The following is a 72,089-nucleotide window of genomic DNA, read 5'->3' as shown; positions in this document are numbered from 1 at the left end:
CATATACGCATATCATGTCACAATATATCTAATCACAGAATAGCCATGCACTTCGAGTCTACTGTGTGACTGGTCCGCCGCACCGGCCTACAGTCCACCTGGTCCACCCTCTGAGTCTCTCCACATACATCGAGTCTGCAGTGTGATTGATCCGCCCGCTCCCGGGCCTTCAATCCACCTGGTCCACTCTCTGAGTCTACAGTATGACTGGTCCGCCCGCACCGGGCCTTCAGTCTGTCTGGTCTACTCTCCGACCCTTCGGCACGTCTGGTCCGCCCTTTCGAGGCCTACAGCCTATCCGGACCGCTCGCTGGGCCTTCGGAACAACCGGTCCGCCCTGGGTATCTTGGCCTACAGCACACAGCAGGACCCGCCTCAACCCAACTCCAGTCCAAACAACCATGTGCACATATATACATACAATCATATAGCAAATCACAGTCCACAAGCAGATCAAACAGATCACATAACATATCATCATCCTAACCAGGATACCGACCTAACAGGTCACTAGCATAGCACCTCCCTATCTCTCAGGATACCGATCTCAAATAGGCCTCTAACATATACCATCCTAACTCTCAGGGTGCAAACATATCACAACAACAACATAACAACATCATAGCAACAACTACCCGGATCTCAATCTGATAAGGGCCGGCCTTGGTGCCTTAGACTCTATCGATATAGTGAGGATAACTCACCTCGAAACTGCCGACTGAACAGATAACCCAAGCTGCTCCGATCACTGATACGATCTCCACCACTGGACAACCACCAATGCACTGAACTCAAAACAATAATCGATAATTACCAAAATACCCCTTGGAAACCACTGGTCAACCCTTGGTCAAAGACAAGGTCAAAATCAACCCCTGACTGACCCTACTCGCCGAGTCAACCCGATGACTCGCCGAGTTCCCATACTCAGAACTTCACTCAATCCGCGACCTAACTCGCCGAGTCACCCCGAGACTCGCCGAGTCCAACAACTCTGAGTCCACTAGCACACAACTCACCGAGTCATCCCTTGACTCACCGATTCTCGACTCAACCAGAACATATTGGGACTCTTCGACAAGACTCGCCGAGTCCAAGAACAGACTCGCCAAGTCTAAGGCTATCATCAACCTACTCGCCGAGTTGTTCATACAACTCGCCGAGTCCCAGGCCATCTTCATCCGACTCGCCGAGTTGTTCTTTCAACTCGTCGAGTTCCAGCTCATCTTTAAGCAACTCGTCGAGTACACCAATGTGACTCGCCGAGTACCACCGGTCTGAATCCATACAAAAGCATTCCAGGCCATGCAATTGCTCCAAAACATAGATCTAGCCTCCTACAACTCATCCATCACGTAAAGTGGCAAACTTTACGTGAATCCAAAGAGATCTATGCATTTTGCACATTAGGGCTAAGGTTTGGGACATGATGGCTTCATCCAACACTCAACACAGGGACTTTCATGCATTCCAACTCTTCTCCATTCCAGATCTGAGGTAGCAACCTCAGATCCAACCTCTAAACTCCAATACATCCAAAGATATGATCTCAAATACCCCCAAAATGATGCATCTAAGAAATAGCAGCTCAAAAACGAGATATTACCTCAAAAGAACGCCCAACTGCAATGAAACTCGAATCCAAGCAAAGCCCCTTGCTCCAAGCCTCTTATCCTTCAAGATCTCTTCAACAACCACCTCTCCAAGCTCCAATTTGCTCAACAATGGGGTTTCTTCACGAAATTAGGGTTTTTGGGACTCAAGGGGGGGTGATAAGGAGGCTGGGGAGGAAACATAATGTTCTTTATATAAGGCTCAACCCCGAGAAGTAGGGTTTTCTCCACTCAGCGCCTACTCGCCGAGTCCATCTCACTGACTCGCCGACTCGGCTACTTAACATGCGACCAAGTCGCGACTTTACTCGCCGAGTCCATCCATGGACTCGCCGAGTCGCTTTTTCCCAAATTACTCTTTTAGCCCGTCAACTCTACTCTTGCTATTTCGGGGTGTTACAATTCTCCCCCACTTAAATTAGGCTTCGCCCTCGAAGCCTACAGCAACTCAACTCCAAAGATACTCCCACAACGCGCCACCTGGCCTTAACCGGACCAGGTCCCTCAAGGCATACCCATCAAAACTCGAACACACTTTCCCTTCCCTTACGGTGTCCTGACCACCGTCTCAAACCGGGCACCGGCTGTACCCTCTGATAATCACACTCAATAACCGAGAATTACCCAAGATGCATCACTGCCCCAAATCTCAACAATCACTCGACCCATAAGGGCTAGAAAACCATGAACCATCGGATCCCCGATCCGAATCCCACTCTATCCATTCCGTGACGACGGAAAGACCCATTCTCAATCTCAGAGCAACTCCCACGAGTTCTCCTCTTGCAACTGCATACATATGCTGAACTAGCTCTAACACCCTCAGGTTGGGAAAACCTGATACACTGATGATATCCTCAAACATCCCCCAGGATGAACCACTAATACACACCCCATACCCTGATCAGAATCACACTGAGAGTCCAAGACTCTCTCCCTGCATCCTTTCCGAGCCTCTTGGCTCTACACCTGCGGAATTCCCTCCGCGACCTCAGCAGACATCCATAACCGGATGAGCTTCTATTCCACTGCCGCAAACATGCTACTCATAAACCAAACTCGAATTACTCCAATCATAACTCTGCTCTGCCGCTTTCACTTCTGTGAACTTGCATTCCCTCTCGGAGTTACACATCTCTCTCTCTTCCTTTACCAAGGAATCCACTCGGCCACATTATCACTCCGACAAGTGCCACAGTGTTCGCCCAACGCTACACCACCCTTTTATAGCGTATCCGCTATCCATCCAACACACATACTCTGACTCTCATCGCAAGGACTCTCAAGCCCATGCACTATCTCAACTCATCAAGATCACTACCCGGGACCAGACCTTCTAATGCAATCACACTGCAACATACCCAATCCATATCCTCAAACTGATCCAACAATACCTGTAGAGTCTTCAGCATGACTGGATCGCCTCACCAGGCCTTCAGCCCATCTAGACCACTCTCAGAACCTTCAACCAATCTGGACCGCTCTCAGAACCTTCAATTTGGCTGGACCGTTCTCCGAGCCTTCGGCCTGACTGGTACGCCTACCGGCCTTCAGTCTATCCGGACCGCTCAACTAGCATTCATCATTCCGAGCTATCACCCCCGGAAATCCTCCCATCCATACTGTTCTAGCCCTCTAGGGGTTCCGAACTCTAACTCCATCATACATACTCGATCCCGGCTTGCTCCCAGGCCTCCACGATCAAATGCCCTAGGTCTGTATCCCGCCCCGCATGCCCGACACTCGCTCCTATCAGCCTATACTCTGGCTGACAGAACACTGCTGAATCCCAACAGCTAAGCACCCTCAAATACTCATCGATCTCCCAGAGAATTCTCCAATTCTCCCCCATTTATAGCACTGATTAACAACCACCGGTCGCCATCACCGACCTTCCAGAACAACCCTGCACAAAAAAAATACTTACACGCGGACTGCTTCCCGCAAGCATAAACAACCTTAACGAGATCTCACATCAACACTGATTAACCCGCTCGAAAGAAACTCAAACTGCATCTAACCACTCCTCGGAAAGCCGATGCTACCCAACCCTCAAACCCATGCCAGATTCCCACTAATAACTCTCATGGAAGATAACCAACGAAATTCTCAAAACAATAACCCATTACCAAACCACAACCCGCAAAACGACGAATACCGCATCGAAACCACACAAAGATACCAACACAAAAGAATACACCACAAAAACAAGATAACAAGATATCAAGAAAGAAACATACCCGCAGTTGCATCCGGCACTGCCCTGGCCTCCTCTGCTACAAGCTGAAAAGCACGACCCTGAGCCCTTGGGGGCTCCACTCCACCCTGACCTCCACCTGTGATCCTCAAAGTGGCCGATGCCGGAGCCTACACCGATCCGGTAGCAAGCTGTTGACAGTTGAGACCCTCAAATGTCCAACCTGATGACAATGATAGCAAATCCTCAGATCTCGAACTGGCGCTGACTGCCGACAATCCCTCGCATAGTGCCCCTCCTTTCCGCACTTGCGGCATGCACCACCGGACCTGCAAACTCCGGTGTGACCCCTCCCACACTTCCCACAAGTGTGGCTGCTCAGATCCCCCACTCTAACATCAACGGTCCTGGACCGTTTTGGCGCCGGCTGCAACTGCACCGGAGCCTGCCTCAGCTCACGCAACTGCATTTCAATCTCTAACTCACGCCGCCTAGCGGCCTCCTGCAACTCCAACAATGTCCCGCACCTCTGCGCAGACACAAACTGCCTGATGTCCCTCTTGAGCATACTCAGATATCGGGACATCTGAGCCTGCTCTAAAGCAAACTCAGGGCAAAACATCGCCCTCTCAGTGAACATCCTGGTGATCTCAGTCACCGACTCCGAATCCTGCTTCAGCTCAAGGAACTCCTGAGCCAATCTCTCCCTCTCAACCTGCGGAACATAACGAGTGATGAACATTTCTCTGAACTGATCCCATGAAACCGCAGCCCTCTGCGTATCCGAATATGACCCCGTGGTCAATCTCCACCAATCCTTCGCCCCGAGCCTCAACAGGTTCAGAGCCCACCTCACCCTCTGATCAGCAGGGCATAAACACGTGAAGAAACACCCCTCCATGTCTGATAACCATCTCATAGCGACGATCGGGTCCTGAACTCCATCGAAGGTGGGAGGCTTCGTATTAGCGAAGTCCCGATACTGAAACCCCGACCAGCTCCTCCCCCTGCCGCCGCTACAGCCGCGACAGCCGTCTCTGCGAGAGCCGCATAGCGCTCATCAAAATACTCAACCATGGCGGTCTTGATCGACCCAAACAACTCCGGCCACTCAGCCCGAAACAACTCAGCAATCTCATCACGCAGGATCTCACGAATCCTCACATCCAACTCGCTCGTGCTCATCTGACCGATAACCTCGGGCGGCACCGATCCACCCGGAACTCTCTCTCCAGCTCCCGATCCTGATCCGGATCCACTCTCATCATGCCTCGTAATCTCCATACTGAAAAACACCACACAAAATCTCAGACTCTTCCCACTATCCTAGGATCCAACTCTCTCAACCCAACCCTAGAGATCATGGTTTCCCTGATACGCGTATGGGTCCTGTGCTTTCAGTAGTACGGGCCCATACTACCTTCCACACCTACCCATATTTGTATGAAGTACTACCACAGCACCCTAGAGAAACATGCATAACAACGCTCAATTCTCACCACTAGAGGAACACTGAAAATAACCCATAAGGAACCCTAGGCTACAGGCATCACAAATCAGGCAACATATCATGAAATCCTGAAGATCCTTAGCCTATCACTAGCATGCTGTTCTATCAAAGCTCAAAAACAAATATCATGCATGGTATTTTGGGGTTACTTACTAGCTCCGGCTGATCGTACCTCCGCGTCCTCCCTTACTCTTTTTTGAAAACCATTTTAAATACTCTTTTGAAAACTCTCCTCGATTTGAGACTGGAGTCACACGAATGTTCCTCCAATTCACTCAAACCAAGGCTCTGATACCAACTTGTAACGACCCAAAAATACGACAAATTTTAAATTTTTCAAAAACAGCTCGATTCCATTAAATCTTTACAAAAAGGTTTTCAATACAAAACATTTAACGTGTTCCCAGAATCACATTACTACAAAATCATGAGGAGCGGTACGATCACGCCTTCGCCTTGCCACGATCTCCTGAAGAACCTGAAAAACATAAAACCACAACTGTAAGCCCGAAAGCTTAGTGAGATATCCTTAAAATACCAACCGCAAATACCATATACACATATCATGCCACAACATATCTAATCACAGAACAGCCATGCACTCCAGGTCTACTGTGTGACTGGTCCGCCGCACCGGCCTACAGTCCACCTGGTCCACCCTCTGAGTCTATCCACATACATCGATTCTATAGTGTGATTGGTCCGGCCGCTCCCGGGCCTTCAATCCACCTGGTCCACTCTCTGAGTCTACAGTATGACTGGTCCGCCCGCACCGGGCCTTCAGTCTGTCTGGTCCACTCTCCGAGCCTTCGGCATGTCTGGTCCGCCCTTTCGGGGCCTACAGCCTATCCGGACCACTCGTTGGGCCTTCGGAACAACCGGTCCGCCCTGGGTATCTTGGCCTACAGCACACAGCAAGACCCGCCTCAACCCAACTCCAGTCCAAACAACCATGTGCACATATATACATACAATCATATAGCAAATCACAGTCCACAAGCAGATCAAACAGATCACATAACATATCATCATCCTAACCAGGATACCGACCTAACAGGTCACTAGCATAGCACCTCCCTATCTCTCAGGATACTAATCTCAAACAGGCCTCTAACATATACCATCCTAACTCTCAGGGTGCAAACATATCACAGCAACAACATAACAACATCATAGCAACAACTACCCGGATCTCAATCCGATAAGGGCCGACCTTGGTGCCTTAGACCCTGTCGATATAGTGAGGATAACTCACCTCGAAACTGCCAACTGAACAGATAACCCAAGCTGCTCCGATCACTGATACAATCTCTACCACTGGACAACCACCAATGCACTGAACTCAATACAATAATCGACAATTACCAAAATACCCCTTGGAAACCACTGGTCAACCCTTGGTCAAAGACAAGGTCAAAGTCAACCCCTGACTAACCCTACTCGCCGAGTCAACCCGATGACTCGCCGAGTTCCCATACTCAGAACTTCACTCAATCTGCGACCTAATTCGCCGAGTCACCCCGAGACTCGCCGAGTCCAACAACTCTGAGTCCACTAACACACAACTCACCGAGTCATCCCTTGACTCATCGATTCTCGACTCAACCAGAACATATCGGGACTCTTCGACAAGACTCGCCGAGTCCAAGAACAGACTCGCCGAGTCTAAGGCTATCATCAACCTACTCGCCGAGTTGTTCATACAACTCGCCGAGTCCCAGGCCATCTTTATCCGACTCACCGAGTTGTTCTTCCAACTCGTCGAGTTCCAGCTCATCTTTAAGCAACTCGTCGATTACACCAATGTGACTCGCCGAGTACCACCGGTCTGAATCCATACAGAAGCATTCCAGGCCATGCAATTGCTCCAAAACATAGATCTAGCCTCCTACAACTCATCCATCACGTAAAGTGGCAAACTTTACGTGAATCCAAAGAGATCTATGCATTTTGCACATTAGGGCTAAGGTTTGGGACATGATGGCTTCATCCAACACTCAACACAGGGACTTTCATGCATTCCAACTCTTCTCCATTCCAGATCTGAGGTAGCAACCTCAGATCCAACCTCTAAACTCCAATACATCCAAATATATGATCTCAAATACCCCCAAAATGATGCATCTAAGAAATAGCAGCTCAAAAACGAGATATTACCTCAAAAGAACGCCCCAACTGCAATGAAACTCGAATCCAAGCAAAGCCCCTTGCTCCAAGCCTCTTATCCTTCAAGATCTCTTCAACAACCACCTCTCCAAGCTCCAATTTGCTCAACAATGGGGTGTCTTCACGAAATTAGGGTTTCTGGGACTCAAGGGGGGGGTGATAAGTAGGCTGGGGAGGAAATATAATGTTCTTTATATAGGGCTCAACCCCGAGAAGTAGGGTTTTCTCCACTCAGCGCCTACTCGCCGAGTCCATCCCACTGACTCGCCGAGTCGGCTACTTAACATGCGACCAAGTCGCGACTCTACTCGCCGAGTCCATCCATGGACTCGCCGAGTCGCTTTTTCCCAAATTACTCTTTTAGCCCTTCAACTCTACTCTTGCTATTTCGGGGTGTTACAACAGTTAAATGTATATTTTGCTATATTTTGTTCTTCATACTCTAATTATTTTGCCATGTAATATTTAAAGAAAATACTCGATGTAAACAATGTATGTTGTTATATTACATGTGTGATGATGATGATGTTATGTTTCAATTATATACTATGTGATGATACCATAAGGATGAAGTCACGCACAAGCCCCCGAACGTTTCTGCCGCCAGGTTCGGGGGTGTGACAATTCAACAATTTATTTGATCCTGTTCTGTGTATTGCATGCATAAGACAACCTGTTATGATTGATTTGAGTTATGGTTTGATGGGAATGGAGAAAATCTTAGGAAAGCCTAGGATTTGAGTTATGTGGTAGTTTGTGAGATATGTTTTGTTCTCGGATGAATTAGAGTTATCAGGTAGAGCCTTGGGGAAGGTACTGGTAGGTGTGGAATGTAGTATTGGGCCCGTACTACTGAAAGCACATGACATGTACCCAAACTAAAGTTTGATTTGGGAGCTCTAAGGAGACCAGTGTGGAAGGATCCCCTTTTTAAATATCTTAATCATTATGTCTTATGGTATTTCAGATCAGAGTGGTGGTAACGTGTCATAGAGTAGGGGGATCAGGATCCGGATCTGGGTCGGGCTATGCTACGGAGCCCATTGACGAGAGGTTGTGCGAGCTTATTGCAGTCGAGGTTACGAGGGGGATTCTTGATGCTACCCTAGTGATTTTTGGGACCGTCAAGGAGGGGATGATGGAGATCATGGAGGAGTATCTCAGGTCTTTCCGAGCCGAGATTGTTGTGGGCCAAGTCGGGACCCGAACTCCCTCATTCCTGGAGTTCAAGTTGTGTGGGGCACCTGAGTTCTCTGGGGTCAGGGACCATAGTTAGTCCATGTTGGGTGGCAGACATGGAGAACGCCCAGCGCATGAGCTCTCGCTCCAAGGCGGAAAAAGTGGGGTTTTCTTCGTGTATGCTAAAGGATCGAGCCTGGGACTGGTGGGAGGAGGTGACCCACTAGGTGGGATTGGCCGGAGTGGCTGAGATGTCATGGTAGGAGTTTTTCAGGTGATTTGACTTGGAGTTTGCAGCATCCATTGAGTTGTAATGTTTAGTGAGGGAGTTTCGGGAGCTACAACAAACCACCGAGACTGTGGCAGAGATGTCACACCCTAAAACCGGAACGGTGGAAACGTTTGGGGGTGGAGGACGTCATGTTTAGTACCACAATACATGTATCATAGTAAGCAAGTAATGAACAACCATTTCATTAGATAGAAAGTGTTTACAAGGATGTGTTCACAAAACATAGAGTACATAAACAAATAACAAAACAAGACTTGAAGCTATACTGCTTCATCTTCTGAATTCGCAGCGCGAGTACCTGTCTACTAGTTTCCTGAGAATACAAGTTATTTGATAGAGTTTATCAGCAATTAAGCTGGTGAGTTCATAAGATTTTAGTGATGTAAGTAAGTTGTAGAATCTCAGAGTAAACAAACAAGTTATATAAAATCTCAGAGTAAACAAACAATGGATTGTGCACATCTGCCCTAAGTCCACAACCAAACAAGGAACAAGAGGTAAGGCGGATAGCACACATCCCATTGTTTGTTAGGTCCTCATTGTATATAACCCTGGTGTATTCACTTGTTACTCATGGATTTAATTGTAATAGTTCCTTTATATTTAAAAGATCCATTAAGAAAACCCTTATTTCTTATAATAAAATCGTGACCACAGTGACTACTTCTATAATCACTTAGTTTATACTGGCTATATATAATCCAATATCGAATAGATAGTTAATTGGGAGAATCTTCCCGAAGCCCACAACCAAACAAGGAACAGGAAATAAGGAGGAAAGCACACATCCAACTACCTGTTGGGTATTAATGATATATAACCATGATGTATAAACTAAGGTATTATAGAGTCAATCACCTAAAGTCCTTTAAGTCTACATTGGTTTAATAAAATGGATTAAACCCTTTACTGGTGAGTTTCTAGCTTTGTGTACTAAAAGTTCTGTTTGAAAAGTATGTTTTGTACTAGAAAACTGTGCATTGAATTAGTGTCCTATGACTTGACCCATACCTGGTACCCCTTATGATGACTTAATGTATACGGAACAAATATATAACTAAAATCGAATAGATAATAGGTTGGGTGAATCTGCTCTAAGCCTATAACCAAACAAGGAACAGGAAATGAAGCGGAAGGCACACATTTTATTACATGTCGGATCCTATTTATATATATATCTCTTGATGTATACATTAAGGAATCATGAGGTTAGCATTATGGCCCTTTTATACTGAATGTATTAGACCCAACTGTTCTGGTTGTTGTTTGAAAAATGTAAGTATTGTAGTATTGTATATAGTAACTACTGTTGTACTAATTGCCTTAAATAGATTATTAAGGTATAATGTGATGGCTAGATCCCAGACTAAACGCTCTCCCTGTCAAAAGATTTTGGGAACCAAACACGACCTCTACAGACAATTGCAAGTCGTGAACATCCACATTAAAATTATATGATCATGTATACCCAATATAACTATCACCTTTTGTTTAAAATAATGCGTTAGTGATCCATTGGTAAAGTTAGATCCTCTAAGTGTTCCATGCTATAGCATCTTAGTATGTTCGTTCTGTTTTAGTATCTTAGTATCTTCTCTCGTTATAGTATCTTAGTACTTTCTCTTGTTATAGTATCTTAGTATGTTCGTTCTATTATCATGTATTGTATCTAGTATGAACTGAACCTCTAAACTATACCTATTGTATTTTACTAGTATTCTACTTGAACTGTTATTGAAATGACTCATTTTACTACTAAGTTATGCTTGTACTTTAATAACGGAGTTTTGTTAAACTATAAAGCAACATAACTATAAAATAGCTTTTGAAATGTTTTGACCACCTATAGAAGACATAAGCAACATTTTGAAAGATGTTTATAAAAAATAATTACACAATTATCATTGTGTTCAACTTGTATTCACCCCCCCCCCCCCCTAAAAGCATTTAAAACAGTTAAAAGATTCGTTACGGGGTATGAACTCACCTGATGTGGGTGATTCAAACGGGTATGCGTGTAAGGATGAGAAGTTCCACGAATGAAGTCCCGAGACACAATAGGTCCTAAATGACATATAATGACACATTTTGCATGAATATAGTGTTTATAAACAACTATATGAAAGGAAACACCTTCCGGGGCTAGGAAACACTTTGACCAAGTGTTGGAATCACATGTGATTCAACAAAGGAAGGTAGAATGGCACTCACATGAGTTTACTACAATGGTTTTACGGCTCAAAGGATTTTACGGCCGTAAACTCATGGTCACTCATGTATAATTGCAAGTTTGAAGGCTAGGGAAGCTTTAGGGGCTTTTGTTCTACACTAGTATGAGAAAGACCACCTCCATTAAGGCTTTTGATGAGTTTACGGCGAGTTTATGGCCATAAACTCATGGTCATTATGCACTTGAGAGTAGTTTATGGTCCTAATCTCATCCATGAAGGGTCCTAGGTCACTAGCTTTGCATCTATGAGGGTTTATGGCCAAAATGGCAACCTTAAAGGGGTTTACGGCCTTGGGAGATGGCTTGGCCGTAAACCCCTTTTGTCCTTGTGTTCTTGATGTTTTCAAGTCTCTAAGAATGGATACTAACTAGATAAGAAGCATAAGGAAGAGTACTTACGATCTAGAAGCTTGAAATGGTTGATATTGGCCAAGAACACTAGTGTGTGTTCTTGGTGTAACTTGAAGATCTAAACAAACATGATTTCCATGGATGAAATCAATGTATGTAGCTAGTTAATAAGATGTATCAACTAATCAAGGGATAGAATACTTACTCTTTTGAAGATCTAAGGTGAAAGTTGGATGATAGTTGAGAGAGAATGAAGAAAATCGGCCAAGGAATGAGATAAATGGCTAGAAATGACCAAATGCCTTATATATGCACTTGAGTTTACGGCCACATGAGTTTGCGGCCGTAAACTCATGGTCTTGTGGCCGTGAACTCATTTAAATAGGGTTAAGGTTCGATTTGCTACACTATGGTTCTAACAGGTACTTTCTAACACTTATTCCTTAAGTGTATTAGGCTCAAAACTCCTTACAATGACCTTTAACTGGGCTAGAACTCTGTACTATTGAGTTTGACACTCAGTTGAGTTGATTGACTGTGTCTTCAAAGCAAAAAATCTTCGAGTTGTCACAAGAGATCACCGCCAAGTTTCGGGAATGAGCACTATTGATCCCGCAGTATGCTGCGGATGAGGATATGAGGAAGATGAGGTATCATTCCATGATGAAGGATGATATCTGTGAGTTCGTGAGCATTTCAGGGTGCAAAACCCTGAATGAGATGGTGGAGAAAGCCTGGGAGCGGGAGATAGAGTTGGAGTTCTACACCAAGCGGAAAACAGAGCAGGCTCAGACAACTGTAGGTCAGGCTAAAAAGCCTAAGACCTCAGATTCTTCTGGTCGGGGCCAGCAGGGCCGTGGCCAGTGTGCCAAATGTGGGAGGTCGCACAGTGGAGTTTGTTGGGTGACGGGTCAGGTATGTTACACCTATGGTCAACCAGGCCACGTGAGTAGGGACTGCCCCAAGAAGGGCTTGATTTGTTTCCACTGCAACCAAATCGTTCATAAAAAGGCCGATCCGAGGTTGCAGGGAGGGGAGGAGTGGTGGCAGCGCCTGCGCCAGCCACAATGAGGATCACTGATGGCCGCCCTGCTAAGGCGGATGCTCCTGCGGTGAAGAGCCACATATTTGAGTTGACCACAGACGAGGCTTGAGTAGCACTAGACGTCGTGGCTGGTATGTAATCTATTTTTCCTGATGATATTTATTTTTATGCTTATATATATATATATATATATATATATATATATATATATATATATATATATATATATATATGGTATGTCGAATCATGTTCTTTTCGACTCAGGAGCTACCCAATCGTTCGTATCTCTTGCGCTTAGCAAGAAGTTACAGGATGCTCCGGGGACATTGGATTCCCTGCTGGAGGTCGAGATTACGGATGATCGCATCCTGAGTGCTGGAGGGTATATCAGGATTGTGTCCTGAATGTGTTTGGGGAGAGGTTCCGTGTTGATTTGGTTCCGATACCATTGAGAAGGCTGAAGGTGATCGTCGGGATGGACTGGTTAGGGGCCAATGGGGCCATGATAGACTGCGAGCGCCAGCTAGTGAGAGTTTGAACACCAAGTGGGGGAGAACTGGTTATTCATGGGGATAGGGCCACGTAGGGGCCAACCCTCTGTTCAGCTGCGAGGGCTAAGAGACTTCTCCATTAGGGTTGTTCGGGATTTTTGGCATACATTTCGAATACGAGGGTTGAGACCACGACATATTTGGACAATGTACCGGTTGTATGGGATTTTTGGGATGTCTTTCCTGAGGAGTTACCCAGGGTGCCTCCGGAGAGGCAAGTAGAGTTTCGCATTGATTTGGTGTCGGGTGCTACTCCGATAGCCACTACACCGTACCGGCTAGCTCCGCCAGAGATACTGGAGTTGTCTACACAGCTTCAGGAGCTGCTAGACCGAGGGTTTATTTGTCCTAGCAGTTCTCCGTGGGAAGCAACGATCCTATTGTGAAGAAGAAGGACGAGTCACACAGGATGTGCATCGATTATCGGGAGCTAAAAGCTAACGGTGAAGAACCGTTATCCACTCCTGAGGATCGATGATTTGTTTGATCAGCTTCATGGTGCATCTTGGTTCTCTAAGATTGATCTTTGGTCGGGATACCATCAGATGAGGATATACCAAAGACAACTTTCAGGACTCGGTACGGTCACTATGAGTTTGTGGTCATGCCATTCGGGCTCACCAATGCCCAACAACGTTCATGGACCTCATGAACAGGGTGTGTAGAACGATCTTGGATCGGTTTGTGATCATTTTTATCGAGGATATCTTGGTCTATTATAAGACCAAGGAGCAGCACGAGCAACATTTGAGGGAGGTATTGGAGATACTGAGGGCGGAAAAGCTTTATGCCAAGTTCTTAAAGTGTGATTTCTGGTTGCGTGAGATGCAGTTTATGGGGCACATCATCAACCAAGAAGGTATTTTGGTTAATCCAGCCAAGATTGAAGCAGTGATGCAATGGGAAATACCGAAGAATGAATCTGAGATCCATAGCTTCTTAGGCCTAGCGGGGTATTACCGTAGATTTATTTAGGATTTCTCTAAGATTGTGGTAACTTTGACTCGCTTGACCAAGAAGAATGTGACATTTTGGTGGGGCCCAGATCAGCAGTCGGCCTTCGAGACTTTGAGACAGAGACTATGTGAGGCCCCGATTTTAGCACTACCCGAGGGGTTGGATGATTTGGTGGTATATTGTGACGCGTCTATAAAAGGGTTAGGTGTTATCTTGATGCAAAGGGGGCATGTAATCGCGTACGCCTCGAGGCAGTTGAAGCCTCATGATCTGAACTACCCCACTTACGACCTGTAATTTGGGGCGGTGGTGTAACAACCCGAAGTTGTTCATCGCCAAAACCCCGTTCTACCCGTATAACTCGCCGTATATCGAAACATTTCGATGTCGTTTTTGGGTTAATTTAATTAAACTTATACGTTTAATTGATGCTAATGAGTGTCCAAACCCCTTAGGAACTCATGAAATTAGCCCAAAATATGTATTTCATAAATATTAGAAACGTCCCCGCCGGGTCTCGGAAACTTAATCGGGTGCAAACAAAAGCCCCGTTTAATGCCAGTATCGGGTAGAATTCCACCGTGTCCAAGTTTTGAGACCTATATAAACATGTTTAATCATTCATTTGAAGCTTTTGCTTCCTCTCTCTACTCTCTCTCTAACCTCTCTCTTAAATCTAAGTTCAAGGGTCCAAAACTCAAATTTAATGCCTCAAATCCCTAAGGTACCTTCATATACTCATTTTGCATCATATTGGACCTCAAATTCGAGATTTATTCATGATTTAAAGGCTTATATATGAGTTTACGGCCCAGGATGGTGCTTAGGCCGTAAACCCATATTTAAAGGGTTTTTAAGCCCTTAAACCCTTCCATGACTCAAACTAGACCTAGATATGACTTTTAGAAATTTGGTAATGGACTTAGAACACTTTAAACATAAATTTTGGGGGATTTATATGAGTTTACAGCCAAGGCATGTGCTTGGGCCGTAAACTCCTCAACCATGGGTGTAAACTCATTTTCATGGTGTTAGAAAGCCATCCAACACCACCAAAAGCCTTGGAATAAATCATAGAACCAACCAAAAATAGTTTAGGGGCTTTAAACACAACCAAACTCATCATTTGAGAGTTTACGGCCATAGCATGTGTTCCATGGCCGTAAACTCCTAAAAACATGTCATATTGTGCCCAAAAATCATTTCAAGGCTTGTAGGAATTTTTAGAATCACATGTGATTAACTTTGGAACCTTAAAAACACATATTCAAAGGAGTATGAGAGTTTACGGCCATAGGCTCCATGCCAAGGCCGTAAACTCCTTTAATTGTGTTATTTGATGTTTTAAATTAATTCCATGCCTTAGGAAAAATTATTCCAAGTATTCTCAAGTGATATTAGCCATTTATGACCCATTAAGCACCATAAACCACCCCACCATGAGTTTACGGGCGTAAACTCATGGGGAATGGGTGTTATAGGACAAAAACTCTTGTATGAGTTTACTCTTGGGGAGTAAACTCAAATTCCAAGTCCCTAGTGCCATTACACGTCCATAGATGTCACCCGGGTCCCTCCAAACACGTGTAATGGGGTGTTTCCGCGACTAAAAGTGTTTGTCCCTAACAGTTAAATAATCTAAGTCCTAATTAGATACAAATGTGTATCTTTGCATTATACTTAGGAACCTCGTGCGTTTGCAAGCCCCGAACCAACGTTTAGCATCCTAAATCGTCACATTTCTCGTCCGGTGAGTTCATACCCCTACGTTTTTTCCGTGTTTTTCAATGTTTTCAGGGGGGAATACAAGCAAACTATAACTGTTTTCGAAGTATAACAATGATATGTTTCAAATAATATCTGGCAAACTTATAAACACTTTTACTCCTTATGTATTATGCTGAGCATAAGGGATGATTTATCAACTACAACTAAATGGATTTTAGTTAAGAAAATAACCAAACTAATCAAATTATTATGGGAATAATTTGGGGTTCTTTAGTTCTCGTTTTATCATGTATTGATATGTGTATAAAGTTATTAGATAAACTATGTCTGATTCAGTTTATCTCCGTATCATTTGAATGTATTGCCAGATAGTTTCATAATATGTATCTATATTCACTGTACTATATTTCATAATCTTATATATGTTTGATATCGCATGATAACCCTGTGAATAGTTTAGTACTAGTTTGTGAGTTAGTCACTACCCTTTATGGATGATCAGTAAATCCTCCCCGGAAGTGTAACCAGAGTCTCCTGGAGGAAGAGCGAGGAATTTGTGAATATATCTATTCGGGACTGACAATCCCACATCTTAACTGCTAGCTACAGTTAGGCGGGCACGCCTGGGGTGACAAATTCTGGATATCGTCCGACGTCTGACAAGCGTCAAGGAGGTCTCGTTGTCGTATCAGCATGGTTACCCGACTCACAATACGTATTAATATAAGTTTATTCACGGCTTTAGTTTTGGATTTGATTTTATATCAATCTTCTATTTTTAGATCATATATCTAGTACGGGATGGTAATCCCATGGTTTTTAGTCTACAGGATTCATATCTATTGCAGGATGTTATTCCTATGGTTAGAATCTATATCTAGTTCGGGATAGTAATCCCATGGCTATATCCAACAATCTTATATCTAGTTCGGGATAGTGATCCCATGATTCTATCAAACTATCTTATATCTATTTCGGGATAGTAATCCCATGGTTCTATCAAACTATTTTGTATTTAGTCCGGGATAGTAGTCCAATGGTTTTCAATCTATATTTTCAAGTATATCAAACTATCTTGTATCTAATTCGGGATGTTAGTCCCAAGGTTTTCAAACTACTTTCTATCTACAGTTCGTGTATATTAAAGTATTTCATATCTAATTCGGGATAGTAATCCCATGATTTTCGATATATAGTTTTGTGTATTAAACTCTACTCTGTGTTATTCAATCAACCTTGCATTTAGGAAAATATGGGATTTTCCTAGGGTTAACATATAACGCGTAATTGAACTGTAATGAAGGATAACTAAACTGTTTAACATAAGAAAATATGGGATTTTCTTGGATAACAAATCTTTTCGGAAAACTAAAGGAAATTGGTACATTTTCAGAAAACAAACATCTTATGAACTCACCAGCTTTATGCTGATTTTCAAACCGCTTGTATTCTCAGGTCCAAGTTAGACAGGTACCCGGTGATATCTTTTGGTGAAGACGAAGTGCTCAGAAGACTCGTATCAACTTTTGTTTATATGATATATGTATAAAACTTATACAATTTACTTTTGAAACAAATGTAAACTTTCAAATATATGTAATGTAATGGTTATTTACTGTGATTACTATGTACATTGGATTTGATACTCAACGTGGAGTCAACCCCGGAAATGTTTCCGCCTTTGGTTTTCGGGGTGTGACAGATTGGTATCAGAGCCCTTGTTTATAGTGAACGGAGTATACCAAATCTTACATGGTATAAAACTATAAACACTAAAGGGCCTCAGTGCTCTGAACTAAAAGTATCCTTCAAACTACAAGTATTTTCAAAAGTATACAAGTATACTGAACCGTCGAAATCCGTAAATATAAGTAGAACAAAACATAAGTAAATGGGTGTTGTACGTTGTGGTTAAACCTGGGCAGTTATGTAGTCGTGTCTAGGATCAATATTGCCTGGCCAACTATATTCATTCGAGACACAGCCAACATGTGCTTGGGAGTGACTGTGGTGTACGGTATGCCTAAATCTTACCCAATACCCAAACAACGAGTCGTCGCTGCAGCGAACCATGAAATACTATGGGAGTATTTCTCGAGCCGATCCTTGGTAGAAAGTCCTCGTATACGCGTTGTTCCTTGATCGTTCCTCTAGCGGTAAAACGTTATTTCTTGATAACTCTTTCCTGCTTTATCGCTTAATATGGTGTTATATTTGTCTTGAAGAGATATCCCCTGTTTCTTATCTCTTGACTCAATTTAGAGGACTTATGATCCTCTCTTTCCTGATCTTTTTAGATCAAGATGCCTCCAAGAAAGAGACCCAGCTCAAAGAACAACAGCAATCCTCCTCCGCCACCACCTCCTCCTCAATTCGATCTTGCATCGCTTCAGACGGTTCTGACTGCTGCAATGGTAGCAGCCATGTCACAAATGAACCCCGGTAATTCAAGAGGTGGTCCCCAGCCCCAAAACCCAGAAGATAGCCAGGGACACCAAAAAGGGGGTTCCTATAAAGACTTCATGAACACGAAGCCCACATCCTTTGATGGCACTGGAGGTGTCATTTCCCTCACCCGATGGTTCGAGAAAATTGAATCAATCTTTGAAATATGCGCATATTTGGAGTCTGACAAAGTAAAGTTCGCCGCCTGCACTTTCCTTGACAAAGCCCTAACTTGGTGGAACGGCCGAGTCAAATCCTTAACTCTACCTGTAGCAAATGCTATGGGTTGGGAAACTATGAAGGAGCTTCTACTCGCAGAGTATTGTCCTCGGGGCGAAATTCAGAAGCTAGAACACGAACTCTGGAACCTTAAGATGAAGGGTTCCAACATAGCCGCTTATACTTCAAGATTCGATGATCTGGCGTTACTTTGTCCGGGAATGGTTACCCCGGAGAGTAAAAAGATTGAGAGATTCATCTGGGGGTTGACCCAGCCAATCAAAGGGACTGTCTTAGCTGGAAAGCCAGACACCTATGACAGTGCTAAATGTCTTGCGAAAATCTTGATCGATTACGAAGACAACTCTGATGAGGAGGCTACCACCCCCGAGCCAGTCACAAGTGGAGGTGAAAGCAAAAAGAAATTTTGGAACAAGCGGAAGGCCCAGAGTACGCAAGGGTCTTCTAAGAAACAACAAACAGTAGCAGTCCATGCTGCTACTGCCCCTATTGTTGTTTCAGCTGTCGGCTCCACGGCCCAAACTCCCACCAGTGGATACACTGGTACCCTTCCTTGGTGCGGTAAGTGCAGCTACCATCATCGTATTCCTGGTCCATGTCGCGAAAGAATCTGTGACAACTATGGCAATAAGGGCCACCTTGCTCGAACCTGCAGAAAACCAGCCAAATCAACAAACCAATCATCCGGAGCGGGAATCAGTCCAGCCTGCTACAATTGTGGCGAAGTATGGCACTTCAAAAGGAATTGCCCCAAAGCAGCTACAACCGTTGATCCCATAGTCGCCGCAGGTATACTTCTCTTTAACAATTCTTATACCTGCAACTCTTTTCGATTCTAGTACCAGAAGGGAAACTTGTTATCTATCCATCCGAGCAATTTCTAAACTTAATCCTTTGTTTGTAATCGAAATTGAGTACAATCGAGACAGCTAACCAGTGAGATAGAGAACACTAACTTCGTACTTATAGATTGAATCCTCAGTCCGGAGGATTATTCTGTTCCATTCGATTTAAAAAGGGGGAAACTTTTCACGAAATACTTTGATGCTATGTTTGACATGAAATAACCGAGTCTCATTCATGTTGTTATCCTTGGTTTCGAAAGGGTCGCTCGTCTAGATCTTTTCCCTACCCGGCTCTCGTGATCTTCGGCATCAAACCTTCGTATCATTCCATGCCTTAAAGCTCAAAAGTTTTTCCCGATATGAATTACCACGCATCCCTCGTTTCTGTGATCATCGAGAAACGGGAAGTTAGCAGCTCTTTCCTCTAAATGTCTTTCCCGAAGGATTCCCGAGAATTTCTTCCGAACGTCTAACTTAGTCCCACATCAGAGCTTTCAAGATCTTCGTAGAAATCGATTCCGCAATCTTCAGATTTCGGATGCCCTTAGAGCTTGGTAACATCTATCCAGTACATCACGTCTCGAATCCTTAGAAGTACCTACCCGACGAAACCCTAGTGATTTTCTTTGAGGAAACCGAAGTCGTCTAGGGTTGAAACCTCCATGGGAGAATCAATTGGAATCATAGATTGAGAGAGAGTCAAAGTACGAAACAAAGACACGTCCCGATAGTGAGAATTCGCTAGAACGCCCAGCAGAGACCTGATCCCACTTGAGAAAGTGAAGATCCGAGGCAAAAAATCCATTCGTGTCTCATTCCAAATTCATGATCTATATCTTATTATTTGAATTTCTGGACGAAATTCCCTCTAACAGGGGGATAATGTAACAACCCAAAGTTGTTCATCGCCAAAACCCCGTTCTACCCGTATAACTCGCCGTATATCGAAACATTCTGATGTCGTTTTTGGGTTAAGTTAATTAAACTTATACATTTAATTGATGCTAATGAGTGTCCAAACCCCTTAGGAACTCATGAAATTAGCCCAAAATATGTATTTCATAAATATTAGAAACGTACCCGCCGGGTCTCGGAAACTTAATCGGGTGCGACCAAAAGTCCCGCTTAATGTCGGTATCGGGTAGAATTCCACCGTGTCCAAGTTTTGAGACCTATATAAACATGTTTAATCATTCATTTGAAGCTTTTGCTTCCTCTCTCTACTCTCTCTCTCTCTCTAACCTCTCTCCTAAATCTAAGTTCAAGGGTCTAAAACTCAAATTTAAGGCCTTAAATTCACAAGGTACCTTCCTATACTCATTTTGCATCATATTGGACCTTCAAATTCGAGATTTATTCATGATTTAGAGGCTTATATATGAGTTTACGGCCCAGGATGGTGCTTAGGCCGTAAACCCATATTTAAAGGGTTTTTAAGCCCTTAAACCCTTCCATGACTCAAACTAGACCTAGATATGACTTTTAGAAATTTGGTAATGGACTTAGAACACTTTAAACATAAATTTTGGTGGATTTATATGAGTTTACGGCCAAGGCATGTGCTTGGGCCGTAAACTCCTCAACCATGGGTGTAAACTCATTTTCATGGTGTTAGAAAGCCATCCAACACCACCAAAAGCCTTGGAATAAATCATAGAACCAACCAAAAATAGTTTAGGGGCTTTAAACACAACCAAACTCATCATTTGAGAGTTTACGGCCATAGCATGTGTTCCATGGCCGTAAACTCCTAAAAACATGTCATATTGTGCCCAAAAATCATTTCAAGGCTTGTAGGAATTTTTAGAATCACATGTGATTAACTTTGGAACCTTAAAAACACATATTCAAAGGAGTATGAGAGTTTACGGCCATAGGCTCCATGCCAAGGCCGTAAACTCCCTTAAGTGTGTTATTTGATGTTTTAAATTAATTCCATGCCTTCGGAAAAATTATTCCAAGCATTCCCAAGTGATATTAGCCATTTATGACCCATTAAGCACCATAAACCACCCCACCATGAGTTTACGGGCGTAAACTCATGGGGAATGGGTGTTATAGGACAAAAACTCTTGTATGAGTTTACTCTTGGGGAGTAAACTCAAATTCCAAGTCCCTAGTGCCATTACACGTCCGTAGATGTCACCCGGGTCCCTCCAAACACGTATAATGGGGTGTTTCCGCGACTAAAAGTGTTTGTCCCTAACAGTTAAATAATCTAAGTCCTAATTAGATACAAATGTGTATCTTTGCATTATACTTAGGAACCTTGTGCGTTTGCAAGCCCCGAACCAACGTTTAGCATCCTAAATCGTCACGTTTCTCGTCCGGTGAGTTCATACCCCTACGCTTTTTCCGTGTTTTTCAATGTTTTCAGGGGGGGAATACAAGCAAACTATAACTGTTTTTGAAGTGTAACAATGATATGTTTCAAATAATATCTAGCAAACTTATAAACACGTTTACTCCTTACGTATTATGTTGAGCATAAGGGATGATTTATCAACTACAACTAATGGATTTTAGTTAAGAAAATAACCAAACTAATCAAATTATTATGGGAATAATTTGTGGTTCTTTAGTTCTCGTTTTATCATGTATTGATATGTGTATAAAGTTATTAGATAAACTATGTCTGATTCAGTTTATCTCCGTATCATTTGAATGTATTGCCAGATAGTTTCATAGTATGTATCTATATTCACTGTACTATATTTCATAATCTTATATATGTTTGATATCGTATGAGAACCCTGTGAATAGTTTAGTACTAGTTTGTGAGTTAGTCACTACCCTTTATGGATGATCAGTAAATCCTCCCCGGAAGTGTAACCAGAGTCTCCTGGAGGGAGAGCGAGGAATTTGTGAATAGATCTATTCGGGACTAACAATCCCACACCTTAACTGCTAGCTACAGTTAGGCGGGCACGCCTGGGGTGACAAATTCTGGATATCGTCCGACGTCTGACAAGCGTCAAGGAGGTCTCGTTGTTGTATCAGCATGGTTACCCGACTCACAATACGTATTAATATAAGTTTATTCACGGCTTTGGTTTTGGATTTGATTTTATATCAATCTTCTATTTTTAGATCATATATCTAGTACGGGATGGTAATCCCATGGTTTTTAGTCTACAGGATTCATATCTATTGCAGGATGTTATTCCTATGGTTAGAATCTATATCTAGTTCGGGATAGTAATCCCATGGCTATATCCAACAATCTTATATCTAGTTCGGGATAGTGATCCCATGATTCTATCAAACTATCTTATATCTATTTCGGGATAGTAATCCCATGGTTCTATCAAACTATTTTGTATTTAGTCCGGGATAGTAGTCCCATGGTTTTCAATCTATATTTTCAAGTATATCAAACTATCTTGTATCTAATTCGGGATGTTAGTCCCAAGGTTTTCAAACTACTTTCTATCTACAGTTCGTGTATATTAAAGTATTTCATATCTAATTCGGGATAGTAATCCCATGATTTTCAATATATAGTTTTGTGTATTAAACTATACTCTGTGTTATTCAATCAACCTTGCATTTAGGAAAATATGGGATTTTCCTAGGGTTAACATATAACGCGTAATTGAACTGTAATGAAGGATAACTAAACTGTTTAACATAAGAAAATATGGGATTTTCTTGGATAACAAATCTTTTCGGAAAACTAAAGGAAATTGGTACATTTTCAGAAAACAAACATCTTATGAACTCACCAGCTTTATGCTGATTTTCAAACCGCTTGTATTCTCAGGTCCAAGTTAGACAGGTACCCGACGATATCTTTTGGTGAAAACGGAGTGCTCAGAAGACTCGTATCAACTTTTGTTTATATGATATATGTATAAAACTTATACAATTTACTTTTGAAACAAATGTAAACTTTCAAATATATGTAATGTAATGGTTATTTACTGTGATTACTTTGTACATTGGATTTGATACTCAACGTGGAGTCAACCCCGGAAATGTTTCCGCCTTTGGTTTTCGGGGTGTGACAGGTGGTGTTTGCCCTCAAAATCTAGAGGCTTTACTTGTACGGAGTCTGGAGCATTATTTTTACTAGGCACAAAAGTTTGAAGTATTTGATGGATCAGCAGAACCTCAACATGCGGCAGAGGAGGTGGTTGGATATACTGAAAGATTACGATTGCAAGATTTTGTACCATCCAGGGAAGGCCAACGTGGTGGTCGATGCCTTGAGTCGCAAAGCAGCATGTGCTCCGATTAGAGATGTCTGTTTGAGGATGATGGTGATTTTCCCCTTATTGGATATGATCAAGGAGGCTCAGGTGGAGGGTTTAAAGAAAGAGAGCTGGAAGATAGAGCGGATTCAAGGCCAAATTCCCTTGTTTGTTCGGGATGGTTGGGGTCTATTGACACAATGTGGCTGGGTGTGGGTACCGGTATCTGGGGGTGTGAGGCAAAAGATTTTGGAGGAGGCACACAAATCCAAGTTCTCTATTCATCCGGGGGCCACAAAGATGTATAGGGATCTGAGGTTGAGTTACTGGTGGCCCTACATGAAGCGGGAGATCGCATGGTTTGTGGAGCGGTGCTTGACCTATAGAAAGGTCAAGGACGAACATCAGAGGCCTCACAGCAAGGTTTAGACGATACCCATTCCGATGTAGAAATGGGAAGATATCACCGTGGACTTCATCATGAAGTTACCGAGGACAGTGAGGGTTGTGGATTCCATTTGGGTCATTGTGGACAGGTTGACGAAGAGTGCCCATTTTATTCTGATCCTTGAGAGTATTTCTGCTGAGAAATTAGTAGATATCTATGTGCGAGAGGCGGTGGTCAGGCACAAAGTGCCAGTATCAGTGGTCTCGAACCGTGATGTTCGATTCACCTCCAGATTCTGGAGGAAGTTCCACGAGAAGTTGGGTACACAGTTACACTTTAGCACTGCGTAGCACCCCCAGACGGACAGCGAACGCGAGCAGATGATCCCGACGGTCTAGGATATGCTACGTGCATGCGTATTGGATTTTGGAGGGAGTTGGGATACATACCTCTCACTAGCAGAGTTTTCATATAACAATAGTTATCATGCTAGTATCGACCGACCCCTGTTTGAGATGTTGTATGGTCGGAGGTGCAGGACTCCTGTATGTTGGGGGAGGTTGGGCACCGAGTCATGGGAAGCACCGAGGTGGTGCTCAGTACCACCGAATTGATTCAGTAGGTGTGCGACAGGCTGCGGGTCACGCAGAGCTGACAAAAAAGCTATGCTGATCGGCGTCACTCGGATCTCGAGTTTCAGGTAGGAGATTTTGTTTTGCTAAGAGTGTCACCATGGAAAGGTGTCATCAGATTTCGGAAGAGGGGCAAGCTAGGGCCCCGGTTTATTGGCCCATTTAGGATTTCTCCCCGGGTGGGCAAGGTAGCCTATCGATTGGACCTACCGGATGAGCTGATTCAGATTCATAACACCTTCCATGTGTCCTAGCTTCAAAAGTGTGTCACTGACGTGGCTGCAGTTATCTCTTTGGACAACATTCAGGTAGATGAGAGCCTGAACTACATTGAGAAACCCGTTGCGGTTTTGGATAGGAAGACTAAGGTTCTTCGTAACAAGTAGGCGAAGCTAGTGAAGGTGCATTGGCAGCACCGAAAAAGGCTCCGAATGGACATGGGAATCGGAGGAAGAGATGCAGGAGCATTACCCAAATCTATTTGCGTCTACGGACTTTGAGGACGGAGTCTAATCCAAGTGGGGGAGAGTTGTAACACTCTAAATCAGGTAAACTGTTCTAACGCCTTGAAATGATTTAATTTGGCAAAAATGGTCCCTTTGGTACGCTGGGCGTACCTAAGTGTACGCTTAGTGTACTATGGAGGAAGGATCACGAAGGAACATTAAGTACACAGGGCGTACATGTAGGTACACGGGGTGTACGCGACAGAGGACCAAAATCCTAAAACCCAGACTTGAGACTTATTTATTCATCCTTAAGCCACTTTTACCAAACCCTAATCAGCCTCTAGAGTCTCATTTCATCCCTTTACCTCAGTTTTCCTTTAAGAGTGTGATTTTGGAGCATAGAAGGGTGTTGGTGGCCATTTTGGAGCTTATTTAAGAAGAAGAAGTTAGTGAGCAAGCTTGGTGTGACATTGGGCTTCAAGAACCTGCATCTAGTTCACCTTGAGGAGCTTCTGGAGGTATAAAGTCTTAATCTTGCCATCTTATTTATTACTTTGGGTTAGGGTTTTCTATATTGTCCCTTTTGTTGGTTCTTGGATATTCTCTTGAGAGTTGAGCAACTCCAAAGACTAAGATGGTTAGATCTGAGCCTTGTGAGCATGCTAGATGCATAAAGGTGCTAGCTTGAGGGTTATTTAGACTCCATGCATGAGTTTGAAGCTTTATATGAAGTTCTAATGTGAAGAATGAAGTTTTGAAGTCCCCTATAGCATGCAAGGGCATAAAGTTGCCAACTTTATGCCCTAGGACGTCTTAATGAGCTTAGATATGATATTGGACGTTAGAATATCAAGTATTAGGCACTTAATGGAAGTGATGCTTAATATGCGTGTACGTTGGGCGTAATATAGCATACGTAGTGCGTACAACCAAGGACTCATTACGCTAAGCATACTGAAGTTGTACGCTTAGCGTACACACCCCAGTTGGTTTTAGGCTTCGTGTGGGCTTGTAAACTCTTTGGTCCTTAATCAGTTTTGGGCTTACATACTTTGAGTTAGTGGTCCAATTAATCTGTTTTGGGCCATAGTTTTCTTGGTTGGGCCTTACTAGGCCATGTGGCCCATTAATAGTTTGGATATGGACTTTGGGCCCATTAGCAAGGGAAGACTCTTGGGCCATTACGAAAGGACTTGGACTTGGGTAATTGGGTTATTTAATTAGATTATATTCAATCCTAATTTTTAGGTTAATGGTATTATCGTTCATCGCGGGTGGTTTCGGACTGTTAGGTGAGCAACTTTCGGGTTCAACAGACTAAGGTGAGTCTCCTCACCATACCAATGGGTCCTATTATGTGTTATGTGGAATGCTAGTTGATTACGTGATATGTGATATGCTAGTTGTCCTTGTGATACCCGCATAGAAGACCCCGAAGGGTTCCCGTGGCAGTGGACTAAGACCATGCGGGGGTTCCCATGGCATTCTGTGTAAGACCTTGGAGGGTTTCCATGGTATCCTAGTATGTTTTCATGTTTAGTTTGTATGACATTTCTGTGGTTAGCTAAGACCATGTAGGGGTCCCATTGCAGTTCGGGAAGACCATGTGGGGGTTCCCATGACAGGTAGTTAAGACCATGTGTCGGTTCCCATGGAAGTGGGTTAAGACCACGTGGGGGTTCCAGTAGCAGCTGGAGTAAGACCTTGGAGGGTTTCCATGACATCCTTATATGTTTATATGCATGACTTATGTAGTTTATATGGCTGATATGTTTTATGAGATTATGAGGATTGTGTGTGGTATGTTAGGGGGAACTCACTAAGCGTTAGCTTATAGATTATTGGTTGTTTCAGGCACTTCAAGATCTAAGGGCAAGAGCCCGACGTGATGGTGCCTCATGCACTCTCCAGCAGTTTATTTGGGGACATTCTGATATTATGAATAAATTGTTTGATGTCATGGATTTTGAAAACAAATGTGATTGTAGTTTTATATTGTATGGAAATGATTTTGTTAGTTAAAAATGAAAATTTTTATTACAAATTTGGGTTGTTACACGGAGTATTAGTAGGTTCAGGAGGGGTTGTCCTCCCCCCCCCCCCCGGAAATTTAGGTTAGAACGGTAACATCCGGGTTCCCAGGTATTATAATTTGTTCTTTTATTATTGGGTGTTGTGGGGAGACTCGGCGAGTTGGCGTCTAAACTCGCCGAGTATGGTCGCAGATTCCTATGCGAGCTCACAGCTGGACTCGACGAGTTCATGAGTGGACTCGGCGAGTTCATGAGTGGACTCGGCGAGTCCACGCTGTTTATTGAAACCCTAATTTCCAGGGTTTGAGACCTATTTAAAGGGTCTTAGGTCCGACATTTGCGGCCACCAACCCCCAGAGAGAAACCCTAAGAGATCTAGAGCGTTTGTGAGGAAGGAGAGGCCATTCTTGATCCTTTTGTGGGTGTTTTTGAAAGAAGGAAGTGACCAAGGCAAGAGGAGGCTGAAGAAGGTGCGATTTTGGTGGTTTTTGAGCTCATAGAGTTTGTATTGAGGTATTTTTCTCGGACCTTCTTTAGTTTTGGTGATGATTCTTAGTGTTAGGGTTTCCTAACCTTTTTGAGGTTGATTAGATGGAGCCCTTGGTCCCTTCTCGAGTTTGTGTTCTGGATCTGGACCCAAAGAGGTCCAGAGGCCTTAACCCTTGGAGCTTTATGAGTAATTTTAGGAGCCATGAGCGTGGGATGTCATTTTTGGGGCTAAATCACCATTTTGGACCATTTAGATGTTATATGAGTGCCAAGGTCTGAACTTCACATGATTATCATGCTTGGGGAGGCCAAATCTATGAATATTTGGAACAGATCTGACCTTAGGAGTCGTATGGAGTTTGTGCATGGCATGAACTCGCCGAGTCTCAAGAACAGACTTGGCGAGTAGTATGAAGGTTTCATGTAAATCACTCGGTGAGTGGACTTGTCGAGTTGGGGAATAACTCGGTGAGTCAGGGTGAGTCGGGGGGACTGGAGTTCAAGGCGGAACTCGCCGAGTTGTTCTTGAGACTCGGCGAGTTGAGTCGGGGTGGCCCCACGATTCATGCCAGGTGGAACTCGTCGAGTCAGGGGAAGTACTTGACGTGCCAAGAGAGGGACTAAGAGAGTCAGTGGACACGTGTAGACTCGCCGAGTCGCCCTAGTGCACTCGACGAGTCGGGTCAAAGTTTGACCGTTGACCTTGTTGACTTTTAGGGTTGAGTACAGTTGTATTTATGAGAGTATTTACTTTATGTGATTAGGCGGAGGCTAGATCACATTTCTACCAAGTCAGACACTTGCCGAGACACCGAGGTGAGTCTTCTCACTATACGTTACCTAGAGTGGTATATTGTGTAGACCAGAGGGTCTTATGAGTTATATATGAGATTATGTGCTATGTGTTATATGTATGTTGTATGATGTTATAGACCGGACCGAAGGATCCAACAATACAGACCGGGCCAGAGGGCCCAACGAGCTATGACCGGACCAGAGGGTCCAACGAGCTACGGGACTGGAGGGTCCCGCTTAGACACATCGACCAGAAGGTCGTATTATAGCCTCAAGTGGCGTGTTTGTTGTATGCGGTATTTTGGGGAACTCACTAAGAATTTATGTTTACAGCTGTTGGGTTATGTGTTTCAGGTACCAGTAATGAGCGCGGGAAGGCGCCGACATGATTCGTACACACACTTATGGAGTTTATGTTTGAGATTCTGGGAGATGTTTTGTGATAATAACATCTGATACAATATGTTTTGACAATATTTTATGAGTAAGTGTATGTTTTAAAAATGAAAAATTGTTTTGAAATTTACGTTGTTACAAGTTGGTATCAGAGCCTTGGTTTGAGGGATTCGGATGCATCTTCGGGTGTATCTGAACTCAAACTGAGGATTTGAGGAAAATTTTGATAAGGAAGTAAAATTTTTGAAAAGAGTAAAAAGAGTTTTGAGACAAACAAAGCAGAGCCGTGTGTACGAACAGCCAGCGCCCGAACGGTGAATCCCCAAAAGTACCCTTACATTATGTGTTATGAGATATGTTATGATACACTATGCATGCTAGAGTAAGCTAGGTATACATATTAGGACTAGAGTGGCCTGATTTGTGATGCCTTAGCTTAGGAGATTTCTGCTGCTGAGATGCTTTGAGAACGAGTAGATAGTTGTTAAGAGCTCATGAGAATAGAGTACTTGTAATCCAAGATCCAAGGAGGAGGACTTGGAGTGAATGTTGATGCGGTGTGGTCAGTAGTATTGGGCCCGTACTACTGAAGACATCGGATCAGTGGGCATTCCAAGTAAGAATCTTTTGGACAACGGAGGACAAGTAAGGTTGCGTCATCGAGTATGTGTATGCTCGATCGAGTCTCTAATAATTTTTGCTGTATTTCAGAGGCATCATGGTTGGGACTCGACACACACCTGAGAGTAGTGGTGTCAGCGACGAGGAGATCCGTCGATTGATTCATGAGGAGGTGGCTGCTGCCATCCGGGCTGAGATTCCTAAGATGTTTGGGGACATCAAGACCACATTGATCGAGACTTTTGATGAGCGGTATGCAGCGCTGACTGAGGCTGCTGTAGCTGCTGTTGCCAGACCTCAGGGAGGTGACTCGTTGTTGTTCCGGGAGTTCAGCAACACGAAGCCACTAGAGTTCGACGGGACGCAGGACCTGATTGCCGCTATGAGATGGATCTCTGACATCGAGGGATGTTTCTACACGTGCTCTTGCCCAAAGCACTTGAGGGTTCGGTTCGCCTTGAACCAGCTCCGCCTGGGAGCGAAGGATTGGTGGAAGTTCGTGACGGCGAACTTCACTTTGGCTGAGATTTCCGAGGTGACCTGGGAGAGGTTCACCACTATGTTCAGAGAGGAGTATGTTCCCCCGGTGGAGAGGGAGCGGTTGATTCAGGAGTTCTTGACCCTCAAACAGGGTACTGATTCTGTGGCAGTGATCACCAGGAAGTTTCATGAGAGGGTGGTGTTCTGCCCTGAGCAGGTATCTTCTGAGCAAGATAGTATGAGCCGTTATCTGAGTGTTTTGAGGAGAGATGTTCGGGAGTTCATGGCGAACTCGACTTACCAGACATTTGCTGAGCTCCAGGAAAATGCCCGGAAGAGGGAGATTGAGTTGGAGACTCAGGCCAGGGAGGAGGCCGAGTCACAGAGGGCGGATCGGCGACCGACTCAGTCTCAGCCGGCAGCCAAGCGGGCTAGACCCGCTGATTCGAGATCTGGGGGCGCGAAGGGCCGCACTTGTGGGAAGTGCGGTAAGAGCCACAAGGGGTCGTGTAGGGCTAGAGTATACTACAAGTGTGGGAAGGAGGGGCATATCGCGAGGGATTTCCCCAAGGGATTTTCGGTTTGCTTTCATTGCAACCAGACCGGCCATCGGAAGGCCGAGTGCCCGCAACTTCTTCAGGGGTCAGTGCAGGGATCTGCGCCTGCTGCTAGGGCTACCGAGGTTCGGCCGGTGAAGGCCGAGACCCCGAAGGCTCGTGGGAGAGCATTTCAGTTGACTGCGGAGGAGGTCCGCGCGGCGCCCGATGTTATGGCTGGTATGTATTCTCTATTCATCTTTTATTTGAGTTGAGTTTTATGCTTATATGATGATATGCGTAGGTACTTTTCTTGTGAGTCTTGTGCCTGCTTTGGTATTATTTGAATTGGGTGCGAGTCGGTCGTTTGTTTTCGTAGCATTTAGTCAACATATTAGTATCCGTCGAGAGGCGTTGGATCGGCCTCTACGAGTTTCCATAGCTGATGAGCGCGCAATGTATGCTTCGGATGTGATTCGAGGATGTGTCCTTGAGATCTTCGGTGTGGAGTTTCCGATAGATCTGGTTCCGATCGCGATGGGGGACGTGTGTGTTATAGTGGGTATGGATTGGTTGAGCTGATATGGAGTTGTGATAGACTACGAGCGTCAATTGGTGATGATCTGAGATCCTAGTGGGGGAGTTCTTACGGTGTACGGTGAGGGTACACGTACAGGGTCAGCATTTTGCTTGGCCGCCAGAGCAAGGCAGAGTCTACAGCAGGGCTGTAAGGGATTTGTGGCATATGTGATGGATGCAAGGGTTGATTTAGAGAGACCGAAGTCAGTTACTGAGGTCCCGATAGTCCGTGAGTTTCCGAATGTGTTTCCAGAGGAGTTGTCGGGTGCGCCTCCAGAGAGGCAGGTAGAGTTCGGTATTGAATTGGTTCCGGGAGTTGCGCCTATCACCAAGGCGCCTTATCGCCTTGCGCCTCCGAAGATGCAGGAGTTATCCTCGCAGCTTCAGGAGTTGCTGGGGAAGGGGTTTATCAGGCCGAGCAGTTCGCCATGGGGGGCGCCTATTCTTTTTGTCAAGAAGAAGGATGGTTCGCGCCGGATGTGCATTGATTATCGCGAGTTGAATAAGCTAACGGTCAAGAACCGTTACCCATTGCCGAGGATCGATGATTTGTTCGATCAGTTGTAGGGAGCGTCTTGGTTCTCCAAGATCAATTTGAGGTCTGGGTATCATCAGGTGAGGGTGCGGGAGGAGGACGTCCAGAAGACAACATTCCAGACTCGTTATGAGCATTACGAGTTCGTGGTGATGCCTTTCGGAGTCACCAACGCACCAGAGGTGTTCATGGATCTCATGAACAGGGTGTGCAGACCAATGTTGGATCGCTCAGTGATCGTGTTCATTGACAACATATTGGTGTATTCGAGATCTAGAGAGCAGCATGAGGAGCATTTGAGGGAGATCCTCGGAGTTCTGAGATCGGAGAGGATTTATGCCAAGTTCTCCAAATGTGAGTTCTGGCTACGAGAGGTTCAGTTTTTGGGGCATCTCGTTAACCAGAATAGGCTATTGGTCGATCCGGCCAAGATTGAGGCGGTCATGAGGTGGGAGGTGCCGAGATCACCCACCGAGATCAGGAGTTTTCTGGGTTTGGCCGGCTATTATCAGAGATTTATTAAGGATTTCTCCAAGATCGCCATGCCACTCACCAAGTTGAACCGGAAGGGTGTTGCATTTTCTTGGGGTCCGGAGCAGCAAACCTCGTTCGAGACACTTCGCCAGAAATTATGCGAAGCCCCAGTGTTAGCCCTTCCGGAAGGGATGGAGGATTTTGTGGTATATTGTGATGCATCGATATCCGGATTGGGAGCGGTGCTTATGCAGAGGGGACATGTGATAGCATATGCATCAAGGCAGCTTGAGCCTCATGAGTCGAGATATCCCACTCATGATCTGGAGCTGGGAGCGGTAGTGTTCGCTCTTAAGATCTGGCGACATTATCTGTATAGGGTTCGGTGTGCGGTATACACGGACCACAAGAGCTTGAAGTATTTGATGGATCAACCCAACCTGAATATGCACCAGAGGAGGTGGTTGGACGTGGTCAATGATTATGATTGTGAGATCCTGTACCACCCGGGCAAGGCTAATGTTGTAGCCGATGCACTAAGTCGTAAGGCGGAGAACGCCCCAATGCGCGATGTTTGTTTGAGATTGACAGTGACGACCCCGGTGTTGGATGCTATTCGTGGGGCCCAGGCTGAGGCTGTGAAGCCAGAAAGCCAGAAGAGAGAGCGAGCTATCGGGCTGGTATCGGAATTCGTTACCGATAGTCGGGGGCTTATGATATTTCAGGGTCGGATATGGGTACCATCCGTGGGCGGAATACGTACCATCTTGATGGAGGAGGCTCATCGATCGAAATTTTTGATCCATCCCGGGGCCACTAAGATGTATTTGGACTTAAAAATGGAATATTGGTGGCCCTGTATGAAGAGGGATGTCGCATGGTTTGTAGAGAGATGCTTGACTTGTCGCAGGGTGAAGGCCGAGCACCAACGTCCACATGGCAAGCTGCAGCCATTAGAGATTCCCGAGTGGAAATGGGAACAGATTACCATGGACTTCATCACCAAATTGCCGAGGACCGTGAGGGGTGTTGATGCTATTTGGGTGATTGTGGACAAATTGATGAAGAGTGCTCACTTCCTGGCCATCAGTGAGAGCTCTTTCGCGAAGAGTTTGGCAGAGATATACGTGAGGGAGGTGGTATCGTGGCACGGAGTGCCGATCTCGATTGTCTCATATTGAGATGTACGTTTCACTTCCAGATTCTGGAAGAAGTTTCATGAGGAATTGGGTACGAAACTGCATTTTAGTACCGCATACCACCCGCAGACTGACAGGCAGAGTGAGCGGACGATCCAGACGCTCGAGGACATGCTCCGAGCATGTGTGTTGGATTTCGGTGGGAGTTGGGACACGTATTTGCCCTTGGCAGAGTTTTCTTACAACAACAGCCATCATTCGAGCATTGGCATGCCGCCCTTTGAGCTGTTGTATGGGAGGAGGTGTCGGACCCCTATTTGCTGGGGAGAGGTAGGGCAGCGTGTGATGGGTAGTACCGAGATTGTGCTTCAGATGACAGAGCAGATCCAGCAGGTCAGACAGAGGTTGTTGACCGCTCAGAATCGTCAGAAGAGTTATGCGGACAGACGCCGGTTCGAGCTCAAGTTTCAGGTTAGCGACTTCGTGCTCCTGAAGGTCTCTCCTTAGAAAGGAGTGATCTGATTCAGGAAGAGGGGCAAGTTGGGGCCCCGATATATTGGTCCTTTCAGGGTGATCGCGAGGGTAGGCAGGGTAGCCTATCGTTTGGAGTTGCCGACAGAGTTGGGTCAAATTCATGACACTTTCCACGTGTCACAGCTGCAAAAGTGTATAGCCGACGAGTCGGCAGTGGTGCCATTAGAAGATATTCAGGTGGATGCGAGCCTGAATTATGTTGAGAGACCGGTGGCGATTAGGGATTGGAAGATCAAGGTTTTGAGGAACAAGGAGGTGCCTCTGGTGCAGGTCCACTGGCAGCATCGGAAAGGGTCAAAGTTAACTTGGGAACCAGAGCATGAGATGCGGGAGCAACATCCAGAGTTGTTTGCAGAGTGAGACTTCAAGGGCGAAGTCTGATTCTAGTGGGGGAGAATTGTAACATCTGGGTTACCATGTATTATAATTTGTTCTTTTATTATTGGGTGTTGTGGGGAGACTTGGTGAGTTGGCGTCTAAACTCACCGAGTATGGTCGCGGATTCCTATGCGAGTTCACAGCTGGACTCGGCGAGTTCATGAGTGGACTCGTCGAGTCAACGCTGTTTATGAAACCCTAATTTCCAGGGTTTGAGACCTATTTAAAGGGTCTTAGGGCCGACATTTGCGGCCACCAACCCCCAGAGAGAAACCCTAAGAGATCTAGAGCGTTTGTGAGGAAGGAGAGGCCATTCTTGATCCTTTTGTGGGTGTTTTTGCAAGAAGGAAGTGACCAAGGCAAGAGGAGGCTGAAGGAGGTGCGATTTTGGTGGTTTTTGAGCTCATAGAGTTTGTATTGAGGTATTTTTCTCGGACCTTCTTCAGTTTTGGTGATGATTCTTAGTGTTAGGGTTTTCTAACCCTTTTTGAGGTTGATTAAGTGGAGCCCTTGGTCCCTTCTCGAGTTTGTGTTCTGGATCTGGACCCAAAGAGGTCCAGAGGCCTTAACCCTTGGAGCTTTATGAGTAATTTTAGGAGCCATGAGTGTGGGATGTCATTTTGGGGGCTAAATCACCATTTTGGACCATTTAGATGTTATATGAGTGCCAAGGTCTGAACTTCACATGATTATCATGCTTGGGGAGGCCAAATCTATGAATATTTGGAACAGATCTAACCTTAGGAGTCGTATGGAGTTTGTGCATGGCATGAACTCGCCGAGTCTCAAGAACAGACTTGGCGAGTAGTATGAAGGTTTCATATAAATCACTCGGTGAGTGGACTTGTCGAGTTGGGGAATAACTCGGTGAGTCAGGGTGAGTCGGGGGGACTGGAGTTCAAGGCGGAACTCGCCGAGTTGTTCTTGAGACTCGGCGAGTTGAGTCGGGGTGGCCCCGCGATTCATGCCAGGTGGAACTCGTCGAGTCAGGGGAAGTACTCGATGTGCCAAGAGAGGGACTAAGAGAGTCAGTGGACATGTGTAGACTCGTCGAGTCGCCCTAGTGCACTCGACGAGTCGGGTCAAAGTTTGACCGTTGACCTTGTTGACTTTTAGGGTTGAGTACAGTTGTATTTATGAGAGTATTTACTATATGTGATTAAGAGGAGGCTAGATCACATTTCTACCGAGTCAGACACTTACCGAGACACCGAGGTGAGTCTTCTCACTATACGTTACCTAGAGTGGTATATTGTGTAGACCAGAGGGTCTTATGTGTTATGTATGAGATTATGTGCTATGTGTTATATGTATGTTGTATGATGTTATAGACCGGACCGAAGGGTCCAACGATACAGACCGGGCCACAGGGCCCAACGAGCTATGACCGGACCAGAGGGTCCAACGAGCTACGGGACTAGAGGGTCCCGCTTAGACACATCGACCGGAAGGTCGTATTATAGCCTCAAGTGGCGTGTTTGTTGTATGCGGTATTTTGGGGAACTTACTAAGCATTTATGCTTACAGCTGTTGTGTTATGTGTTTCAGGTACCAGTGATGAGCGCGGGAAGGCGCCGACATGATTCGTACACACACTTATGGAGTTTATGTTTGAGATTCTGGGAGATGTTTTGTGATGATAACATCTGATACAATATGTTTTGACAATATTTTATGAGTAAATGTATGTTTTAAAAATGAAAAATTGTTTTGAAATTTACATTGTTACAAGAACTAGCAAAAATTACTTCAAAATTGTAATTATAGGCCTATTAGTTTCACAATTGGGTTGTGGCCCTTCCCGATTTCTCCATAGTCCAATTTCCAAACCAAAGATTAAAGCGACACGAAGTGAAATCGACTCAGTTCCCGAGTTCCATCCAACCGTCCCCATCGACCATCGTCACTCGTGCCTTGCTGGAGTCTGGATGCTTGCTGTATCGCCACTCGCTGTCTCCAACTCTTTGGTCTCGCCAATCGTCATTTACTGATTCACCACAACAACCAACACTTACTGGAAATTAGGTATTCGTTCTTTCTTCTCCAGTTCTCTTGTTGTGATTTCTGATTTGGGAATCAAATATTGGGTTGGAATGCCCCCGGCCTATTGGCTTACTCACCGAAAATAAAGACTAGCATTAGGTAGGGACCATGAGCATGGTTATAAAAAGCTCATCATAGTGTGTCATGGCTCCACGGCTTGTACTTTGATGCAACACCTTGAAAAAATGTCGCCTTGAGTCGTATATGTATATAAAAATGAATAATAGTAGAATATATATATATATATATATATATATATATATATATATATATATATATATATATATATACACACACAAAATTATCGCCTTAATAAACGTCATGACTTGCCGCAACTCATAAAGTTTGAGGGTTGACATTGCCGCCCTGACGCACCTCACGCTATATAGAACCTTGACGATGAGTATCACAAAACTTTGGAAACAAAACAATCTTGTTAACTAGACTTGCAAGATTTAAGGGAACCATAAGGCCATTTTTGTGATTTGCTCAAAAATCAATGTAAAAATAATATGAGAAATTATAAACATGTGAAAAACAATTATGTAGCCAAACACAACTGAGTAAATAGTGTGTTGAGCAATATTACTAACATGTTTTAAAATTATACACATTCAAATAATAATATAATTTTTTAGAGAATCCATTTTAGGATTATGCATTTATTTAAATATATTTTAGCTAACTTTCAACTTATGGTTATTTTGTCTGGTTTACCAATATTAATTTATATAATATAATCTAAATTCACTGTTTGTTGGAGTATATGGTGAACGAAGTGTATTGTTTTATAATCACAGAATTGATCTTGGATTTCAAGTAAGATCGTATAAATCGCTTTCCAAATTTGACATTTCACCTTTATGCCTAGGTAATCACAAAATTCAAATTATGGTGATGATACCATAACTAACAACTTTATAAACTAGGCACATAATCGAAGTCACGAGAACTAAATGATGATAAGAGAGAATTAAAATTCTTAAGCTCCACCAAATGTATCACTTATACTTACTACATCCATGATTTGAATATATAGAAGTTATATATCCAATATTAACTTATTGGTGTTGTCAATACATGGTTAAAATCTCGTTAAGGTTGGACCCAATTAGGGGCGCTATCCCTAGTATCCTGCAAGGGTGCCCCGGCATTTTGGTCGTATTAAAAATAAATTCGTCTTAGACAAATGTATAATACGTACTTCCCAACCTCTATAAAATTAATGTTTGAACGAATTGCATCGTGCAAATTCTATTACTAAAACAATTTGATTACATTAAATCATCAACAAATTCTATATTCATATGGGTTGTCATCATGTACCGTGATGATACCCATTTATATTGAACAATTATTTACTATATAAGGCTAAAATGTGTTATAATGTTTTTGTGTATCAAAATCTGATGCCACATAAACATCATATAAGTATTTGACAATTTTGTTATGTTTTGCCTATGGGATTCAGACATTTATTATCTACCAATTAAAGAGGACCAATTAAAGAGGGTAAAAAGAAAAAGTAACAATAGACAGACAGAAACCATCAACAAACTCGTGCCCCCTTGAAGATTGCCACCGACAAAAAGATAGGTTGGTGGTTGTCGCTGAAGATTACCGCGGACAAAAAGATAGGTTGGTGTTTGTCACTGAAGATTGCCGCAGACAAAAAGATAGGTTGGTGTTTGTCGCTGAAGATTGCCGCGGACAAAAAGATAGGTTGATGTTTGTGGCTGACAATATCTGCCACGTCATGCAGACAACAAAAAGATGACACACCTTAAGTCTAATTCATTATGTATCATGTATAAGTAGATTAAGAAAAAAAAACACAAACACATATATATGCAGTTATGCACGTTGTCTCAACTCTCAAGTTTGAAAGATAGAATAACTAGTTTGACCTTGAATCACCAAATCTCAACCCAACAAAGCTGAATCGAGATCTAATTTTTAATACTAATTTTCGTTTTTATATGTTCGTACCCAACACTACGAAACACTCTTTGCAAAAATTGGGAGGCTCATTGGGTTTTTCCAAGACACAAATGTGGATTTTAAGAAGTGAAGCAAACAGATAACTACAGAAAGTCAAAATCAAACGCCCCCTTCATAAATAATCGCCATTAACATCTATGCTATCTTCACACGCACGCCCCCTTCATAAATAAACACCATTAACGCACACTGACACACACAGTCACGCAAATCAAGAAGTACTCAGTAATAAATTACACATGGTTTGTCTAGGCATGGCGGTGGTGTCAATGGCGAAACCCTCGTTTCTACGAGCCGAACAAGCTTCAGCTTCTGATATCTCCGCCGCAACCTCTCCTGGATCCTCCTCCTCTCGCCGCCGTGACATCGTATTCATCGTCAATCCTCAAGGTTAGCATCTCAATCTTTAAATAAACTTTTTTTTTTATTTTTTATTTTTTTATTTTTTTATTTTTTTTTTTACTTTTGTAGATCATGATCGTGTAAATTGTTGATGAAATTGATTTTTTTTAAGGTGCTAATGGTCGGACGGGGAGAGAATGGAAGAAGCTGCTGCCGTATCTTAGGTCTCGCCTTGGTAGCGATTGTAATGTGAGACTTTGATCAGCTTTTTATTGCTAATTTCTTCTAGCGTAAACTCATCATCTAATGGATTTACAAAATTCTGAGTGTTGCTAGATTAAGCATTAGCTGTGATTTTAAGAAATTAAGTTTGTTTTGTCTGTGTGAGCTCGTTCATGAATGTCTTCAATGTAAACAAGGCCTTATAGATCATTGAAAGCTGAATTATGAAATTTAAAGGGAAAAGAAGTAGAATAAACAAAGGTTTACTTGTATCTCTAAGGGGTAATTAGAACTTAGAAGAATGATTCACTTGATTATTGGATGCTTTCAGGAGTTTTCTTACAGTTTTACTAAAATGAATGGATGAATATTAAGGCTGTGTTTAAGATAGCTTATTTTTTGAGATTATATTGCAATGTAGTATTTGGTGGCATCACTAAAATAGTTTATAAGCTAACTTCTTAAAAAGATATTTGAGATAGCTTATTGATATACCTGTATATGTCATTTTACATTTGTCATCTAACTTTTACCAAAAGCTATTACTTTATCAGCCAGCTTATCAGACAAAAGCTAGCTTTTTCAGCTAGTCTGTCAAACACAACCTAAGAGTCATGTTGTAGATTTCACACTTTACGCCCCATTTGTACTGTGTTGATGGGCCAAAATTTGCAAATTTTTGTCTCACACAAAAGACATGAATGCCTTCTGTAATCGTTGAAAATAGTCCTAGAAAGCTTGTGATTGGTGTGCTTCGATGATTTCTTCTTGTAATATGTGTTGACTTTTTTCTATTTTTGGATAGATATGCGAATCTTTGACTTCGGGTCCATCTCATGCGATAGATATAACAAGGGAGGTAAGCATGTTTTGAATTTTGTGTCTTTATGTTTGCATTAAAAATTAAAATCATGTATATAAGATTATTCAAAAATTATAATGGAGAAAATGTTGTCAGGCAATACGTGAGGGTGCTGATGCAGTTGTGGCAGTTGGAGGTGATGGGACTCTTCACGAGGTACAACTTCTCTTCAGAATAATTTATATTCTTTTTATCAAATATAAAATATAGAACAAGTATGATATGTAATAATACACTACAGGGGGTAAAATGGTAAAGTTGGTTGTGATCATAGACTTGTTCCAAGAATTATAAATTTATAACATGTTGAGGCTTTTGATTTTGTTAGGTTGTTAATGGATTCTTTTGGGGTGGAAAACCAGTTACTAAACATGATTCAAAAGCTCCACGTACAACATCTCTTGGAGTAAGTTATTGCATAGAACTTTAATTTATAAAAATCAAAATTATGATTTTCCAAATACTTTTATTAATGGCTTAATTGCTTTTCTTTGTTTATTATAAGCATCCTACTTTCAAGTCTTTCTATTACAACATTGCACTTTGATAAATCTACCTAGTTATAGCAATGTCAGTTTTCACTGCTATAATTGGGTAGATTTTTCAAAGTAAAATGTCTTAATTAAAAAAAAAAAAAAAAAACTTGAAAGTAGAATGCTATAATAGAATGAAATGAAAGTATGTTGCTATTTCTTGCATTTATCCCTTTATTCCTATGCATTTGTAGTTAATCCCATTGGGAACTGGATCTGATTTTGCAAGAACATTTGGCTGGTTAGTACTTCTTCCATTGCTTTCTTCAAGGTATTTGATATTCACATCAATCAACATCTTAATATTTTGAACAAATTTTCAATTTTTTTTAGGACAAATGATCCTGTTGATGCCATTGAACGCATAGTTAAAGGTCGTGATTCCTCTTTTGGGTGTGACTTTCTACTATTTTCTCTATATATATTTTTTTCCGAATTTTTGAGTGGAAGTCAACTGCAGGGTCAAGATCACGAATCGATGTAGGAGTAATCTCTAAAGAAGGTGGAGATTTGCATTACTTCATAAATGTTGCTGATATTCATTTGTAAGTGTGTCAATTAGCCTTTAAAATTATCAGAACAAACCTCATTATGTAACCTCATTGATGTTCTTAATAAATTGAGAGGTATTTGGAAATAAAGAAAAGAGAAGCCCATTTTCGAATTTATTTTAGGACTAAAATCAAGAACTAGCAATGTACTTCCATTTATCAGAACAACAATGTTTGGTTAAATAAACGAACTCATGGTTTAACCCATTTTATGTTATGTAAAATTTCAGGAGTGCAAAAGCAGGGTTTCATGCATCTAAATACAAAAGATTTGGGAGTTTGTGTTATGTAATCGGTGCATTGCAAGCCTTTTTTGGACATCACAATCAAGACCTAAAGATCAAAGTTAGTATTTAGACAAACTTTCTAGGGCTATTTTTAAAATTTAATGATATGAGTAATTGAATATGACTGGGAGGTTTTTTGAGAAGTCATTTATTTAGATCAAAACCCCATAAACTGTTTTTTTTTATTTAATCATCGTAGAGGGTAACTTTTATAAACCATTGTGATTCTACTAAATGCTTTTTTTTGTACAATTAACCCCTTTTTACTCAATAATATTCCATTTTACTCCCTTAATAATATCTAACCTTCAAAGCCTTATTATTTCCTGACTACTTTGTTTTATTTCAAAAAAAGACCCAACATAGTTAACTATAGTTATGTTTTATTTAAACATTACATGTGCTTAAAAGTTAACAAATTAGATAAAAGGGGATTTACAAAACATTTCACAAAAATGAGGGTAAACTAGTTGATAAAAAAAAATTCAAAAGTGGTCAATGATTGGAGAAATTTCAAGTTAATAGGGTTTTTGTTTGATATAGTTTAGTAGAAAGCTGATGTGAGGATTCAAAAAGCTATAGATGAGATGAGATGAGGTTTATTTATTTCCTTTTTGAGGATTCAATCTAAGAACATGAACTGAATTATTTTAGGTGAATGATGGGGAGTGGGAAGTGTATCCAAAGGTAACGGCTCTATGCATCGGAAATGCACAATTCTTTGGTGGTGGAATGAGGATCACTCCCAATGCTCATCCTTCAAATGGAAAATTTGAGGTCCATTTCTGTTTCTTTTCAATCACTTTTAAACAAAAGGGTAAAATGGTCATTTACTTGTTTCATTAAATCCAAAAAAAAAAAAAAAAAAACATGCCTCTAAGTGGTGTATGGATAAAAAAAATATTTCTGAAAATGATGACACAATTGGGGAGATGGAAGACGAAAAAATAAACTAGGGCAAATTGATTTGTAAATAGTTATGAATTAATGGGAAACCATCTTTTCTTTGGCTTTATCTATTAAGTTGTGCTTTTTGCATTTAGTATAGGGCTTGTATGCAAGAAATTGAAATATATTTTCATTTACATTGTTATTTCTTTATCAGGTGGTGATACTTCAGGATTTCAAATGGTATGACTTTCTTATGAAGTTACATAAGCTATACAACGGGACACATTTATCAGTGAATAATGTCTTGTCAAGAAGGTAAATCTTCTTTTTTTACAAGTCAAAAAACATCATTTTTAATGAAAAAAAAAAGCAATTTATTTCTTTTTCCGTCGTAATTGGCAAAAAAAAAGGACAAGTTTTTATTGCATTCCATATTTGTTAACAAAATCTAGAGAGATTATTTATGTGGTGTTTGGATTTGGTCCCTATGCTTTACTCAAAATCTCAAGTTTTGTCCAATTTTTTACATATCATTGTCAGAGGAACTAAATCCACAATGAAATGCAAACTTAAGGGATGACGTCTCAGGAAGATCTCAAAAATCTGACCAAACTTGTCATTTTGAGTTAAGCACAGGGACCATATTTGTAATTTACTCTACCTTGCGATAATAAGTTTAGCTACATCTAAATATGAAATTGATTATCCCACCCTTAAATAATCAGATTATACAAGCAAAAGTAGGTTACCCGTTATCCGAACACGAAACACCAGAAAACTAATTATTGTGAATTTTTCGTAAGTATAAAGTTGTTGGAATTTTCATGATATGGTTGGTTGGAGGGTAAAATTGTAATTTTGGATAAATATAGAATTATTTTGTTTCAATTGTAGTGCTTTTTCGATCGAAGTAGAGGAGGTTGTGGGAACAAACAGTATTTACGTGCAATCCGATGGGGAACATTTAGGATTTCTTCCACATAACTTTTCGATTCTGCCAGGTGTCATAAACATGATTTGTTGAGGATTATTACACAATGGTATCATTTTTGCCATAGGTGAGTTTGAAAATGTTGGAACCAAATGTAAACAATCAAATTTTATATATTAACAAATGATCCTCAAACGTATAAAAATGACCCTCGGTTTTTAGTGGAAAATAGCAAAATTACTTGGTGTTAAAACATAACTGACTATTTTATATAAATGATTATTGATATAGTTGACCATAATTTAAATCTTAAAGTCTCATTGTCTTCATCAAGCTTTCATTCAAAATCAAGAATCTATTTCTGCTTTTTTTTTTTTCTCTCCTCACGTGTCCAAAATCAAGGATCACAGGTGTTCAAGATGTTAAAAAAATGCATGTTGTGGTCATTGTAATTTTAATTTCCATTTTGGTGTTTGGAAAAGAGTAATGTTTTAATGTCCTGATGTATTATAACCGGTTCGGTTTGATGTTTGGTTGGTTAGGTCTTTGTATTATAATAGCTTTAGTACATTTGTTATTGTAATATTTTCATGTATTATGGTATTATGATAGTCGATTTATAATTTTCAGTGGTAAAATACAAGTCGTTTGACAGACAACACATACTAATGGTTTAATGTTTTATATTACTTGTAGAGTTAAAAACATGACATTTACAAACCACATCTACAAACAACACATAGTAAGTTGCTATAAATGATTCCAATAGCACAAACAAAACATGACATATATACCATCACATACATAACATTCAAAAGGCAGTGTTTATGAGTAAACACTATACATAGTAAGTTGCTATAAATGATTCCAATCTGCCCCTACTCAAACTACTCAATATCATTTGTGTTTTAAGTTTTTAACTGCAGATCCTGATTCATTTTTTTTTGAAAGAGGATCCTGATTCATTCTTCATTGTCTTCGATTTGCATTTAGCAATTATCTTTGGCGTTGATTTCAACTTCTTGATTGCTTGAGTTTCATACACTGCATCAATATCTTCACCTTTAGTCACATCTAGAGGCACAATCTCTAAATTTGAATCAACTCCATTATCACCAGGTTCAACATTCACTTGTACATTCTCAACAGGTTCCACATCCACTTGGTCATGAACATTTCCAACTACTTCTCTATTAGCAGTCATGTCTACAAAGCTTCCAATATCCTCCACCTCAGTATTATATTTTTTTGGCCACCAAAGTCTATAACCATTAGACATTGGATGGTTTTGTAAGCATTCTTTTAATTGATTTGAATGTTCAAATCTCATTCCTACAATTGATTTCATTAGCTTCCAATGTTTGTTAGGATCATGGACAAGAAAATAAGGCTTTTCAAAATTTACATGCTCACAAACTATATAGGATTCACCTACATCTTCCTTGGCTCACCAATATGACAAAGTTCACTTAAAAATTTATCATTCATTGCGTTGTTAAAAGGTGGATTTACCCCATCTTATAGGACATACTCGAAGGGAATGTCTTCAACTGAAATGGAATATTCTAAAGTCATCATTTTCTTTAGACGATGTGGAATTTTCATCAACAACGAAATAACTAGGTTTTTCACCAATGATCCTTCAAATCACACACCATGTGAACACACTACCAAAACAAGGCTTAGTATGACTATTACAGAGAAATAAGAAGGGTTTTTTTTGGCCTGGGTATGACTGTAAAGTAGAAGGTACTATCATGTTTAGTCCTCATGCAAAACAACCCAAAACGGCATCGTTTAATCCCTTTCCGGTTGTTATATGGGTCTCACTTTCCATGCAGGACGCAATGCTGACCCACTTGGCAAGTTGCAACCGCGAAATCAGGTGAAACCTGCTTCAATAACAAAACGATGACAATTTTGTAACTTTTATGGTTTTAATTAACATGATTTGATATTCATCCACAAAATTAACACTATCAAATATATTGATAATCCTTATATAAAAGTCTATATAAAGCTATCAACGGGCAACATATTATTACATGTTATCACATCCAAAATGTCCACCTCATCATCTAATTACATTTTTGGTGTTATAACACCCAATATGGAAATATGCAACACCAAATAACATGTGATAACACCTACCATTTCTATTTCTTTTTCTTTTTTTATTTTTCTTTTTTTTTTATTTTGATGTTTTTAATTTCCATTTTTCTAATTTGTTTTATTTTTTTAATTTATGTAATAATATTTATAAAAAAAACATATAACTTAATAAAACATAATTCAATTAACTACTAAATTAAACATAGATTTTAAAACTAAAAACGACATTACAATAATAATTTTTTTTGACCAAAAGCATACGATAATCCTAATAATTTAAAAAACTTAAAACCAATACACTTTCTTCCGCATGTCATTGAGCCCGCCTCGCTTTGTCGCGCCCTATTGGTCGTCGAGGCGGGGATATCTCTTTGATGTCGTTGAGGTCGTCTGGTAGCTCATGCGTGTTGGCATTGAGGTTGATGTTCGTGCATGCGTCCGAAACGTCGATCGAACCCAAGCTACGAGATCTCTTGGATTGTTGTTCCAAAAATGTGTCTGTTTTAGTCCATTTTGAGCCATCCTTAACAATCTCCTAGATCTTTTCATGCTCGAAAACATGACCCGTCTCGACATGATATTGATCCCTCACAGCTCTAAAAACATCAAAACTGGTCGTACCACTTTGCTTGTGCGAGGAAAATTTGTTGTAGATGGAATTGAACTTGGTGCACTTCTTGCTTATTTGAGTTCACTTGCTACTCAACGTATCCTGATAGAGATAATTTTCATCCTTCTTCAAAATAGTCTGAAATTTACCGATCACAACTTCCCAAAAAGCGCATTTTCTCATATCGTTTCCCTTAATTGAGTTTTTTGATGTCCCGCACCATAATACTGCCAACGCGTATTCTTAGGGATGTCAACGGGGGCAAACGGGACGGGGATTGCATCCCCCGCCCCCAAAATTTTCCCGTTCCCCCGCCCCCGCCCCCGAATTCCCCTTCTGACCCCCGCCCCGATTGATTTTGAGCTAACTTATTTGGGCTAAACTAAGTTCTTGTTTGGGCTAAAAGAAACTACTTTTTGGGTAACACATAGATATTTATAACATATATTTACATAATACAAACAACTTTAAAACGTGTTTTTTTTTTAATTTTTGTACGTAAAAATCATTTTATTGTTTATTATATTTATATAATTAATATATGTGAATTTATATAATTTATTAACGGGGCCCCTACGGGGGTTTCGGGACGGGACTACCAACCCCCGTCCCCGCCCCCGAAATTAAAACAGGGGTTAACCTTACCCCCGCCTCCGCCCCCGTCCCCGATTTTTTTCAACAAATGCCCCTATACGGGACGGGGCGCCCACGTGACTTTTTGACATCCCTACGTATTCTTCCTCCGCAGTCCACCATGTTGGAGGTTCTTCTTCTGATTGCTCCACCGCGACCCCTTTCCCTTTCTTTCTTGTTCTCTCTTTGTTGGCTGTTATTTTACAACCCCCCTTCACTAGTGTCTCCACAACCGTTTTTTGCGTGGGTGGTGGTTGTGTGGTATTTTGTTGCATGGAAGCAAATGTGTTGAAAATGTTTTGTGGAAGGGTTGTAGGGAATTGTGATGGAGGTGAGGCGGAATTGACAAAGTTGTTGGAAAATGGAAGTTGCGGTGAGCTTTACGAGTTGAGGGTATTCACATACGCCTCATTTTGTACAAAACCGAGAGGAGGAGATGTGTTTGTGTTTGGAGGAGAAATGTTGAGGTTTTGATTCATAGTGATTGAATATGAAATTGGTTGATTTGTATGGAATAAGATGAGAGAAATAAGTTGAATGTGTAGGTAAAAATTTGAAGTTATATTGGAGTTAAAACGTAATTTTTTTTGACTACGTGACCGTTTCGCAACGGTCGAAAAAGTGACCGTTCACTTGATGCAAGCCACCGTTTCTTCCCGTTGTCACCACAACGCCTCCTAACGTAACGGCCAAAAACGGGTATCGGGGGCGGTGTTTCCGACGATATATCGCCGTCTTTTGGATGTCACCTCGGAATAACACGATAGCCGTTGCCATTCCTAGCTGTCTAAAACTATGTACAAATAAAGTCAATGAAATGCTATATTATATCTTTTTGGTGATTTTGTAGTTTGGTGATTTTTTTATTATCTTTTACCTATTTTAATGATTGTTTTGTATTATTAAGCAAAACAATAACCACCATAAAAACCGTCAACATGGATCCTTCCTTTCCTTCACTAAAATGGCGACCACTCTCTCGCCTACTACTTCCGTTACTTTTCATCGATTCTCCGGCCACCAGTCTCTCAGCGATTTCCGATCAAAAAGGTACCTGAATTTCACGAAACTCCAGTGCACTGGAGGAGGAGACAACACAACAAGTACGGATACATCCGCCACCGGTCAAGTCTCCGAGTCCGGAAACCTACTGCTCAAAACCGCTTGGTATGGCTCCGAGCTTCTCGGAATTGCTGCCTCGTTTTTCCGTTCACCTGAGAACATCGATGACGGAGCTAATAGAGGCATCGAGCTTGCTGGAGATAGAGTCGGAGTAATTGACCGATCAATTATCGTTGAAACTATCAAAGAGGATTATCAGAGGTCGTATTTCGTCACAGGTAAACATTAAATCGTACTCCGTTTAGTTTATACACCTCCAGTTTCCGAGAATTTCAAATTTAGTGATGAAAAGCAATTACTTGTAGACATGCTCAATTTTACTTCATTGAATTCAGTTTTAGGGTAGAAAATTCTTAGTTTTATCCATCAGGCTTTAATAATTGCAGTTTATGTTTGATTTTAGGTGCTCTTACACTAGACGCATATGAAGACGACTGTGAATTTGCAGATCCAGCAGGTTCGTTTAAAGGTCTACGTCGATTCAAAAGAAATTGCACAAATTTTGGGTCTCTTATTGAGAAATCAAACATGAAGCTCATGAAATGGGAGGATTTTGAGGTATTTCTCTGCAACTACATACATTCCTAGTAATTCAGTGTGTAATAAGCATGGATTTTGAATCATTTGTGTTGTAGGATAAAGGAATTGGGCATTGGCGTTTCAGTTGCACCATGTCATTTCCATGGAAACCTATTCTTTCAGGTATCTTCATCCATTTTGCATATTTAATAAATTAGATTAATTAGTAAAATAAACCTACAAATTTTACAATACCATTAAATGGGATAAAATGACAAAATGTTATTAAGATGAGGGTTGCTACCATGTCATTAATCTTTTGATATGAGTCCAACTAAATTTTGTAGGACTGTTTTTGATCATGATGATCATGAGGACATTCTTCTCTTTTGCACTGATAAGAGCCCGAAAACAAGTTCATATTCCACTTTTTTGTATGAGATAAAAATTTGCAACTTTTGTCCCGGTGAATTCAGAGTTCATACCCAATGCTTTCAACACCAATTGTATTGTGTTACCATGTCATGTCCAGAGTTGTCATATCAATTTTGTTTTGTCTTCTTGACAACCGAATTTCATTGCAGCTACGGGTTACACGGAGTATTACATTAGCAAAGAATCAGGAAAAGTATGCAGGTAATAAATATAACTAATGACAAGTTTTGCTCATATGATTCTTGTTTTATTTCCATTTTATATATATATATATATATATATATATATATATATATATATATATATATATATATATATATATATATATATATATATATATATATATATATATATTGAAAACCCAAATAAAAAAAATGAGACCCCTTGAAAGAATGTAAATTGGAAAAGCTGAGGTATTTATTTAGTGGTAAATTATTTTCAGGCATGTGGAGCATTGGAATGTGCCAAAGATGGCATTATTCAAACAACTTCTAAAGCCTAGTAGAGGATTTTGGGGCAACAACAAACTTGGTTAAACTTTGGCTATTATTCATCCTTTATATATAATTATATATGATATAATTTTATTCTACGTAACTCAGAGAATTCATGGATATATATTTGGGCATATTCGGTTTTGCTATATAGGTCGAGCTTTTTACTTAGAAATTGTACTTAATTCTTCCTAAAATGACAACGTATTAAGTAAATGTAATATAAATTTCTTTCATATATATATATATATATATATATATATATATATATATATATATATATATATATATATATATATATATATATATACTTGGAAGCGACCAAGTTGATCAACTTATAGAAGTTGTTATCATAAGTCAAATCCAAGTTATGGTTACAAATTTCATTTTTCATTGTCGTGGAAGGAAACATTTATGAAATGCTGTTATGCCATATAATTGATGTTGTTACTAGTATGCCTCCAGACATGGTAACATCGTTGGTTGTCTAAATTTGCACATATCATTCATTCACAGCTGGTCAAACATGATGCATTTAAGGTTGTAGTTTATGCAGTGAGAGTTGTAGATTGGTCAGGAATAGGAGAAAGAAAACAAGTAATTGGCAATATTGAGAATTGAGAAGGGGAAGCAATGAGGGAGAAAGAAAACTCTGGCTTCATAAGGCGACTGAACATTACAAGAAATGGAAAAAGAAAAAAAAAACAAATGATGTAAAAAGTAAAAACCCCAATAAGCCCATTATGTTTTTATTATTGTGTATCTCGGTTGTTGTAATAAAGAAGATTATGTGAGGAGGAGGAGGAGGGATAATACAGAGTAATTCTAGCATATATAATTTGTTGTTGGTAAGGTAGGTGTACAAGAGAAGAGAAGAGATGAGATGAGATGAGATGATCTCAGTGATTTGGATGGTCAGGATTGAATTTGACAGACTCCCTCCAAATAAGCTCTTTGATGTGTTCTTCAGTGCATGAAGGCTGCTCAAAGTCGAAGCTAAAAGGATGAGGGCACACCGGCTCGTCGTTGATTTCATGAAGAGGTGCCAAATACGGGTGACATAACGCCTCATCAACTGCAATATTTATATTTAAATATGTTAATTTAGCATATATAATAAAAAGGGAAAAATGGTAAAAATACCTGTAATACGCCTGTTTGGGTCAAATACAAGCATCTTTTCAAGCAGATCTAAAGCTCCAGGGGATTTATTTGGGAATCTGGCAGAGAATTGTTGTCTTGGATACTGAGGAAGTTGTCTCACATATCTTCTTGCATTATCGCTTCTTAGAAAGCCAAGACTTGCATCATCAGGTGAACCAATCAGCTAAAAAAAAAAAATCAAACCAAAATTACTTAATTGCCCTTTCATTTGTGTCGTGATAATAATTAATTAATTACCTCTGTGATAAGTCTGAGCTGATGAACATAATCTTTGCCTGGAAACAAGGGCTGTCGAGTGAGGATCTCACCAAGGATGCAGCCGACGGACCAGATGTCAATGGCGGCCGTGTACTCGGAACAATTTAAGAGCAATTCAGGGGCGCGATACCAACGAGTCACAACATATTCGGTCATGAAATCCGTTTCTGAAGTGGTTCTTGCAAGCCCAAAATCCCCAATTTTTAGGTCACAATTTGCATTCAGAAGTAAGTTGCTTGGTTTTAGATCACGATGCAACACGTGTGCCGAATGAACGTATTTCAGTCCTCTTAGAATTTGGTAAAGAAAATACTGCCATCATCATCAAAACATCACGTTTCAGTTTTGAACTAAACATAGTAAAAATCAGAAAGCATAGGGACCATTTTTGTAATTTAAGAATCATAACAACAAACACATAGTTACCCGACAATGATCATCAGCCAGAGGTTGATTAGAGCGTATTATTTGATGAAGATCCGTGTCCATCAACTCATAAACAATGTAAACATCATTGAAGTTTTCCTTCTGTGGAGGCCGTATGATGTCTTTGATTGCAATAACCTGTACACCTCAAATCACGTAAATACCCTTCAACCCAAATCAATACCATCAAATTTGAGTTTGTAAACTCACATTTTCATGTTCCATGTGACGAAGAAGCTTAATTTCTCTTAGAGTCCTTTTCGCATCTATTCTGTTGTCAAAAGCATTCCCAATTTTCTTTATGGCAACTTCTTCACGTGTCTCCGCATTCGTTGCAGCACTGGAAGAAAAAAAAAAAAAGTCAACTTTATTCGAAACAATGAGAATTAATATCAGTAATCCCCTGTTTCTTTTTTTCTTTTTCCATTTTGTGATGTTTAAAATGTATCCAGGAAAATGGAAGGAAAAAATGACAGACATATTTGTAAAAACTTAGGACTTAATGGGGGAAAACTCCTTACTCTAAAGTAGCTGAATGGGTAATGATGTGTGTCTGTATATAAAGTGTTGAATACATAAGGTATGTTACTTTCCTAGACTAAATGACCATTTTATCCTTACATTCCAAAAAAATTCACAACATTCATCAATTTCAACATGATAGTAAATAGGTAAAGAGTCGGTATCTTAATACATTAACCCATGGTTTTTGGCTGAACACATTAAGTCATTCTGTCCAGAAGTCAAAAAGAAACAACACGTAACTATTTTCCTATTTATAAACAATAAACAATAGTAAATGATTCTAAATCTGGATCGTGAGCTCAAGATTCTACTAAATTAAGAGAGTTTAAACCCTAATGATTATAAGCTCAAGTTACCCGTAAATCAGATAACAAGCACCATCAAAATGTAGTTGAATGAATTCAAATAGGATTATAAGATCAAGTTTCCTGCAAATCAATCGCTGATAAACCCTAATATGATCAACCACTACATCTAAGAGCCTTACGATGATGATCAAATACAAATCGCCATAACTACAGCACGTAATTCCACGATTCCCCAAACAAAATCGATCAACATCACAGAATAAAATCAAACATAATAACACCAAATCATGGTAAACGTTTCAAAAACTACCAACAGAATTCGAGTCTTACCAAACGATTCCATAAGCGCCTCTACCAACAGGTCTGATCGGAGGAACATACTTCCGGGAAACTTCGAAAAGATTACCGTACACATTATACTGAACGTAACGACCGCCATGTGTAAGAACCCCCTTAACGTTACTCTGATCCGCTGTAGTAGCAGAGCTTGACTCCACCACAGACATAGCTTCCTTCAGCGACTTTCTCTCTCTAGATCCAACCTAAATTTTGGGATTGAAGAAGAAGATATGGTCTTTGACATTTCTAAATTTAGAGTTGTTATGACTCATGACAATGAAGACCGAAGAGAGAGAGAGAGAGAGAGAGAGAGAGAGAGAGAGAGAGAGAAACTTTTGAACTGGAGCTGATATGTTGTTACCCGTGAAGAAATTTTACCTTTTTGTATAGTGCTTTTTGTGTTCGTCTTTTGTGTGGTTGAATTATAAATGTGTGTATGGTGTAAAACTTTTTTGATGGGTGATTCGATCACCATACACCTGTTACGGTTTTCATTATTTCACAAACTCCATCAAAGTTGAAATCATTTTCATGGTGGATCATTTTCTCGAAGAGCTTGTATTTTATGGTGGGGTGAATTGCATTTTACAGAAACAATACTTTCGTACTATGAGTATGTCTGACTTCTTAGTTTTTGAAACGTAAAAAGTCATTTTTTATAAAAATTGGAAAAGTCATGATTACTTGACTTTTCAAAAAACCGTCATTTTTTCTACTGTAAAAGTTGAAAAAGTCAGGATTACTAAACATGTTTTTGACTTTTAAAAAAAAGATAAAAATGAAAAGTCACTTTAAAAACTATGTCAAACACTCTCTGTTTATTAATTTTGTAAAAACTTTTGGTATAAAATTTTTGTAAAAAGTCATTTTTTGTAAAAATTGGAAAAGTCATGATTACTTGACTTTTCAAAAAAACGTCATTTTTTCTATTGTAAAAGTTGAAAAAGTCAGGATTACTAAACATGTTTTTGACTTTTAAAAAAAAGATAAAAATGAAAAGTCACTTTAAAAACTATGTCAAACACTCTCTATTTATTAATTTTGTAAAAACTTTTGGTATAAAATTTTGACGAATTTATTTACATATAAATCAATTTGGATGGTAATTTACTTTGTATGCTGAAAAATTATTTAGCCGGTTACAAAAGTCTACGTGCACAAGGCATGCTTAGGTGGATGGTGAGTCACTTAATGAAACTTTTATATATATATATATATATATATATATATATATATATATATATATATATATATATATATATATCATTCGTTCGTTCGTGCCTTAAAATCGGACCAAACAAAAATTGAAGCAGGAGGAGGAGCCACAAATGTTGTCTTCATCTTCTGCAGGAAGCAGAGGTTCAAATCAAAGAGTGATGAATCGACTGAGAAGCAGGTGCTATTGTGGTGATCCCGTTGGAAAATGGACTTCGTGGACTCCGTTTAACCCAGGAAAAACGTTTATAGGTTGCCCAAATTACCAGGATGAACTCAAAGACTGCAAATTCTTCCATTTGGTGTATCTTCATCTACCAAATCAGTGATATACAAATCTCTTACTAGAATTTCACAACAATGTTAATTCAGAGAACAATGTAATTTTCGGGGACTTTGGAAAACAACATGTTGAAGGAAACTTTTTTGGGGACATTGTGGAATAACCAGTGGCACAACCACCAGTGGCAAATCAACCCGTGGAGGAGTAGTCATTCAAGTCCAAAACGGAAAAGAAGGTATAAAATGGAAATCTTTTTATTTATGTGTTCATGGTTTCTTTTGTTTTTGTGTTGGTGATGTTGAAGGATTGGTAGGATAGACAGAAGATGTGTGGAAAGTTGTGTTTTGGTGTGTTTGATGTGTTTTGGTTGTGTATGTTAGGGTACTATCAATGTCTTAATTGGTGTGTGTACTATGTACTATGTTGTCTCCTTTTGTCAAGTGAAATGAATTAACAAGTTTATGTTTATGTACGAGTCATAAGTACTTCCAATGTAATTATGAGTGAATAGAATGGATAAACAACGAATAGAATTAAACATGAATGGAATCATTAATGAATTGAATCAATAAAAAATAGAATGAATATAGAATATAATCAAACATGTTTAATAAACAATGGAATCAATAATGATTGGAATCATTTGTGACTGGAATCATGCATGACTGGAATCAAGTATAGTTGGAATCATGCATGACCGGAATCAAGTATGGCTGGATTCAAACATGGTTGGAATTCCAGTTAACTTAACAATGTAATCAATCACAACATTAACATACATAATAGAATCAAATCAAACACAACATTACCATACATAATATAATCAATCACAACATAAACATACACAATTTAATCAACTTAAAGATACATTTACCATGTTTATCATAGAACATGTAATATTAACCAAAGCAAAAAGTTTGAATGGCTAGTTGTGTAAATGCCCAAAACATAATCAAGGGGCCTAAAGCCTATACTTTATATGGCTATCAACAAAATGGGCTATGAACAAAAGGGGTAATCAACAGTTGCCCAAAGCCAAAAGTTTGTACATGTTCTTCACAAAAGCATTGGTTAGAAACACCCTAATCTAGACTAAGTGGTGGGATGAACTCATCCCCTTCCCATTTTTAACAACCACCACTTTCTTCAATTGTATTTTTGTTATCCTCTCTGAAGGATTCCTCTTTCTCAGCCACTAGTCTAACACTATCACACTTCTTGAAACAAATTTTATAACCCTTATAGATGGAATAATTTGTTAAACATAATTTCAGTTGATGTCTAGATTCATACCTTTCTCCAATAATCGGTTTCATCACATTCCATTTGACCTTCGTATTATGGATGGAGTATACGATTTCATCTTCATCACTATCTTCCTCACTAGATTCTTCAGTGTTTTTCTCATCATCTACTTTCACTCGAGCATTCTCTCCTTCACCTTCCAATGATTCGTCATCACTGTCTTCACAAAGAACATTAAGAAATTAATTTTTACATCTTGAAACTGCTTTGGTTCTTACAAAATCATCAACTTGAACGTCAATTGTGATCAGACCAAATACTTCATCCATCGCCAAAGGAGACAAGCAGAATCGATCGATCGATTTGTCGGGAATAAAGGAGAGAAGAAAATGGGATTTCTTTAATAACCCTAAATTAATGAGGTCAACGATACAATCACCATTAAGATGCCACGTAATCATCTGTAACCGGGTAAATGAGGGTCACCGGATGATAAGGGCTAAATTGTCCGGTTTATCAGATTTATTGGGCTTTTTCATTCAAAAAAAAGTTTAGGACTTTTTTGAAACTTTTGCCAAAATATAGGGACTTTATTGTAGATTAATAACCGGTGACGAGCAGGTAACCTGTTTTATCAGGTCACCACTAACCTATTCCACAGCCATCAACTTTCACGAACCATCACTGATAAAGGGTTTCATGCATTCAACAAGGGTTTGGAGCTAAGAAGGGTTTCACAGTCCCCGATTTCGCATTTTGAAGCATCGAAATCGTTGGTGAAGTAAGGTGGAGTAGAAAGGTACGTGTATGGAAACAAGAAATTGATGCTTCTGAGGGTGGTTATCTTTGTCTATGGAGTATGGAGTTCCAAGTTTGAGCTAACAAGTTTTTTTTATGAAATAGATGGCTTCTACTTCTGGAACAAAGAAGCCTAAAGGGCCTAAGCTCCATGAGAAGAAATACCTTCCAGAATCTGACTCAGATGATGAAGCATTTGACTTTAGCGTCATGGATTTTTCTAAAGAAACTTTCAAAGCCCCTTCAAAACTTTGTGATGATCCTTTTTTTAACTTATTGTGTGACAAAAACATATTAAGGATGAGTATTAATGGAATGGTAGATGATGGAGACATTCCTGGTGGCTAACAAAATGAGCATGCCCAGTTAGATGAGGATAATGAATATGTTTGTAATGACGTGAATATTTAAAACAATTTTTCATTTTTCAGACATAACATATCTCATACAAATCATCTCAAAACTCAAGTGTATCAAATGTTATCACGGTAAAACGTATCCCAGAATCTCAAATACAAAATCCTCTGTCAGTGTGTACAAATCATGTCGAAGTCTTCCCGCGATCCTCGCTAGTACCTGAAACACATATCACATAATACGGTAAGCATAAATGCTTAGTGAGTTCCCTAAAATACCACATACAACACATAATCCACTTGAGGCTATAACTCGGTATGACCCTCCGGTCGATGTGTCTCAGCGGGACCCTCCAGTCTCGTAGCTTGTTGGACCCTCCAGTCCAGTCTAGCTCGTTGGACCCTCCGGTCCGGTCTGATCAAGGACCCTCTGGCCTCATAAGTCGTTGGAGTCTCTGGTCCGGTCTATATATCACATAGCATACATATATCACAATGCACATAATCTCAAACATACACATAACACATAAGACCCTCTGGTCTGCACATAGATACCACTCTAGGTAAAGTATAGTGAGAAGACTCACCTCGGGAAATCTCGGAAAGTCTCGAACTTGAAATACTGATCTAGCCTCCGGCTAATCACATAAAGTAATTTACCTCTAATTAACAACGATTCTCAAAGGCTAGACTAATCCCTTCCTATAATCTCTCAGAAGGGGAAAAGACCATTTTACCCCTCCAATGGTCCAAATGTCCAATTGTTGACCAAACCCTAAAAGTCAACAAAAGTCAACTGTAGGGAGTTACACTGCGTGTACCAGCTATGTATGCGGGGCGTACTCCATGGTCATCCAGAATCGGGGTACTCGACCCCCTACGCGGCACATACTGGGATTGCGCCCAACGTAATTCCCAGTTTCATACTTTCGTGATTTTCGGTCTGAATAGATTAAGAGGTAAGCCCATATCTCAGATCCAGGCACTCTATTGACTCTTCATCCATAAAGTCGAAACCTTTAAGCCTTTTCATGGCTGTAAAGGTCACCAATCACTTCAAAAAATATCCTCTTTCCCCATTAAGCCCTAATCTCATGCATCACTTAATCTTAACGTCCAAGATTGGATTTTTATGGATCTACAACACAAAATACACTGAAAAGGGGTAAATCAAGGCTTATGGAGAGCATTTACTCATAAAGTCTCCACCTTTGGGACTTAAACCCTAAAAATGCCCTTATATGAAGTTCATAACCAAAGAGTGGTAAAGTTTGAAGCTTTTTACCTTTGCGAGAAGCTCCCCACTCAGTTTAGCTCAAATCTAGAAGCTTGGATTCCAATCTTTCCTCTTCAAGGTCCTCTCTTCTTCTTCACAAGCACACAAACACTACTAGAAAAAGAGCCTTTTACGACGCTCATTGCACGTCGTAAAGGGCTCAGACGACGCGCAAATGCGCGTCAAGGAAGGCCCTGTCATAAAGAGAGATGACGCGCATTTACGATGCGCAATTACGACGCGCATTCACGACACGCAATGCGTATCAAGAAAGGCCCTGTCATAAAGGAAGACGACACGCATTCGCGTGTCGTAACCTTACGACGCACGTGTTAATGACACGCAATGCGTATCAAGAAAGCCCCTGTCAAGAAAGGCCATGTCATAAATGAAGATGACACATATTTTTGCGTATCATAATTTTAAATGTTTAAAAAAATTATTTATAGATTTACTAATTTTCAAATTAAATTTCCATTTCATGTCTCATAATAGAAAATAAAATACCATATACAAAAAATATAATACATTGCACAAAAGTTAATGTCATACAAATAATCATTCCAATAGTAGACAAATGGATAAATCTCAAAGAGATCAAAAATATGTTTGTCTTCTAATAGAACTTATACACAAGAAAGTACTGAATTTGCTATTGAACTTATACACAAGAAGAAGGTGTTTGAATTCAGAAAATGTCTCAGCAACTGAATTGGCCCCAGAAGCTTGTGGTTTGACTGCAACTAAGATAAGGATACCATGTTTACTCTTCTTAAGCTTACTAAACAAACTTGACAATAAGATAATATAAAACTGAATTATGATTAAGATTAAGCCACAGATGCACTCAAGCTATACATACCGATGGTGATGGTCTTTCATCAGCTGCACGTGGAAACCCACTACCATAAAATAAGTATCAAAAAACTGCTTTATTCAAAAAACTCAGATTACTATTGTAATCATAATAAAACACACCGATTATGTATAGTTTTATACAAGAAGTGTTCCAGATCATTATTTTAGTAATAATAAATAAGAGAGGATACATTACTTACTTTATACTGGAATAACTCATCGAGATCTTTTCTTAAGTTGTGATACAGTTTAGCCAATGAAGGTTCCATGAAGAACTCCAAGTATCCTCCCAACATTTTCAAGTGCCCATCCTGTTTCATATCATGAAATGGAATGGAATCAAAAAGGAATGGAGGAAGAAAAGGTAATACACTCACTATATCGCCTTTTGAGATGCTCCCACCAAACAGTAGCAGGACGGAATCGGAAACAACAGTCGTATCCAGGAGAAAAACAGAGTTCACTTTGATCTTCTCATTAAAGATCAACCACGGGAATGGAATTCTCAAAGCTCGGGAATTAACCGAGTTCTATAGCATTAAAAAAACAAATTCAGATTAAAAAAACTATAAGAATTTAGAAAAACGAACTTACCGAGTGTAAAAGCACCTGACCATCCGCCACGGTTTTTAGCGAGAATGACTTTTAATTATGCTGATGTCAACAAAAGCGAGTTATTATTTATAAATAAATTGTTTAAAAACAAAAGGGAGAATGACTTTTCCTTCTAAGAACTTATGTCATCCCACCTAATCAAATGATTTACATACTTGGGTAGAAACCCTACATGACTGAAAATAAAAATTATAAACTAACATACTAAATCAGCACCAATCATTATTTATTAGTTTGAATACCAAAAGCAGCTGAAATCATATTGAAAATTTAAGAATAATAAAGCACACTTAGGGAAATGGAAGGAAAAACCAAACTAGGGGAAATCTATAAAAAGTTAGGACTTTCTCTATTAAGTCGTCCGATTTGAATCAAGTAATAAATAAAAATAAACACATATATAGCTTTCCGAATCATTCCCATTAAGTCAAAAAGAAACAGAAGGCAAGTAAGTGTGAGCCAAAAAAAATGCATATTATTATATTAACTAGTAATATTATTAATGTAAAGATGATACCTTTTCCATCAGGATGTGTAATCACAATATCCATATCCCCACAACTAGCTTTTCCACGTTTGAAGGATCCTCCACACACAACATTCACCTGACATAAATAAATATTTTCATTTTTTTATATTTGACTTTAACACATTTTGAAATATTGGAAAACATAAGACTTACACCAGGTAAAACATCTTCTCCATCTTTCTGTAGCAAGCACTCCATCTCTTGCACCTATGCATGCAGACAGTTATATAAGTTATAATAACAAGTTTTCATACACAAATCTTCAAAAATCTTATATTTTTCATAATATCAAAAGCCATACCTCATCACGTGGTATCCTTGTTTTGATATCATCAAAATACTTCAACCCTAATATATGTGACTTTATTAACGTGTCATCACTTTTTAAATCCTCCAGACTTCTGTGTCCTTTTTCATACAGTTTCAATGCAATTGCTGGACCAATCCCCCATACTTACTCAAACAAACTAATTGTCCTTACCTAGGAAAAACAAAAAAAACAAAAAAGTGATTTTGATTTTCAGATATACAGTTTGCAAAAATGTTTTGAAACCCTAATTGCAAACCCTAATTACAAAAACTTAATCAAACGAAGAAAAACAAACCTGTAACTGAGAGGTCGAAGGTCTCCGATGTAGCTGTGGGGTGCGACAGTCTTCTGCCGGTGGTGGCTTTACAGGGAGGCCATGGCTAACAATGGTGATTGAGGAGGACTCGTCGCTTAGGAACCAACGATCGAGAGAATCAGGTGGAGGGTCTATGAATGTGTCGATGCATAATGTGTATAATAAATGAGACCCTATTTGCCATCAAGTTATACTTATATGAAACAATTTTTAAAAAAAAATTAATACAAGTTTTGCTGAGTTGAAATAATCATATATTCATGTATGTATATAGACCATAATGTTTACCTCCAATGTAAATTAGTTGACTCAAAACACATAGAACTTATCTCAGAAAATGAAGTAATTCAACAGGGCCATTGTTTTTGTAAATAAAGTAATTCAGAAAATGACGTGGCTGAAACAGGACCTTAAGATCAACTTTAGTAGCTGACCTTCAAGGTGGAAAACACATCAATTGACGACTCCCTTTAAGGAGGCTTTGGCATATAATTGAAGTATTAATAAGAAAAAAGATATTGACGCAATAAAAGAACTTATGAATTAGAAATTCATTACCCCGACAAAACCATCTTTCATAAAAGACATCCCTTCTTTGAAAATCTCTCTATTCTATTTTTAGATGTATAGAATAAGGAGAAAATGAGTGTGTAGTAGATAATATCCTCATTTAATCGAATAATTATCAATAACAAATGTAAAAGAAGAGATGCAGGGAAGATAATTACTTACTTTAACATCAACAATTTTCACATTGGACTATAAGTGGGAACACCAGCTACTCTTTTTATCAACAAAACTTCAAACACCAGCTACTCTTTTTCATCCTCCTTATAAATTATAATACTTTGTTATATAATCACCTTGCTTCAACACTGGCATGTATAGTTCTATTCCTCTTAACTCAAATGACCAAATTTAGTATCAACACTTATTGTTAGCTTAAAATACAATTAAAGATTAATTGTGACATATGTAACAGAATAAATTATCATAATTAATAAAAAAATTACATGCCCATCTGCATTAATTAATAATACCTGGTATTAGCTACCACTTTTTTCAACGACAGTAGGCAAACGATGTTGGTCCTGTAACATCATTACAAATAAACATTGAGCTTAGATTTTACACTTTATGCAAAAAAAGATAGCCCAACTTCAATTATATGCCAACTGCAGATTTAATCAAATAATATAACGCTTAATATGGAGCATCATAGGAAGTAAATGAATATGGATTTTTATCTAACACTTGGTGGGACAAAATAAGTGCACATATAACACAAACTCTTCTCTGTATCTCTTCAATCCCATTGAAAACATCCTCAAAACTCAAAATGAATTGTGATAAGAAAAACTATTAATAGGAGTACCTGAGAGAAATTCATATTTGGTAGTGACAGGTGTATAGTTGGAATTGGTTCATAAAGTACAATACTGAAAGAAAGAGAGAGTGAGGCTCTCGATATGATGAAGGAACACATCAGTCAGCTGAAGAACAAATTGATCGGAACGTTAGAAAAAGAGAAATTGATACCTAATTGGATGCAGGAGAAATAGATAAAGGTTGTGCACTTCATTCATGAGTTCAATGAAAAAGCTGGAACTGTTAGCTACAAACAACACCAGAAAAAACCACAATCAAAACTTCCGTTCACTAAATCAATTCCACTGATGCTACAAACAAACATATTTTAGTCATAGAACCCTAAAAATTAACCTGATATCACATTAGATCTTTTGAATTGCCCTTTAGTCGAATTTCCCAACCCACAATCGCCATCAAGATCAACAATACAAGTAGATGGAGGTTCACATATTTATAAGCAATAAAATTGATGTGGATCAAGGATAAGAATAAGAAGATCCCATAAACGATTTTATTCAAAATCTCGAGAATAGTCGGGGTCTACGATAAAGAAGCTATACATTGAAAACTAATGAATGATTACTGGATAAAAGGAGACATATTAGGAGGAAAAAGTTAAACCTTCACACAGGAGATGAGAGAAAGCAAAAGCAACTACCTTTTGAACATCATTTAGGGATTCGTCTACCGAGTCCGACCTATCGTCTTCTTCTTTGTAAGATCGAAAAATGTTAGATGAGATGGAGGTGGGATGAGAAGCGAATATAAGGGATTGAACCCACGCAGTGCCATTTTCCTTCCCCTAAACCACCGTCACTCGTAAGCGTAGATCCCAAGGTGAGGAATCCCCGGCGCTCCGTGAACCAACGAAAGCAAGATCAATTCTCGTATGAAGACGAAGCCCCAGGGATTTTTCGAAGAAGGTGGAGACGGCAGAATCGAGATCGAAGTTGTGCGATTCGAGGAAGAAGGAGGCTTCTTCTTTGGTAGCAGAAGTAAGTTCTGAGAATGCTGCGATCATTTCCTGGCGACGATTAATCTAATTTTGACTTTCAATCTTAAGTGAATTTACCAGTGGTGGTGGCTTTCTAGCCAGCTTTGAGTTTTTCTTCTAACTGAGAGAAATTGAACACGAGTGCAGGTGGGGCCCAGACGTTAGGGCTTGCTGACTCACTCCAGCCAGGCTCAATAGCCAATGAGATCAATGGAGCCAAAGAGAAAGCACGCAGGAAAGCATGACTCTCCATGTGAAGATCAAGAAACAGTGATTTCAACAATGTGAAGTTCTTTATGCCAAGCTGGCGGCTGAGCAACCGCATAGCGGTGTCGAAGTTTCCGGCCGCTGCATGTTCAGCCGCAAGATATGATTTTTGGACCCTAGCACGTCCTAGAGAGAAGGGAGGTGTGGATGCCTTAGGGTTTGTAGAGAGAAGCTCCAGAGGAAAAAGTGAAGAAGCGGACACTTCAAAATTTTAGAATCGCAAAGGATTTCATTTTCCGCCTTTAAAAACGCGCGTTAGATAAAAAAAATATAAAGCGACATTTCTAGAGGACACGCATTTAAAACAAGTGCCCTCCGTGTTTGTATTTTTTTGTTGGACATTAATTAGAAGGCACGCAAAAATGCGTGTCCACTATCCTTCAAATTTTGGAAGGCTAACATTATTTTTAAGGTCACAAGAAAATGCGTATCGTAAATCGGCGAGTGTCATTGTTTGCGCGTCGTTAAAGGGTATTTTTCTTGTAGTGAAAGACACTTTCAAGCTCAAAAACACACACACACACACAAGCTTAGAACAAAGGTTTAACTCTTTTAGGGTTTCACTCATTGGAAATGGTGGCTGGGATGGAGGTCATAACATTCCTTTTATAGTGCTCAAGTCTCATTTAGGGTTTCATGTCTGAGCCTAGTACGCCCAACGTACACTATGGTATGCACAACATACTCGGTAGCATCCACGTCAAGATCACGCCCATGAGTACGTGCAACATACTCATTTGCTACAATTCCCTTCCATGGGCTAGTTTTGACAACTTGAAAAAAAAGAGGGATTAAATAGATATACCTGATTTCTGGATGTTACAATGTTGGTGTCGAGTATAGGGTGCATGATCCTAATGTTGACTGGAAAAAGATGAGGCCTGATTAGGAGACTGTTATGAATCCCCTGCTCAACTCAGGTTTCCTTTAACTAACTATGCAGTCCATGGAGGATACCAATTTTGTTTTTGAAAAAAGTGATATAGTGAGGGTTATAGCTAAGTGTGGTAGTGAAAGCAATAACAATAAAAAAAAAATGCAGTGTCCATTTAGGGTTACAACTGGATGGAAGTACAATGAAAGTGTTAGATTAGATGTCTAAGCCCATAACTATTATTGGTATGGACTCGACCCGAGAGTAGCATGGTCCATTTGGGTTGCATCTCATCAAGACAATTTGTTAGGATGGACTCTTAATGTAACATTCGGATTTCCAGGTATATTATTTTACTAATTTATTTTTGAGGTTTATTGATCTACTCGACGAGTTGGTGCTACAACTCGCCAAGTAGAGGCGGGTGTGGCCACGTGGGTTTGATGATCTACTCGACGAGTCCAAGAGTCGACTCGCCGAGTAGGCGCTCTGAGTGGAAACCCTAAATCCCCAGTTTTGGGGCCTATATGTAACAACGTAAATTTTCAAAATAATTTTTTTTAAAACACACTTCCATTCATAAAATATCACAAAAATCCATTGTATCACATGGTGTCAAAGTAAAACAAATCCCAAGATCTCAAATACATAAATTCTCCTAGTGTGTACGGATCATGCCGACGCCTTCCAACGGTCCTCGCTAGTACTTGAAACACATAATGCAAAACACTGTAAGCATAAATGCTTAGTGAGTTCCCCAAAATACCACATACAACACAAAATTAGCCACTCTAGGCTATAACTCTGTATGACCTCTGGTCAAAGTGTCTTAGTGGGACCCTCCAGTCCCATAACTCTGTGGACCTTCTGGTCCTAACTCTGTGGACCTTTTGGTCCTAACTCTATAAGCTCTGAATCATATATAGCACATAATCACATAGATATCGCATCATATAATAGCATACAACATACTTTGTCACATAACTCTAATTACCACTCTAGGTAAAGTATAGTGAGAAGACTCACCTCGGATAACTCGGAAACCCTCGAACTCGGAAATACTAATCTAGCCTCCGCCTAATCACATAAAATAATTACTCTAATCAATAAGACTTTCAAAGGCTAAGCTATTCCATCTCTAAGTTCTCTCAGAAGGGTAAAAGACCATTTTACCCCTCCAATGGCTCAAAAGTCCAAACATTGACTAGACCCTAAATGTCAACAAAAGTCAACTCTAGTCAACGGTGAAACTTTGACTAGACTCGTCAAGTGCACATGGGTGAATCAACGAGTCCACATGGGTCCTCTGAGTCCTTCTAAGCCTCACTTGGCACGTCGAGTCACCCTCCACTCAACGGGTTACTTCTTTCACGAATCGCGGGCAACCTCGACTCGACTCGTCCTCTTATAAACTCGGCGAGTGGCTTCCATGGCAACACTCAAATGACCTTCTAAGGTCAGATCTGGTTCTCTATCCTATAGAACTGACCTTCCCATACTGTAACATCTGTATTTCCAGGTATTATGTTTGATCATTTTTTGAGTAAAAGAGATGGACTCGACGAGTTGACGCTTGGACTCATCGAGTAGGATCGCGTTTGCTGACTGGATTAATGAGCGGAATCGACGAGTCGTTAAGGAGGGACTCGACGAGTCCATGCTGTGGGTTGAAACCTCAAATCCCTAGGCCATGGCCCTATTTAAAGGACCTTATAGCTCTCTTCTGCGGCTACCTGTACAGAGAGAGTGCCCCTTGAGAGCTTGAGCGAGCTGAGAGAGTGATAAGGCCATATTGATCGATTTTGGTGTGATTTAGCAAAGGAGAAGTTGTTTCCAGCAAGAGGAGGTCAAGGGAGCTGTGGATCCAGGGTTTTCAAGTGCAGATCTACACTGTTGAGGTATCAAATCGAACATCCTTTCTGTTTTCGGTTAAGATCTATGATTTAGGGTTTTAACCTTTTAGGGCTTGAAAAGTTGATTTTATGGTCCCTTGCTATGTTAGACCTCGAATCTGGACCCATAGAGGTCCAGAGAGCCTTCCCCATTCTACTTTATGTTGGTTTATGGAGGAAAGGAGACTAGGTTGCCATTTTAGAAGCCATTTCACCAAGGAAAGCCTTGGGTGCATTGCATGTGAGTCAAGTTTCGACCTTTACATGGTTATTGGTCGTGGGGAAGTCAGATATATAGTTTAGAGAAGCAGATCTGACCTCAGAAGGTCATTTGAGAGTTGTTATGGGAGCAACTCGCCGAGTCCATAAGTGGACTTGACGAGTCGAGTCGGGGTTGCCCCGCAATTCGTTGCAGAGTAACCCGACGAGTGGAGGAGGGACTCGATGTGCCAAGTGAGGCTTAGAAGGATTCAGGGGACCCACGTGGACTTGCCAAGTCGTTTGAGTGCACTCGACGAGTCTGGTCAAAGTTGACCGTTGACTAGAGTTGACTTCATTGACTATGGGGGTTTAGTCAATGTTTGGACTTTTTGAGCCATTGGAGGGGTAGAATGGTCTTTTACCCTCCTTAGAGAGCTTAGAGAGGGATTAGCCTAGTCTTTAAACTTCGTATTGATTAGAGTAATTATTTTATGTGATTAGGCGGAGGCTAGATCATTATTTCCGAGTTCGAGGGTTTCCGAGTTATCCGAGGTGGGTCTTATCACTATACTTTACCTAGAGTGGTAATTAGAGTTATGTGACAGAGTATGCTGTATGCTATTATATGATGTGCTATCTATGTGGTTATGTGCTATATGTGATTCAGAGCTTACAGAGTTAGGACCAAAAGGTCCACGGAGTTAGGACCAGAGGGTCCACAGAGTTATGGGACTGGAGGGTCCCACTGAGACACTTTGACCAGATGGTCATACAGAGTTAAAGCCTAGAGTGGCTAATTTTGTGTTGTATGTGGTATTTTGGGGAACTCAATAAGCATTTATGCTTACAGTGTTTTGTGTTATGTGTTTCAGGTACCAGTGAGGATCGCGGGAAGGCGCCGACATGATCAGTACACACTATCGGAGTTTTATATGTTTTGATCTTGGTATGTGTTTTCATCGTTTTGACATGTGATACAATTAGATTTGAGAATATGTATGAATGAAATTACATTTTTAAAAGTGAAAAATTGTTTTGAAATTTACGTTGTTACAAGTTGGTGTCAAAGCCTTGGTTTGAGGGATTCGAATGCACCTTTGGGCGCATTTGAACTCAAACGTAGGATTTGAGAAAATTTTCGAATTAAAACCAAAATTTTTCTAAAAGATTAAAAAGGTTTTGGAAAGAGCAGAGCAGAGCATTGTGTACGATCAGCCAGCGCCCGAACGGTGATTTCCCAAAATACCCTTATATTATGTGTTATGAGATATGATATGATATATTATGCATGTTAGAGTAGGCTAGGTATTCTTATTAGGACTAGAGTGGCCTGATTTGTGATGCCTTAGCCTAGGGGTTTTGCTGCTAGGAGACGCTTGAGAGTGAGTAGGTAGCAGCGAGGAGCTTATCAGAGGTCTGCTAGAGAGTAGCCTATGCATAGTGAGAGTATAGTACTTGGGATTTGGGATCCTAGGAGGAAGAATTGGGGTGAATACTGATGCGGTGTGGACAGTAGTATTGGGCCCAAACTACTGAAGACACCAGATTAGTGCGCAGCCCAAGTAAGAATCCTTAGGGTACCAGGGGTCGAGTAGGAATGAGATATCGAGTGTGTACATACTCGAGTGAGTCTCTGATATTTTGTGTTGTATTTCAGAGACATCATGGTTGGGACACGCCCCGGACCAGAGACTAGCGAAGTGAGTGATGAGGAGCTCTGCCAGATGGTCCACGAGGAGGTGGCTGTAGCGATCCACGCAAAGATACTAGAGATGTTTGGGTCTATTAAGACCACCCTGATTAAGACTTTCGACGAGAGATAGGCAGCGGTTACTGAGGCTGCGGCTGCTGCGGCCACTACGGCTGTTGCTGCTGCTAGGGATGAAAGTGGGTCCAAACCCGGACCGGATGGACCCGGACCCGGAAAACCCGGAACCGGTTAACGAGATTTTATAGAACCGGAAACCGGACCGGTATATAGGAACCGGTTCCGGTTCGGTTCCGGGTAAAGTGGGTCTAGAACCGGAAAACCCGGAAACATCAAAGTGGGTAGGTTGGAACCGAATAAAATGGGTTTAGACCCGGAAAACCCGAAAAAACCAGAATTTTTTGGTAATTACTTACTACTTAGTGGGTTGAACTTTGAAAATTTTCATATTGATATCCCGACTTTGGGGGGCTGTAACTTATTGAATACGAAACCACAATTAACAAAATTAGAGTCTGAAATCATGTACAAACTCTAAAATACACTCTGGAAAAACCCGCATGTCAATCCAAATTTAAACGAATGAGATATACTTGTGTTAATATTTTCACATAATACAAAGTACAAAAACAAATAGCTGAAAAGTTGAAAATTTTCAGTTTTGATATCCCGACTTCGGAGGACTGTAAATCATTGAATGTTAAACCAAAAATGACAAAATTATAGTCTAAACTCATGTACAAACTGTAAACTAGAAGTTGGAAAAAACCACATGTCAATCCGACTTCAAACGAATTAGATATGCATGTTTTAAAACTTTCACCGAATATAAAAAAACTAAAAAACTAAAAACTTTCAGCTTTGGTATCTTAACTTTTGAGGACTGTAAGTCAATGAATATAAAACTAAAAATGACAAATGTATAGTCTAGAATCATGTAGAAACTCTAAACTACATGTTGGAAAAAACCGTATGTCAATTGGAGTTGAAACGAATAAGATATGCATCTTGTAAACGTTTCACAAAAAGTGGTTCCGGCCCTAAAAGTGGTTCCGGTTCCAAAAACCGGTTCCGGATTTCAGACCCGGTTTACCCGGACCCAATGGACCCAAACCCGGATTACCCGGAACCCGGATAAAGCCAATTTTTAAACCCGGAACCGGACTCGGTTCTATATATTCCGGTTCTAACGGGTCCGGTTCCGGTTCGGTTCCGTTCCGGTCCGGTTTTCCGGTTCTAAATCTCATCCCTAGCTGCTACTAGACCTCAGGGTGGCGATTTGTTGTTGTTCCGGTAGTTCAACAACACGAAGCTACCAGAGTTTGATGGGATGCAGGATCCGATTGCTGTGATAAGATGGGTTTCTAACATCGAGGGATGCTTCTATATGTGTTCTTGTCCGGAGCATTTGAGAGTTCGGTTCGTGCTGAACCAACTTCACTTAGGAGCGAAGGACTGGTGGAAGTTTGTGATAGCGCACTATTCTTCTGCAGATCTTGCCGCGGTGACCTGAGAGAGGTTCACCGCTATGTTTTGTGATGAGTATGTTCCCCCGGTGGAAAGGGAACGTTTGGCCTAGGAGTTCTTGACCCTCAAGCAGGGTACTGTGTCTGTTACTGTGATCACCAGGATGTTCCATGAGAGGGAGATGTTTTGCCCTGAGCACGTGTCTTCCGAGCAGGCACACATGAGTTGGTATTTGAGCATTTTGAGGAGAGACATCCGCGAGTTCGTGGCGAACTCGTCGTACCAGAAATTTGCCGAGCTTCAGGCAAATGCTTGGAAGAGGGAGATAGAGCTTGAGACTCATGCTAGGGAGGAGGCGGAGTCTCAGACGAGGGATCGACGACTGACTCTGTCCTAGCCGGCAGGCAAGCGAGCCAAGCCCGCCGATTCGAGATCAGGGAATCAGAAGGGCTGCACTTGTGGCAAGTGCGGCAAGAGATATGAGGGAATTTACAGAGCAGGGTCTTGCTACAATTATGGTAAGGAGGGGCACATGGCCAAGGATTGCCCCAAGGGGTTTGTAGTCTGTTTCCACTGCAACCAGACCAGACACCGGAAGGCTGAGTGTCCACAGTTGCGGGGGTTAGCATAAGGAGCATCACAGGGATCTGCCCCTGCTACTATATGAGCTACCGGGAGTCGGCTGGTGAAGGCCGAGGCACTGAATGCACGAGGCAGAGCCTTCCAGTTGATAGCAGAGGAGGTTCGCGCAGCGGCCGATGTCGTGGCTAGTATGTATTCTTTCATGTATTCATTTGATGTTTGAGATATTGTGCTTATAATATGATGTGCGTAGGTACTTTTCTTGTGATTTCTGTACCTGCCTTGGTGTTATTTGACTCGGGTGCGAGTCGATCTTTTGTATCATTTGCCTTCAGTTAGCACATCGTATCAGTCGGGAGGCGTTGAGTCGACCTCTACGGGTTTCCATAGCTGACGAGAGAGCAACGTATGCCACTGATGTGATTTGAGGATGTGTACTCGAGATATTCGGCGTTGGGTTTCCAATTGATTTAGTCCCGATTGCGATGGGAGATGTCCGTGTCATCGTGGGCATGGACTGATTGAGCAGGTTTGGAGCGGTTATCGACTGCGAGCGACAGCTGGTGACCATACGAGACCCTAGTGGGGGAGTGCTTACGGTGTACGGCGAGGGTAACCGTTCTGGGTCAGCATTTTGTTCAGCCGCTAGAGCGAGGTAGAGCCTACAGTAGGGCTGTAGTGGGTTTGTGGCCTATGTGATGGATATGAGAGTAGATGCGGAGAGGCCAAGATCGGTCGATGAGGTCCAATAGAGCGGGAGTTCCCAGATGTTTTCCCCGAGGAGTTGCCGGGTGTGCCTCCTGAGAGGCAGGTGGAGTTTCACATTGACTTAGTTCCGGGAGCGGCGCCTATTTCCAAGGCACCCTATCGCCTTGCGCCACCAGAGATGCAGGAGTTATCCTCACAGCTATAGGAGCTGTTGGGGAAGGGGTTTATTCGGCCGAGTAGCTTGCCGTGGGGAGCGCCGATCCTTTTTGTCAAGAAAAAGGATGGTTCACACCGGATGTGCATTGATTATTGAGAGTTGAACAAGTTAACGGTCAAGAACTGTTAGCCCTTAACGAGGATCGATGATTTATTCGATCAGTTACAGGGAGCGTCTTGGTTCTCCAAGATCGATCTGAGGTCTGGATATCATCAGATGAGAGTGTGTGATGAGGATATCCAGAAGACGGCGTTGAGGACTCGCTATGGGCATTACGAGTTCGTGGTGATGCCTTTCGGACTCACCAATGCACCAACGACATTCATAGATCTCATGAATAGAGTGTGCAAACCGATGTTGGATCGGTCGGTGATAGTGTTCATTGATGATATATTGGTGTATTCGAGATCCAAGGAGCAACATGAGGAGCATTTGAGAGAGATCCTTGGAGTTCTGAGATCGGAGAGGCTTTACGCCAGATTCTCAAAGTGTGATTTCTAGTTACGAGAGGTCCAGTTCCTGGGACATCTCGTTAACCAGAAGGGGATATTGGTCGATCCGGCCAAGATTGAGGCGGTGATGAGTTGGGAGGTGCAGAGATCCCCCACCGAGATCAGGAGTTTTCTGGGGTTGCCTGGCTATTATAGGAGATTTATTAAGGATTTTTCCAGGATTGATGTTCCTCTCACCAGGTTGACTTGGAAGGGCGTGGCTTTCAGTTGAGGCCCGGAGCAGCAGGCCTCATTCAAGACACTTTGCCAGAGATTATGCGAAGCCCCAGTGTTAGCCCTTCCGGAGGGGATGGAGGACTTTGTGGTGTATTGTGACACGTCGATATCAGGATTGGGTGCGGTGCTGATGCAGAGAGGGCACATGATAGCATACGCATCAAGGCAGATGAAGCCTCACGAGGCGAGGTATCCTACTCACGATCTGGAGTTGGGGGCTATGGTGTTCGCCCTCAAGATCTGGCGTCACTATTTGTATGGGGTTCGGTGTACCATATACACAGACCACAAGAGCTTGAAGTATCTGATGGATCAGCCCAACCTGAATATGCACCGGAAGAGATGGTTGGATGTGGTAAAGGATTATGAGTGCGAGACCGTGTACCACCCGGGCAAGGGTAACGTTGTAGCTGATGCCTTAAGTCATAGGGCGGAGAGTGCCCCGATATGAGATGTTTGTTTGAGGATGACAGTGATGACTCCAGTGTTGGACACCATTCGGGAGGCCCAGGCAGAGGCCATGAGACCGGAAAACCGCAAGAGAGAGCGGGTGATTGGGCAGGTATCTGAGTTCATTGCCGATAGTCGAGGGCTTATGACCTTTCAGGGTCGGATATGGGTGCCATTTGCGGGGGGGGGGGGGGCACGTACCATTCTGATGGAGGAGGCGCACAGATCGAGCTTTTTGATCCATCCCAGGGCCACTAAGATGTATTTGGACCTGAAGAGAGACTATTGGTGGCCCTGTATGAAGAGGGATGTTGCGTGGTTTGTGGAGAGGTGCTTGACTTGTCATAGGGTCATGGCCAAGCACCAACAGCCGCATGGCAAGTTGCATCCACTTGAGATTCCCCAGTGGAAGTGGGAATAGATTTCCATGGATTTTATCACCAAATTGCCGAGGATTGCGAGAGGTGTCGATGCAATTTGGGTGATCGTTGACCGGTTGACAAAGAGCGCTCATTTCCTTGCTATCAGGGAGAAATCTTCTGCTGAAAGGCTGGCAGAGCTGTATGTGAGAGAGGTAGTATCGCGGCATGGAGTACTGATCTCGATCGCGTCGGATCGAGATGTGCGTTTCACTTCCAGGTTCTGGAAGAAATTACATGAGGAGTTGGGTACGAGGCTGCATTTTAGTACTGCATACCACCCACAGATGGATGGTCAGAGCGAGCGGATGATTCAGACGTTTGAGGACATGCTTATGGCATGTGTGTTGGACTTCGGAGGAAGTTGGGACACGTATCTGCCGTTGCCTGAGTTTTCTTATAACAACAGCCACCATCTGAGTATCGGTATGCCTCCCTTTGAGTTGTTGTATAGGAGGAGGTGTCGGACTCCCATCTGTTGGGGAGAGGTCGAGCAACGAGTGTTGGGTAGCACTGAGTTAGTGCTTTAGACGACAGAGCATATACGGCAGGTCAGGTAGAGGTTGTTGACAGCTCAGAGTCGCCAGAAGAGTTATGCGGATAGGCGACGATCCGAGCTTGAGTTCCAGGTGGGAGACTTCGTACTCTTGAAGGTATCTCCTTGGAAAGGAGTGATTCGATTCAGGAAGAGGGGAAAGTTGGGGACCCAGTATATTGGTCCGTTCAGGGTGACCGCGAGGGTGGGCAAGGTAGCATACCGTTTGGAACTACCTTCGGAGTTGATCCAGATTCATGATACCTT

General features: G+C 41.1%; 3 protein-coding genes across 4 annotated transcripts; 2 read left to right on the top strand and 1 right to left on the bottom strand.

The window, feature by feature from the left end:
- The first annotated feature begins 38,142 nt into the window (after window positions 1–38,142).
- LCBK2 (Diacylglycerol kinase family protein) lies at window positions 38,143–42,868 on the top strand. Of its 2 annotated transcripts, none has more exons than XM_079032418.1 (12): window positions 38,143–38,434; window positions 38,559–38,635; window positions 39,414–39,467; window positions 39,567–39,626; window positions 39,799–39,876; window positions 40,198–40,244; window positions 40,337–40,377; window positions 40,464–40,548; window positions 40,785–40,899; window positions 41,496–41,618; window positions 41,947–42,047; window positions 42,627–42,868. In XM_079032418.1, the coding sequence occupies exons 1-12, from the start codon at window positions 38,284–38,286 to the stop codon at window positions 42,754–42,756; spliced, it is 1,062 nt and encodes a 353-aa protein (XP_078888544.1). In that variant the 5' UTR covers window positions 38,143–38,283; the 3' UTR covers window positions 42,757–42,868. The 2 variants fall into 2 exon arrangements, with proteins under 2 accessions (XP_078888544.1, XP_078888545.1); XM_079032419.1 differs by lacking the exon at window positions 42,627–42,868 and adding an exon at window positions 42,273–42,443.
- A 4,088-nt stretch (window positions 42,869–46,956) lies between these two features.
- Window positions 46,957–48,828, top strand: LOC145094132 (Nuclear transport factor 2 (NTF2) family protein). Its single transcript, XM_079032417.1, has 5 exons — window positions 46,957–47,358; window positions 47,544–47,698; window positions 47,776–47,842; window positions 48,244–48,295; window positions 48,537–48,828. The coding sequence occupies exons 1-5, from the start codon at window positions 46,983–46,985 to the stop codon at window positions 48,628–48,630; spliced, it is 744 nt and encodes a 247-aa protein (XP_078888543.1). The 5' UTR covers window positions 46,957–46,982; the 3' UTR covers window positions 48,631–48,828.
- Window positions 48,829–49,302: 474 nt separating this feature from the next.
- Window positions 49,303–52,144, bottom strand: LOC145094131 (mitogen-activated protein kinase homolog MMK2). The gene is made up of 6 exons (XM_079032416.1): window positions 51,600–52,144; window positions 50,647–50,776; window positions 50,437–50,574; window positions 49,990–50,322; window positions 49,732–49,915; window positions 49,303–49,663 (listed from the first exon to the last, which is right to left on the bottom strand). Exons 1-6 carry the CDS (start codon window positions 51,773–51,775, stop codon window positions 49,488–49,490), a joined length of 1,137 nt encoding a protein of 378 aa, XP_078888542.1. The 5' UTR covers window positions 51,776–52,144; the 3' UTR covers window positions 49,303–49,487.
- Between the last annotated feature and the right edge of the window lie 19,945 nt (window positions 52,145–72,089).

Source organism: Lactuca serriola, chromosome 3, assembly GCF_051521515.1.
Source record: "Lactuca serriola cultivar US96UC23 chromosome 3, Lser_US96UC23_V15, whole genome shotgun sequence".
Taxonomy (NCBI): domain Eukaryota; kingdom Viridiplantae; phylum Streptophyta; class Magnoliopsida; order Asterales; family Asteraceae; genus Lactuca; species Lactuca serriola.
Note: the sequence above shows the minus strand (reverse complement) of the source record. Positions and strands in the feature narration are given on the sequence as shown.

Coding starts and splice junctions, on each gene's coding strand:
- LCBK2 (XM_079032418.1), top strand. CDS start 38,284: ATGGTTTGTCTAGGCATGGCGGTGGTGTCAATGGCGAAACCCTCGTTT. Junction 38,636..39,413: donor GCCTTGGTAGCGATTGTAAT/GTGAGACTTTGA, acceptor ATTTTTGGATAG/ATATGCGAATCTTTGACTTC. Junction 40,549..40,784: donor AATGTTGCTGATATTCATTT/GTAAGTGTGTCA, acceptor GTAAAATTTCAG/GAGTGCAAAAGCAGGGTTTC.
- LOC145094132 (XM_079032417.1), top strand. CDS start 46,983: ATGGCGACCACTCTCTCGCCTACTACTTCCGTTACTTTTCATCGATTC. Junction 47,359..47,543: donor GAGGTCGTATTTCGTCACAG/GTAAACATTAAA, acceptor GTTTGATTTTAG/GTGCTCTTACACTAGACGCA. Junction 47,843..48,243: donor ATGGAAACCTATTCTTTCAG/GTATCTTCATCC, acceptor ATTTCATTGCAG/CTACGGGTTACACGGAGTAT.
- LOC145094131 (XM_079032416.1), bottom strand. CDS start 51,775: ATGTCTGTGGTGGAGTCAAGCTCTGCTACTACAGCGGATCAGAGTAAC. Junction 50,777..51,599: donor GGCGCTTATGGAATCGTTTG/GTAAGACTCGAA, acceptor TTTTTCTTCCAG/TGCTGCAACGAATGCGGAGA. Junction 50,575..50,646: donor GTCACATGGAACATGAAAAT/GTGAGTTTACAA, acceptor TGAGGTGTACAG/GTTATTGCAATCAAAGACAT.